The 72,089-nt window shown below is 38.7% G+C and overlaps 1 protein-coding gene across 1 annotated transcript; it reads left to right on the top strand.

Moving 5' to 3' along the window:
* Positions 1 to 41,998: 41,998 nt before the first annotated feature.
* Positions 41,999 to 71,453, top strand: mdlc (RING finger protein mdlc). Its single transcript, XM_083142692.1, has 7 exons — positions 41,999 to 42,211; positions 53,478 to 53,551; positions 56,133 to 56,339; positions 61,065 to 61,169; positions 66,098 to 66,209; positions 67,978 to 68,167; positions 70,968 to 71,453. Exons 1-7 carry the CDS (start codon positions 42,109 to 42,111, stop codon positions 71,155 to 71,157), a joined length of 981 nt encoding a protein of 326 aa, XP_082998818.1. The 5' UTR covers positions 41,999 to 42,108; the 3' UTR covers positions 71,158 to 71,453.
* The last annotated feature ends 636 nt before the right edge of the window (positions 71,454 to 72,089 follow it).

The following is a 72,089-nucleotide window of genomic DNA, read 5'->3' as shown; positions in this document are numbered from 1 at the left end:
CTTCAGAAATTTAGGCCTGGTTCCATCAGCAGCATTAATCTGCTTCGTCAAACACGTACATTTTGTGCTACGTCAAAAGTTCTTTACATGCTATCAATCCAGTTTCGGAACGAGGACATCGTCTTCAGAAATTTAGGCCTGGTTCCATCAGCAGCATTAATATGCTTCGTCAAACACGTACATTTTGTGCTACGTCAAAAGTTCTTTACATGCTATCAATCCAGTTTCGGGACGAGGACATCGTCTTCAGAAATTTAGGCCTGGTTCCATCAGCAGCATTAATCTGCTTCGTCAAACACGTACATTTTGTGCTACGTCAAAAGTTCTTTACATGCTATCAATCCAGTTTCGGAACGAGGACATCGTCTTCAGAAATTTAGGCCTAATTCCATCAGCAGCATTAAGCGATCGGTGATCACACATTGGTGATCGGTCACAATTAAAATTGTATCATCCTTGGTCTTCATCGTACTTTTGCATTTCGTCGATTTCTCATTGACACAAAGCCACCCTACAACAGCAGATTTGTTTAAGCGAAATTTCCGGTACGAGTATCCGTTAAACATTGCAAACGGTTTCCCTTTCCTGGTCTCTACGATCTCCATATTCTTAAATTTCGGAACTTACTTAACAGGAACGAGCGGCTAGGTTAATCGCACAAAAATGAAATAAGCTCACAGGAGACAGGACAGGAAGTATGAAGCTTCTCGGGGGCGGGGGAGGTCAACAAACACGTGTCCGCTCCATGAACTCGTTGCTGTCTGCCAGCAGCTCGTGGGGGCGGGAGGTTTAGATTTTCTTACTGATTAGTTCACTACATAACATGTCAATCAGTTTGTGTCCGCTCCATACCCTGTTCGCTCTATGAACTGCCCACTAACAGGAGGACACGGAATGCAAAACATTTCTACTTTCTCATTTCTACTACAACCCTGGCGAAAAAAAGGTGGCTGGAGCGTGATGCTGATCGTATCACCTCCAAAATGACCGAGCTCGAGAATATGCGGTGCCCTACTACCACATCCCCTAAATGTGCCTTCATGTTACGTTGCTATACGCACGAGAAACTGTACCTAACCTTTACTGCTACTAACTACTCATGCCAGGAATGTTGGTATTTTTTATACTTTTTTATTTGCCCATTGCTAACCTGGGTCATTCCCAGCCATAACAGCAATTAGTCGATGCAATAAAAATACGCCAAACTTAGAAAGAAACAGCTGTCGGCACACACAGAGAGAGAGAGAGAGAGAGAGAGAGAGAAAGAGAGAGAGAGAGAGAGAGATAGTGGAGTGGAGTGGAGTAGGAGCACAAAAATCTTCACAAACTGCCCAGATCATGCCTGACAAGACTCCAACAGAAAGCTTTCCGGAAACAAGTTTTCGTGCGCATAGGGTAGTGATGGCCTTGTCTGCAACTGCCTTCCCCCACTTGCTTATCCAATACAGGAGTAATGAAGTGTTCCCAACTACCTTCCAATCTAACTAAGAGGAGGGACACCTTTTTTAAAGTTCGCCAGTGTACATCTTTTAACAGTGAAATTATTATTTGTTGCATGCTGGAGTCAATTGGAGAATATATCGCTGAAAGACCGCTTTGAATAAATAAAGCTCTTGATTGTATCGCCACGCTCTTTATGTTCATACCTCCCCTCTTTTCCGGGAGATATAGCTCGCTCATAGCCACGCGGAACACCGAGTCATGCCAGAGAAATTTACCAACCTGTTGCTTCACCCTAGCTATTTGCTCTGCTGACAAGGTCAATGTCTTGGATAGGTACCAAAGCGTAGATGTTTACGTATCTCACTCGCGATTTCAAACAAAGAAACCTGAGTTGATTTGCACGTAAAGCATATATCACTTTCTCGGTCACTAACCGGCTATTATGTTTAATGGTGTCTCTGATATTTGTATAAAAATGTATACCTAGTCTTTTCACTTTCTGTGCTACACGTACACTAGTGTTATTACTAAACAAATTGTTGACTCCCAAGCAGGCGCGGAGCGTCCATGTAAGCCGTGTAAGCCGGGCTTACACTTTATTAGTTCTAGTAAAATGTGTATGTAATTATATGGCAATATTCGTAAAAACTTCAAAGTTCAACTCGGCCCGATACCAGTCTTCGAGATCCTGTTTGTTAGATTGCAACACTTCAGCACCAGTTGGCACATAGGAACTCCCGCCTTCTGCTTGCCGAAAGTTGTAAACCGTCTGAATGTTGCCTTACAAATTTCTGACCGCGAAGGAGCGGTGCCTACCGTATCTGGATGGAGAAGAGCAAGGAATATAGGGAGAAGAGCGGGCCAGAACCGTACGTTTGTAAACCTAGGGCCACAGGCTTACAGCAGCGTTGCAAACCGCATGTTTAAAAAAAAGTTTAGTTCATGGACGTCCGCAGTATTTCTTTCCACCAGGGAGGATTAAGCAAAGCATTTTTTTTTCAGGGGTTGGGGTAATCTAGGTATATTTCCCTTCTCAAAATATCTGCAACGCCCTTACAATAATTAACAATTTGATGTGACTGAAATGAAATTGTATGTGTGAAAATGGTTGACATTCATTTTTCAGGAAGTGTCACCTTGCCTTGCTCCTTCTGGACATCCATGGTGTCGTTTAAACTCCGAAATTATGCTACATACTACTAAATTGTTCTGTGATTTTCATATTATTAATATTAATTTATAACAAAAACATAAATATAAATTCAAATTGTTCAACCAACGGGATGAGTTTGACGTTATACATGAAAAGTTTGAGAAAATTCAACCACAACGAAAAGCGGCCCTCTTGTTTTATTTATATCTCCAACTTACAAACGATTTTTTAAACTTGTGCGAGATTTAGCACCATTATGCTTGGGTTGGCTTCACTGAATACGCGACAGAGAGAGAGAGGTCCTGCAAGAGGAGGGGCTCCAGCGTTGTCGGGTATGAATGGTTGACTGCAAAGGAAATTTGAGCCGGTGGTGCTTCAAGGAGGTTTATTCCAGGAACAGGGAATTCTGAAGGAAAAATCTAACAGGAAGGGGGAAAAGGAGAAACCTAAAAATGAGCGGGATACGGGAAAACTAGATACACATTGATGTGCTAAATTCTTGTTTCTGTTTTTAGCTTGTAGGAGAGCATAAACATCAGAAATATTAAGATCTCTGTTTTTCGTTAATGTATGAACTCCGCTGGTAATAATTGAGCTAAAAAGTGCAAAAATAAATAAATGTTAATGAAAGCTGAAGATTGAACCAATTTTACAAATCTCATGTCAAATGTGAACCAAATATTATTAATTACGTAGTCTGTGATTCAAACACTTTTCGAACAGCGTTCGAAAAGCCTGTTTATGATCTTTTAGTTGCTAAATTTGCTTTTACAGTATCCTAAGAAAGCACTTACATGTCCTTTGATAGAAATTTCTGGATATGTCCCTACAATTAGTGAGCATTTCTATTATAATTAATATTGTATATATTTTCTTTTACTAAATATAGGGAATTTTAAGGCATGAGAGGGAATTTATTTATATCCAAAAGGGATATTCCCCTCACAGTCCGAAAGATCACTGCTTTGAGCCAAGGTACCTTTATAAGGTATGCCATTCCCGAGGTTCCGAGATTTATTCCCATGATGCTGTGCGCGCTATGACGTCATTAAGCGGACAGAATGGAACTTACTTCGTTATCGTATACGGAAGCTTGAGATAAATGGGTCTATTATTTACTTATACACACTTTTTCTTGAATGCCGGTAGAATGAGAACAAATCATCCTGTTTGTGCTCTTGCCACGTGCAATAATAATAGAAGAAAATCGCCTGGAATAAAGTCATCATCGCTTCCCAAAAAACAAGTTGCTGTAGCAGGATTGATTCAATTTGTTCCTCCAAATTTCGGACTTACTCAGTGGTGTAACCACAGGGGAGGGCAGGGGAATTGTCCCCCAACCTTCGACGGAAGTCAATTCTAGGGGGGGGGAACATTGATGGCCAAAGGCACCTGCAGGGGGCACAGAGGAGAAATTGCCCCCTTCTATTTCAAATTTTATACAAATAAAAATACATTTCGTAAAATTTTCTTGCTCGCTTCGCTTGCAGTGCCAGCTTTTCTCAGTTTCGTCAAGTTCAGAGACGTAGCTAGGGGGCGTCGGGAGTCGGCCATGGGCGCCAAATAATCTAATTTTAAAAAAAATGTGAAAGAGAGAATGCCTTAGCGCCAAGTGATATTATTTGTCCCTTATTAAATCAATATTGTTTTAAATTGCAAAAATTGGATCAAAAAATTTTCTTTCTCGCTTCGCTCGTAATATAATTGTTTTTTGTAATGTGATGTATGTAAATAATATGTTTTGTATATAATATATGTAATGAAAAAACTTTGAATACGTACATAATTTAGTGTTAGAATCTTGCATATGTATTTTCTTATTTTATGTCGCTCCATGTTGCATATGTGTAAAACATACATGTTATATGTACAAACAAACATCTTTGGCATGCATTTATCATTCATTTTCTGCCATTCAAAAATACAGTTTGTGTGCTTGTTTTCAATTATTAGCTAATGTAAAATTCCTGGTGTTGAAAAAATATTTCAAATCGTTTGTTCCAAATAAATGCTTTAGCACAGACATCAACTCAAACATACTGCAGAAACTATTTCCATGTAGATTTAATAGCCGGCATCCGTGGCAGAGTGGTTAGCACATCGCGCTACGACGCCAAGGATCCCAGGTTCGAATCCCGGCCTGGGTATGGATGTTTGTGAGTGTCCATTCATCAATTTCATCATCATGACTCATCCTCATCTTCGCAAATAGCCAAAACTGGCAGAAAAGTGAAGTAAAATAAACCAAATAAAAAAATAGATTTAATATTTCATATTTGTGTTGCTTGATTGAATTGGTGTTTTAAGTCCGCTTTTTGCACAGAAAGGCTAATTTGGACTGGGCCTACAGTCTAAAGTGGGATCCTAACCACTATGTGCCTACACCGGGTATCAAACCCGGGACCCCTTGACTACAAGGCGACGGCGCTACCACTAGACCATCGTGGAGGCCATATTTGTGTTGCTTGACAAGACTTATTTTCTAATTGCGCACTCTATTATTAGTAAAACACATTTTATGTGTGTGTTGGATATGGTATGAGATTTAATTAGGAAAAGCGATGGATAATGTAATATTTATACAAAGTAAATTAACGCATTATGTTCTTACAACAAATGTAACTATTACAGAATAGGAAGCCAGTGACAAAATTAGCCGTAAGTTTTTTTTTTAATTCCTCGCAGTAGTAAATATTGTTACAAATAAAATCGAGAAATTTAGATCCTCAACTTAGGTGGATAAGAGATCAAATTATAATTCTCAGCTTGCATTTACTTCCGATTATTAGAAGTATCATTCGACCGAAAAGCAATCTCTGACTGTTGGCTGATAAATGCGACGTGCCTAAAATACAGGAAAACGTAACAGCATAATCGTTCCATTATTTTTGTTTTGTATTTGTATTGCTTTTGTTTTATTTCAAGTATAATTTACCCCTTGGCTAATCGCAAAGATGAAAATGAATGGTGAGTAGATGAAATGGATGATCACAAATCCATGTGGATCACAAACAGTACAGAGTACTACACAGATTGTTGGCCCACATGCCAGAACCTAGTAAGACCGCAAGATTGAAGTTCCTAGGATATATTACCTGGAAGAAATATTGCTATTTGAATGTTTCCCGAAAATACACCATTTATACAATAGCCATTATCTAATTCATTCGCCGGCTCGGTAGCCGAGGGCGTTAAGTGGTCGACTTTCGATTTCGCCTCCGAAGTTCCCGGTTCAAGTCCCAGCATGGGCATAGGTTTTCTCTGCGAGTCAGGCACGTATCCAGGAATTCCTTTCGTGGTGGGCTAAACACCATATTTTTAAGGGGTATATATAGAACCTCACAATTGTATGTTTAAGGCCAATGGTGGCAATTGGGTTCAAAACGGGAGTGGGGGGGGTGCAAGAAAAGTTTACTTTCTCTTCCCTTGGTATGCAAGGGTTAGCATAAAGAGGTCATAGTGTGAAGGCAAAAAAATGGGGAGCAACTATCCCCAAAATCGTCGCCACTGTTCAAGGCTGCCAAATTATTCAGAACGTGAAATCGGAACATTTTTTACCACTCAACTCCTCTGTTTCCATGCATTAACATTGTGTGCCGGAACCATCTCAGTATGTGTGTTTGCCCATTTCTTATCATCAGACATCAAAACATCTATGGCGTCTTCGAGTGTTTTTTACGAAGCTGTTACACACGCACGGGATGGACAATCCACTCGACAACGCGAGACTCAAACTGTGGGCTGAGAACTGGACGCAGAAATTTCTCGAATATTTCTCTCTGATTCGAGCCTGAACACCACTACTGTGTCTTGTCCTCCCATGTTTACAGTTCTTATAAAAGCTGAAACCCACCAAATTATTCATATTGAGGCCTAAGCACTCGCAAGTGTTCACAATTGTCTGTCACAACTTCCGCAGTCTTGTCATATATTGGCACAAAACAGAGTAAGTCTTCTCGAATACAGTTCGAAACAATTAATTCACAATGAAAACCCTTCCGATCCCAACACATCTAGTGTTTCTTCTCCCAATATGATTAAATGCTTACTCATTTATCTCCAGTGACGTGCCCAAGGGAAGGTTGGTGAGGTCATAACCAAATTTGACCAAGTATTCCTTAAAATAAAGAACTTCAAAGAGAGGAAAAGATGGCAAAATGAGGACTGACCACCAAAAATAGTATGCATAACCCTCCTCTTCTAAAATTCTGGGAAAATTTGGTCCGGGCACAACTAACTCATCACTCAAAACTTTGATTTTCAGTTGATCTGTGCAGCTTATTTCTTTTTTAATTAACCGCTCCAATACCCGTTACTGATTAAATATTCACTTTAGAGAGAGACCTTCGATCTCTTCAGCCCTCGACCCGAACTAGCACTACACTGAGGCTCCGGAAATTCCGCTGTCGTTAATGTCTTCTGGTTTGGACCCCAACTGGAACTAGTAGTAGACTTCGTTACTTTACGGTATTTAGTCCTTTTCATCTTCGAATCACTAGATCTTATAAAGCCACCAATGGACACTGACTGTACACTAATCGACAGTATGAACTGTCATACTTACCTTTGAATACTCATTAACCGATTCTGTTGTACAGATCAACTTGGAAATTGAAGCCGCGTATTTTAACCTCATTATATTCTAGAACGTTCCACAGATAAAACGATTCGTTAATGTTGCCAGTAGTTCGACTCCTTCTCTTATTCAAGAACGTTCCCTCTCGCGCTTTCCAGAGATTAAAAAATTATAATGAATCGTCCTACGTGTGGCGCTACGTTTACAGCTTCCAAATGCTGACAAGTCTTTGCATAGTGTTGCGACAACACCGAAAGCTCCAAAAAGTTTTAATGCAATATTATCAACAACAGGGTTATAGAACATTCTCCGTGTTGCCTTGGTAAGTATATCTCTCCTTATATATTATCGGCACACTATTTTAGAAAACAAGAACCTAATTTTGTCGGACCCTGTGGCTGAGTGGTTAGCACATCGCGCTGCGACGCCAAGGGTCCCGGGTTCGAATCCCACTCGGCCATGGTTGTGTGTGAATGTCCATTTATCATTTTCATCATTTCATCACTCATTCCCATCTTCGTAAATTAGCTAAGAGGAACAAAACGCGAAGTAAAATAAAATAAATCAAATCCAAAAAAAAAAAAAATATGTAGTGTAAACTGAAAAAATTAAGGGGGGCTCCAGCCCCCTGATCCCACCTTGGGTGCGCACTATTAACAATAACAGGGTTCTAGAACATTCTGTGTCTTGGCTCGAAAATTATTTATCTCAAATTATCATCACATTATTTAAGAAGCCATGAACGTTTATGTAGCGTAATTTCCTGAATGGGGTGCTGGAGCCCCCTGATTCCCACCTTGGATACGTGCTTGACTCGATAATTATTCCTCTCCTTAAATTATCGTCACATTATTTTATTTCCGACCACAAGAAACCAAATACCTCATTTTATCTATTGTAAACAGAAAACTTTTGGGGGGGTTCGAGCCCCCTAAGCTCCCCCTTGGATACGTGCCTGCTACGAGTGTCCCTTCATCAATTTAAACTAATCATCACTCATCCTGTTCGTCGCGATTAGCCAAAAGTGGAAGAAGACGATAAATAACAAAAACAAATTTATCCTCATCGTGGCGATCAACTGGAGAATGTTAAAAGTAGCGTAAAAATATTAAAGGGAAATTCCAGGACATTCAGTAAAAAGACATATCAGAATATGCCCGGACAAGAACTTTCCTTAGAATGAGACATTTAAAATAAATGCAATAGGTTAGCTGGAAAGAAAAGCCGGCAGTGGACTACAGCCTGCAGGGACAAGATATCACGCAAAAAATAAACTATGCATTGTTTTGGAATAAATGTATTCTTCTATCGCGTATTTGATCTCTTGCTGTCAAATCAAATTAACAGCTTTGGTGTATAATATCAAAAGATGCATGAAAACACAGCGTTTCATGGGCCATCTGCTACATTCTACGCATAGCTTTCAACCGCTCGTGTCCGCTTGGTGACGTCACAAGCTCTAGCCAATAACGTGCAAGTCGCGGAGTGGCCCCCCCTGGATTTGAGCAGTGATCAACTTTGGATCTGGTTTCTTTTTGTTTCCCCGTTCTTGTTGTCGAGGTAATGCTTTTGCGAATTCCATCTATTGAAAGCGGACTGTCGGCCCTGTGCTGTGGTGTGATAGTGAAGTGCATTATGGAATAAAATGAGTGTGATTGTGCGGTGGGGTGGATAACTTGTTGAAGACGCCGTTTTCCAGCAAGGATTTTACTGCCAAGAAGAAACTTGTGGATGTAAGTAGGCCCACCCCTTCCTTCTCTAGCAGGCATAGTAACAGCAACGAAAAATAAAGTGCGCCGATTTTGTGATTCAGGGTACGAAGCTGATACTTGGTTATGCGGTTGTAAAAAGTATTCAGCACTTTTCTGTTCCCTTCTGTTTTCGATTCTTTATTATTATTATTCATGTTATCTAGCTTTGCATATTTGTTATCGTTACGTTAGTCATTGTGATAGGAATAAGACTGACTTAATTATCAGTTGAAATGTAGGAGATACACAGCCTAGCAAAGAAAACACCAATCCCAGGGATTTATCCAGAATGTTTAATTTGGTGAAAAATTCCAGGGAACTGTTCTGAAAAAATGGTGGGTTGGGGTTATGTGTGTGGATAAATCACGAACCATGTCAACCCAAAAATAAGCACAATGGGAAATAAATAACCTTCATCATGATAGGCTTACACTGTTGGAAAGGTCACGCTCCGCCACTGCTCCCAAGGGTAACAAAAACGTTTTGTTTAAATTTAGCTTTGCACCCGATAGATTTTCGAAATATTTCAAGTACTTTTGTGCATTCTTCAAATCCCTTCCGCTATTTAACAATAAGGTAATGTCATCCATATGACTACTGACTTGAATCGTTTTTGACATAACAGAAATGCCTTCATTAATTTCTTGTAATTTTTTAAGTAAGGGGACCAGTGTTAATACAGTGACTCAAAAAAGTATTCAACTCACCACAGGCCTCCCATGGAAACATGTACAACAAGCAGAAAACGAACGAAGGTGGAAGTACATGTACACAGAAGTTTAGTGCATACTATTGAGGTACAAACTACACAGAAAAAAAAACACCTTTAGTAGTTGACAGAAGAGGTGCAGAAAAATAAAAGACAAGATGCGTAATTGGAGGTCAAAAAAGTATTCAACTGTAATACTTTCGGCATACAATATTTGGTGTGTGTGACATCCTTAATACCTGCTTGGACCCCCTTTCCTCTTGATGATTTCCTGCAACCGTTGTGGGACTGATTTCACCAAGGTATCTGTTGTTTGTCGGGTAATCTGCCCCCATTCGTCCAACAAAACGTGCTTGAGATCGTTTTTGTTGAAAATGTGGTGTTCTTGGATTCTTTCTTGGAAAATATGCCATGCATTCTTGATAGGATTAATGTGTTGCGATTGGGGAGCTGTTTGCATCCAGCGTGGGTAGTTGTACAATAACCAGAGCTTGGTGTTGAGGGCTGAGAGTTTCGGGTCATTGTCCAGGGTGAACATGTAGCCACCAGTAAGCCCGATAATCTTCACTGAGTTGGATAGGTGCGCCTTCAAAATGTTGATGTAACGTGTGTGGTCCACTGTACCATCAATGAATTACAAATTACCAGCATGATTGGCACTCTTACAGTCCCACACCATTACCCATCCCCTACCGTATTTTGTTGTACAATTACAATTAGGGTATACCAGGGCATTACGGATCACAGGGCATTATGGATCAATGTAAGGTTCACGTGACCTGCAAAGAAAACTGTTGCAGGCACGAACTTGAAAAATATAGCGGATCATGCTGCCATCTGTCCGCTTACTAGTTGCCTGTCTTTGTTCGCTGTGGCAGTTGGCGCGCGTCTGTGACAAGTGATTGTTGTAAGCAAGTTGGTGGAGACGGTGCAGAAAAAGTACTCATTGTAAGTTTTGTTCGACGTTTGGTAAGGTTGCATTGTAGAATGTAGGGGTTTAAGTACTCTACAATTTAACATGTGATAACGTAGGGTGTGTTTTTGCGATGTGCCAGTATTTGATATGACTAACCCTATTTGTTATTGTTTAAATGGACATATGTCGAGAATATGCAAATCAGGGCATTACGGATCGGCCAAAACGGGGCAAAACGGATCTCCCACTTTCAGTACGTTTTACGTACTTTTACTTAACGGTATCTCTTCTAACACGACGCTTTCAATTTCCAGATAGTTCGCGATTATCAAAAGAAGTCCACCAGAAATTCATGGTCTGTAGTAGGAATGTGTGAAGCTGTGCGTTTGGTGACATCCGGAGAAAAGACTATTCGGCAAGTTGCGGAACTTTGTGGTGTGCCATATACTTCATTGCAACGAAGAACATCTGGTGGATCAGATGACGTTGGTCGTCCTGTTGTAAAGCAAGTGTTTAGTAATGAGTTTGAGCAGGCTCTTTCTTCGAGATTGTGTGATTTAGCTCGAAGAGGATTCGGGCCAACACCCAAAGCTGTGCGAAGATCCGTTTTCAAGTTTGCAGAGAAAGAGAACATACCGCATCCCTTTAATAAAGAAAAAGGACTAGTCAGGGCGTACGAAGAAATGTCATGTCGAATGTAGACATGATTGCTAGCAATTCTTGTAGTTTTTGTAACATTTCATATGATGATTCAAGATGTGCACAGATGGGAGATTGGATTCAATGTCAGTCCTGTCGTAAATGGTATCATGAGCGTTGCGTAAATGCTGTCGGAAGAAAACAATTTGTGTGCGGTATATGTCAGATCCCAAAACTGTAATACAGTATACGGTACTTGTTTTTATGTTTTTTTTTATGTTTTTAATCTTATTTTATATACATAAAATTAAACTGATCCATATTGCCCCGTTAGTGAACCGTTTTACCCCTGCTATCAGGGCAATACGGATCAATTGCAGTGTCTCACAAAATATTTTTTTCTGAATTGTATTTTCAACTTCTGGTTCTATCAACTATAATTAATTTTTTGGTAGAGTTTTGTGTTGCTAGCATAATTCCTTGGCCAATAAAAACTGTTGTAAAGAAAAATTGATCCGTAATGCCCTGATCTACCATACATAACATTACAAGAAATAATTACAAATGGGCTAAGCATTTATTTCAATGCCTTTTCTGGCCGGACGCCGGGCAGGTTCGGCGTAAAGGACTCTATATTCCTTGCTGTCTATCTGGAGGGAAAGCTTGGATCTCTACAGCACGCGCGCAAATGCTCTCTCGTACGCCAGCGTACGGAGCAGAGGACTACGGCGATTGGTTCATGTGACCCTTCCTGCCTTCTGAATCAGACGACAGCGGTAGAATTCCTACCCAGTTCTTCGCGCTCGTGCCACTCGTGCTATGTGATGCTACAATACGCAATATTGACTGACGTAACTTTACCAAACTCAAATATACCACTTCTTAATGACCACTGCATTGTATAATTTATCGCACGAACAGAGATGTGCATTAAAAACTAAAAGATCAACAAAGTTTTTGTGAAATAAGTTGGTGAAGTCTTCGTGGTAGAAGTTCAGCCTGTATCTGCTCTACAACTTAAACCGCAAAACTATTCTTTTTTTTTGTTATTATTATTATTATTTCGTTAGTATATCTAACTGCTTAATATTGTGTCAATGGAAATGTTTAGCATTCATTTGAAAACTCTTAACATCGAATGGTCTCTGGGCAAAATTATTTTAAAATGTTTATCAACATTCTCAAGATGTAATAAACAGTGGTTTGAATTACTAATCGGCACTGTTACGTCAGTTGAGGGTACGATAGTTGGATCATCCACCCAGCTCGGTGTCAGTGTGTTTTGCACAGCGCGCCAAGATGACAGAGGCCCCGAATTCGAATCCCGGCGTGAGCACTCATATTCGCACTCATATTCGCAATTAACCAAAAGTGGTAGAAAAGCGAAGTAAAATAAACCAAATCAATCAGTATTTGGATCACCCACAACAATGACGTCTACTGTTGTGCAGAGGCGCTTGTGATTCAGGTAGGTTTTTTAATGACTTGCGTCATGCAGAAAGATATATAAAAAAGGTATAAAACACCAGAATTCAAAACATTTGTGAGTACTGTAAGTTGATTGTTTCAAAATAGTACTTAGTAGGTATCGTCTTTTATCCTTTTTTTATCAATTGAATATCAGTTTTTGACATATTTTGACAATTTTTTATCGATGTTTTAGCGTTTAGCGATGTTTTAGTACAATTTTCAATTTTCCCACCTCGTACTTGTAGGTATATCACGATCTTACGTGATATAACTTAACCTATTCATTTCTTTTATTACGTGCTAAACTACACGAGAGCCTCTACGTGCTTTGACCTACTTTAGAGTAGACCCAAATAGAGAGTTCAGCGCCCGAAAGTGGGGCTCGGTGGGGCTCGCCTTAATGGTTTGCTCTTGTAAGGCACAAGCCCCATTTTCTCGCAGTGTTGCCAACACCTTACTCGAAAAAAAATCACCAAGGTTTTTTTCTTGGTCTAACCTAACCTAAAGCAAGGAGCTGGCAAACTTGCTTGAGGCTTGCCTTACAGTGCATAAAGCAATTTTTGCCATCCTACTGGTACCCTTGCCATAGCCTTTTACGGGGGGGGAAGGGATTATACAACCGACAGTGCTGCCAACACCTACCTACAGCCTTTTTTTCTTCTTCTTACTTGGCAAGGGCTACTATTTTTTATTTTTTTTTAGGCTTAGCCAATTTATATACTGGCGTAACACACACTGGGCAAGGAGAGCCGGCAACAAACACATACTGCCGTAAAAGAGAGAGAGATGGATGGATGGCAACACAGTATGTGTGTGCGTGTGCGTGTGTGTTGTTGCCAATACTGCTTTTGTAACATACAAACGTATAATATAACAATGCCTATGAATCTGTTTGGCTTCAGGGAGCAAGCTATGGAGGCAACCATCCAACTTATTGTTTCAAAATAATACTCTGTAGGTATCCTCTTTTTTTTATCAAATGAATATTAGTTTTTGACATATTTTTTGGCAATTTTTTGTCGATGTTTTAGCGTTTAGCGATGTTTTAGTACAATATTCAATGCAACTCTTTTTTCCCACCTCGTACTTGTAGGTATATCACGATCTTACGTGATATAACTTAACCTATCTTACGATTTTTTTTAACGATCTTCAGTGACCTATCATTTTTTTTTATTTACGCACCGACATTGGACTCCGCGTTTGTTTTAATATTTCAGTATTTTAAAGTTTTCTCATATTTTATATAACCTAAAAAAATGTGTTAATTTTTTTTTAGTATGTGGCAATTTTTTTTTTACGATTTTTTTTTAAAACTGTTCCGTCACCCTCTCGTTCTTCACGTCGTACGCGAAGGACTTCTCTGCGACCAGGATGACGCTGCACACGGTGTCTTCGGGCAGCGCGTCGTGGAACTCGCAAACGATCTTGATGTTGGTGCGATCGTTGACCACCACCTGCTTCCGCTTCGTCGTATTGATGACGAACATGGGTCTTTGTGCTTTGAATTCGCTGGGCGTGTAGTACATGTCCACGTTTCCCTCCGTGACCCTCTTGTAAGCGGTGTAAGCTTCGTAAAGTTTTAGGTAATCATCTTTGGTCATGTCGAGGTTGTAATTCTCGCGCGGGAACACTTCGCTCCTGCAATTCTTGAGATAAACGTTTTTGATCTTGCAGTCTACAAATTTGCTGGAATCTTTTTCCTGGTTGTTATCGCGTCCGGTCTGAAAGAGTACTATGACGAAATCTGGCATGTCGAACTGTATGTTGTTGAACTGCGTCGTCACGTCGAATTCCATGTGACTTCCGGACGCTATTTTCTGCACGCACTGGTAACCGTGAAAGTGAATGGGCACCTGCGGACTTTTCAAGATCTCCGCTTTGTACTTGAGGGCGTAATTCGTTTCGTATTCCACGATCGGCATTCTCAACTCCATGCTCCGGATGACGCATTTGGCTGCTTCGGGTAATGTGTTGGGCAGCGGCGTGATACCGTCCGCGTTCAAGTTGCTGTATCGCATCAGTGCGTCGTTGTCGTTGGCCGCTCTTCGAAATGTGATTCTCAGTCCTCCCTTCCACATGATCTCCTTGTAGTCCGAGAAGAATCGCGAAAGCAGACGCATGGGAAAGAGTACCGTGTGACTTCTCGTCGATATTTTGGTTCCCGCTTCGAATCCTCCCGCTTGATAGTATGCTGCGTCCGTTTTGGATAATTTCAATGTTCCCACTGCCGTCGACGTGATGCCTGGATAATCGATTCTGTCGATGACCGTACCGTGTTTCCTCACCTCCACCTGCGAGAACAGGTGAGGCACGAAGTTGTCCACGAGTATCAAATTGGCATTGGGCGTTAACGCGTCTCCGCTTTCTTTCTTCACCACGTCGAATTGAAGGTAAAGGTCCGCTCTGTGAGGATGAACGAACCCATCGCCTACGTCCACGTCGTATTCGATCTCCTGGTTCGCTTCGTTCAAATTGGCGAACGTGCGACGGTTGGGAGGGAAAGATTTCAATTCGTAACTTTCGATTTGCTCCATGATGTGTATGGTTATTTATTATACGTCGATCTCCAGGACGGCAGTCGTCGTTGCACCTGCAAAACCCACCACGTCTCCTTTCTCGTTCGTCACCACCAACTCTATGTTGTCTATGCGGTTGCGACATACTGGAAAATAGATCGGCGAAGAGGGTGTGTAGATGATCGGTTCCATGAATTCGGAACTGGGTTTGAACGTGGCTATGATTCCCGTCTGCTTGTGATCAGATTTCGTGATCATGCCTTCGGCCACGTTGCAGTGAACGTTCTGAGTCTCTATGGCTAGAAATTTAGGAATGTTTGCTCCCGTGTGCTTGATGCCAGCTTCGAGTTTGGTGTTGTTCTCGAAACCTAAAAGTTCTCCCATGGTGCCCAGGTCCACGGTCTCCGTCGCGGACACGATTTCCACTCTGTGCGTGACCGAATTTTGAAAAAGGTGCGTGCCTTTGGGTAATTGAGCTTGCAAAGTAGAAAGATTGTATTGACCTGGCGTGACGACGATATGTTCGCTTCCGACGCTAATTTTGTTGTTGTGCTGCGTGACGTTAGGTATGAGGTACATGCTGTAGAATTCACGCAGAGCTATGGATTTAGGATAGACGATGTCGTCGTGCAGCGTGAGTTTCAAGATCGAAGATTCGCTCGTGAGATGGAACACGCCCATCGTGATGCTTTAGGTTCCACAATGCTTTCTGGAAATCTTCCACCTGTGGCTTATTTATTTTAGAGAGAAACGCGAGCATGGAGAGACAGAGATGACCGCAGTTCACGTCTCCAAAATTTTGAATGCGTTTGTCGTTGTAGTATAGGTTGTCCGTTTTCAGATAACGAACTAAATTTGTAGGTGGAACACCTCCGAAAGAATCGAAAACGAATGCTTTGTTGTTATTTGCATTTTTGTGGTAACATATCCAATGCGTGCCTGGATTTTCTTGACTGTCCAAGTTGACTACGCCGCATTCTCTATTTTTAACGGTTGAAGGTAACGAGTCGGACATGAAAACGCCTCTGAAGTGTTTGATTTGTAATGGGTTGATCAGAGATTCAATGTCTCGGTTGGTGAGTGCTGTTTCTTTTTTTAAACTTCCTCATGACGCCCTTCCCTTTCTTCTCCATGGCCAGGTTGTGACGTTTCTGTTCTTCCAATTCCGCCTTGATCTTCTTCGAGTCGATGACGGTTTTCGCGATGGCGGCGCTACCCCCAGCCAAACTTCCAACGGCCCCCAATGCTGCCAGGATGGCCGGGATGCTGAATATGAACCCCCTGTCTTTTGCTGTTTCCGCGAACGCTGCAACCTTCTCAATTGTGGAGTGCTGAGCAGCAATTTCATTCCGTGTCCTTTCGTCAAGCAAGAACGTTTCTTCTGGCGTTGTTTCTTGGTGAGTAACCCATCGAGGACACCCAGCGTTTTCAGATTCGAATATGGTATCTGGTACACGACACCCTTGGGCTTCATGTTTTTTTTTTCACGTTATGTTATTTATATATATATGTTCTGAGATTTGTTTTGTTTTGTATTTTTTTGCAAGGTATGTTATTTTATATACTCCGCGCAGCCGTTACACAAATTCTATTACGTGCTTTGTTTTCTTACCAAGAAGTTCCTTTGTCCCCTTGTACACGATTTGAGTTTTGTTCTCGATTAAAATAGATAGCTTCTCGTCGGATAACATGTTAGCGTATCGATCTGGTAAAAATAGACTGTATTGTCCGTTGAGCAACAGACGCACCTTGGGACCATACTGGGTAGAAACAATTGAGCCGGAAGTTATCGTGTAAGGTTTGTCGACTTCCAATTCCTGAATTTTTATATACTCGACTGACAAATTTAGCATTTGTTTTAATGCTTGGAGGTCACTCATTTTCTCAGTCATATCGAAGAGAAATTCAGGGTGTGTGTTAGAATTTTTAATTTTTTCACGTGTTATTTATTACCGAAGAATTTTTTTGATCTCGTAGATTTTTTCACGATGTGAGTTATTTATATATCAAGTTTTTTTTTACTTTTACATTTTTTTGGCACGTACATATTTTTTTTGTCTTCTACATTTTTTGACACGTATATTTTTTTGACACGTACATTTTTTGTCTCGTACATTTTTTTGACACGTACGTTTTTTTGTGACATATTTTTTTAACGTACATTTTTTTGACATTTTTTGTCATTTTTTGACGTTCATTTTTTGACACTTTTTCTCACATTTTTTTTTGATAGGTACATTTTTTGGACACGTATTTTTTTATTGTTGCACATTTTTTGACAACTTTTTCCTTTGACGAGACAAATTTTTTTTGAAGAGAAATTTTTTTGGCGATAAAAAATTTTTACGATAAGGCAACTTTTTTTCTGACGATGAAAATTTTTCCACGTCAACTTTTTTTTGACGAGAATTTTTTTTTCACGATAAAAAATTTTTACAAGGCAACTTTTTTTCTGACGATGAAAATTTTCCCGTCAACTTTTTTTTGACGAGACAAATTTTTTTGACGATAAAAAAATTTTACGATAAGGCAATTTTTTTTCTGACGATGAAAATTTTTCCATGTCAACCTTTTTTGACGAGACAATTTTTTTTGACGATAAAAAATTTTTACGATAAGAACTTTTTTTCTGACGATGAAAATTTTTCCGTCAACTTTTTTTGACGAGAAATTTTTTTGACGATAAAAAATTTTTACGATAAGGCAACTTTTTTTTCTGACGGTGAAAATTTTTCCACGTCAACTTTTTTTTCACGAGACAAATTTTTTTGGGCGATAAAAAATTTGTACGATAAGGCAACTTTTTTTCTGACGATGAAAATTTTTCCACGTCAACTTTTTTTGACGAGACAATTTTTTTTGACGATAAAAAATCTTACGATAAGGCAACTTTTTTTTCACGATGAAAATTTTTCCACGTCAACTTTTTTTGACGAGAATTTTTTTTTCACGATAAAAATTTTTTACAAGGCAACTTTTTTTCTGACGATGAAAATTTTCCCGTCAACTTTTTTTTGACGAGACAAATTTTTTTGACGATAAAAAAATTTTACGATAAGGCAATTTTTTTCTGACGAAAATTTTTTCGTAAACTTTTTTTTGACGACAAATTTTTTTGACGATAAAAATTTTTACGATAAGGCAACTTTTTCTGACGATGAAAATTTTTCCACGTCAACTTTTTTTGACGAGAATTTTTTTTTGACGATAAAAAATTTTTACGATAAGGCTACTTTTTTCTGACGAAAATTTTTCCACGTCAACTTTTTTTTTGACGAGAAATTTTTTTGACGATAAAAAATTTTTACGATAAGGCAACATTTTTTTGAAGATGAAAATTTTTCCGTCAACTTTTTTTGACGAGAAAATTTTTTTTGAAGATAAAAAATTTTTACGATAAGGCAACTTTTTTTCTGACGATGAAAATTTTTCCACGTCAACTTTTTTTGACGAGAATTTTTTTGACGATAAAAATTTTTTTAGGATAAGGCAACTTTTTTTTCTGACGATGAAAATGTTTCCACGTCAACTTTTTTTTGTCGACATTTTTTCTAACGATAAAAAATTTTTACGATAAGGCAATTTTTTTTCTGACGATGAAAATTTTTCCACGTCAACTTTTTTTGTCGACATTTTTTAACGATTAAAAAATTTTACGATAAGGCAACTTTTTTCTGACGATGTCCATGGGTACTTTTGTTTTGACATGTACATTTTTTACGTATATTTTTTTGTCATTTTTTTGACACGTATATTTTTTGACATGTATATTATTATTTTTTCACAGTGTGTTAGAGGAAGAAAGTTCGTGCTTTGGCAAACGCGATGATGTGCGTGATGATATCTTGGGTCTCCTGTTTAGACTTACGCCAATCATCCGTGTATCGTCTTCTCCCCTGCCTTGCCTCGTAAAGTTCGTCCATCCTATCGTTTAACTTTTCCCCTGCGGCCGAAAGAAGAGTGTCGAGATAACCGCACCTCATTCCACTGATCTCCCGAAGATGGTCCTTGACAACAATTTCACAAGGGATACGAAATTCCGGCGTTGTTCTTGCTATGATTACAAGTTTATCAACATCCTCGCAATCTCCGTTTAAACAGTGTTTGAATATTTTACATAGCAGTTCGGGCGGTAAGTCGGTTATACAAGACATGTTGTTATTATTTTTTTTACTGTATGTTATTTATTTATATACCCCATCCAAATTTTTGTTTCGTGTTCATGGCGATGGTGGTGCCAAATGCTGCAACTTTTTCTCCCAAAGAGGCGTCTCTGCTGACGAATCTTTCGAAAGCGGCATGTTCCAATTTCTTGTCTGCTTCGTGACGTGCATCCAGATCGGTGCGAGTGTTGTAAGCGATGTCGTGATCTTTGCATGCCGCATCCAACGGATTCACACCCTTGTCTCCTCTCTCCAATCTTTTCTCGAGTTTGGTACCCGGTCCGCAGTACTGGTAGCCAGGTAAATGCATCTCGAAAGGTAACTTGTTGATGATGTCGTTCACGAGTCCCTTTCCATTTCCAGAATCTCGGAGGCAGCGTGTTGATAATTTTGATCAGGTAACCGATGCCTTTGTCGTCGTTCACGATGAAGTTAGAAAGTTTGGTGCTGATCATGTCCACGATGCCAACCTTCTCGTTGTAAAAATTACGATTGCCTGCATTCTCTTCGCCGGCTATCACTAACAATCTGTCGATGAGTTTTCTCACGTCGTCCACCCAAACGAATTCTTTGGGTAACGTGTTGTAGCGTTTGACGCCGCTTCCACTTTTCACCTCGTTCCATATCGGTTTGATGAGATTCCTGTACTTCTCACCGCTGCTCGATTTCACCCTATTCTGCGAGGCATCGTTGTTCTGGTACATGGCATCCGTCATGATTAGAATTTCCCTGTAACTCTGATAATCTTCGTCGGTGTAATCTTTCGGCTGCTTTTTGGCAACGAGTTCCCACAGTCCCACCGTACCCGGATACCTGGTCCAACTATTTTTATCGCCTAAATTAACTTTAATGTCGTTGACTTCAAAGGTGACTTTCGATTTCCCAATCTTCCACACGACGCCTTCGTTGGTTTCCATGCTCGGATACAATCCAGACACTTCATCCTTGTCGAACTTCCCCGTGCTCAGGTAGTCTCGTGCCAAAGGTCCCAACTCGATCTTATCCGAAGACGACGTGCTGCTTATGGCTCGACGTCGTGGTACGTCCTTCAGTTCGAACGGCGTCGAAGGAATGCTTGAAATGGGCGTGGGTACAGTGTAACTTTTAGCTGCAAGTGGTACGAGTTCGTTGATCAAATTTTTATTTTGTTCCGTGACACCTTTAATTTCTTTACCTAGATCGCTGATGGCATCGATCACAGGTTGATCTTGATATTTCTTCTCTTCGTAGAATCCGCGATTCTCGGATTTCCAACCTTTGAAGCATTTCGCGAGGTAATCGCGAAGCTTAAGATTTTCAACTTCGATTTTTCGTTTCGTCATAACGTTATTTATACTCGTCGTTTCTCACAACGTTGCAACGTTTAGAAAGTCGTTGATTTTGTTTCTGTATTTTCCGTCGTTGGGTTTCCTCGTCATGTCGATCGTCGCGAATCCGAAATCGTCACTGTTCCAGCAAGAAGAGCAGCAGCGTTCCGAAAATTGATTGTAGTTCATGTCTCCGCCTACGTAGTCATCGTACGCGTGCTTGAGGTTGGTGTGATCTTGACGAAACAAACATATGAAATTAGCGTTGTCGCGTAGTAACTGTTTTGGAATTTTGGAAAACGTTTGAGCTAGGTAAAAGCAATCCATTCCTTTGTGACGACCTTGCGTGAAAAAGTTGCGAATTTCATTTTGATTTTCCAGGATGACGTCGTCGAACACAACGACTGAATTTTCACGACAATCGTCGAGTGGTTTTATTTCCGAAGCGAACGTTGCAATGTCCAGACCATCGTACAGTTTCATCAGTTGCTGGTATTTGGATTGCTCCAAACTTTTCGAGAACACGTACAGGTGCCTGTTCTTCCAATCTAACCAATTGGGTGCGAGGAGAAAATTGTCCACGAGCAGTGTCGTTTTCCCACACCCTGAAGGACCTACGATTAGACAGCGGATGCTGTCGGGAAGCAACTCGCCGTTCATTTTTTTCGTTTGACTTTCCGAATCCGGTAGACGCTTCACCACGTTCCACGTACTCACAAGATCACTTCGTTCGCGTCGATCCAACTCTTTTCCGGAAGTCCCAGCTATTTGACAAACAGTTTGTCACCTCTCCTACGCAATACTTTCTCGATGAGGTACGTGTCGGGGTGTTTCGTTTTAGAGAGTTCCTCTTCGTAAAATCTTCCTTTCAAAATCTTGCCGCTACTATCCTTTATTATATACGTGTGTTGGTTTCCGGGTAAAACTCGAACCACCGTAAAAAGTTCCGTGCTCCAATTTTTTGTGAATCCCTTCTCGAAGGTGCTTTTGAATTTGCTGATTCTCACCTGGTCTCCAATTTTGAATTTTGATTTCTTGGTAGTCGGAGTGTACTTTGGACAGTAAACTGTAGAAATTAAAAGCTGCTCGTCAGATTTCGTAACGTCAGCTGGCTTCATGCCTATCGTTCTGTGTACCGTATCATTATAGGTGTCGACGAGTTCCGGCAGGATGTCGATCCATTTGTAATTTCCCCGAAGCGTGAATCGTTTCCACATGTGTGTTTTCAAGGTTCGATTAAATCTTTCCACGATGCTGGCTTTGATGTGACTGAAAGTCGAATAATGTCGAATGTCATGTTTTTGAATAAACTTTTGGAATACGGCGTTGTAAAATTCTTCACCGTTGTCTGTTTGCAAAAACCGTGGTCGTCTGTCGCTTTCGCGAAAAATTAATTTGAATGCTTCCGTGACGCATGTTCCCGTTTTGGCTTTCAAAGGTAGAGCCCATGCGAATTTCGAAAATGTGTCTATGACGGTGAGGAGGTACTTGTTGCCCTTGTTCAATTTATGTACATTTTTCAAATTGCCGCTGTTCATCTCGACGAGGTCACTTTGCCAGAGGTCATCCATTCCCTTTGTTACCACAGCCAAACGTTCGTAGTTGCGGCGTGCAGGTTTATGTAATTCTTCGACGATGGCTTGCCTAGACATTTTTTTTAGAGATTACGTTTGAAGAGAAGCACGAGCGTGATGGGATTCAAAGAGGGTGGCACCTCGCTTGTGTTTTGAATGATCAGCTTATCACCGGCACTCACGTCGAAAAACGGTAAGATCTTCGTCTTCGTGTATTTCATATATGTTGTGCGTTTCGTTCCAACATGCCAGAGGAATGTTTCCTGCTTTCTGGACACCACGATTCGATATCAACGTCATGGTAGGAACGCTAGCTTTTCTGCCGTGAGACCAACGAAAATTCGTTTATCTGAATCGTGCCATCGACGAGAAACTTGTAATACGGATGATAAGGATGTAACATGTACAGTTTGTTACCTTCGACGAACGTGGAGATTCTCTGTTGATTGGGTACGCTGTTGATTTCGATGGCTTGCAAGGTGAACAATTTGGCGATTTTAGTGTCGACGCTGAGCAGATTACTGTGAACGTGTCCAAGTTTATTTTCAATGGGCAACAAATGCTCGACTATGGTATCCGTTACGGAAGAAAATGACGGTTTGATTTTCACTTCCACGTTCAACTGCGTGTAGTTTTCGTTCAGTTCTTGCAACTTGGCACCGAAAGAGGCCAGCGTCGATTCCTGCGTGGATTCCAGCACTCCAGCTTGATCTCTGATGTTGACGACAATGTTCCGAAGGTTCTCAACTTGATTCAATTTCGAGCTTTTCTCGGTAAGATCGTTCACGATGCTTCGCATCTCGGTAAACTGCGTGTGAAGATCCGTGACGCTCTGCGAAGTGGGCAAGGTCGACACCAGCGAAGTAATTTCATCTCGAATCTGTTCCACGTTTGCCGTTTCCGTTTCTAGTCGTTTCAGCATTCGAGATATGTTCCTTTTCAAAGCGTGTAATTCTTTGGAGGTGGGGAGATTGGCCACCGTACTTTCGAGATCGCTCAATGAACTTTTGATGTCACTCGATTCGGATAATGCCGTCACTGCCGTTTTCAATTTTTCCAAATCTTCCTTCGAAGGCACACTCGTCCGTAACGATTCCAAGTCACCCTGTATGTTGTCCAGTACGTGATGAAAATGAGCAAGGTTCGATTCGACTTTCAAATTTTCTAAATATTCGATCTTCTGCTGAACCGTGCTTAACGTGTCTTGAATACTCGTCAACGCGCTTGCTTGAACGTGAATATTTTTAATTTCTTCGTTGATCAACTCCAAAGACGCCTGAAGCGTAGCGATGGTGGTTTGAATGTGTTCGAAATCTTGATAAGCCTCCAATTGAATTTTTATGTTCGCAACGCTTTTACCGATGACCTGCAGTTCGTCTGACGATGGTAGGTTTGTCATGGTATCTTCCAAAGTCTGTAACTTGGATTTAATTTCTTCCAACGTGCTGGTGAATTCTTCTTGTAATTTAGAAACGACGACATGCAAGCGTTCTACATCGATATCATTCACGACGGTTTCAAGTTCAGAGAAATTCTTTTCAATTGCGGAAGTTCGTTCTTCGATTTCGAGTTTCAATTTTTCCAAATCTTTCGATTGAAATTGCTGTAATTTGGCCAAATCATTTTGAAGCGAATCCACGCTCAACTGTATATTTTGAACGTTGTTGTAAGAAGGTACATCAACATAATTTTTATGAGTGTTTTCAGTTCGGAATCGATTTTCAGAATAGGATCGAGACATTGCGTTTGGAGCGTAGCGATCTCCGACTCTAAACTTTTGTTTAGGGTCTCCTGCAAAGCAATCAAATCGCTCCTCAACTTTTTAACTCGAACGTCCAGCATGAGAATTTCTTCTGCGTGGTCTACACGCTTGGTGTGGCCGAAAATGTTGTTAGGCATTTTTTTTGTTAACGGTTATTTATAATAGGATAGGTGATTCGTAATTCTACGAAGAGAGGAATGAGTTTGTCGTAATCTCCGAGGAGTTCCACGTAAAGATAATCTCCTGCAGACACATCGTACGCCATGTCAGAAAGCATCTTGTCGTGCTTCATTCGAAAAATGTTCTTGCCGGTAGAAATTTTGATTTCGCCTGCGTTCTCCGGATTCACGGTGATCCGAAGTTTCCCGCCGATCGGAATTTCGTGAAAATGTAAATTGTTGTTGAAGACGTAAAAGGTTTTGCCGACGTCGTCGTCGAATTTCGTCCAAATGCTGTTGAGGTGAATAATCAGTAGACCGTTGAGATTGGATAACATGGAAGATAGAAATTCATGATCTGTCGTGCGGTGTACAGTCTCCATTGTTTGCTTTTGGAAACCAAAGAGATTCATTGTCCTTGCTAGTTATTTATTGTGTATGTGATAATTTGAGACAGTTAAAGTTTTTTTTATTTTAGTTATAGTTATTTAAGTTTATTTTTTTTCATTTGCATTGCCTACAATTTTTACTAATTTCTAAACGATAGTGCCCCCAAGGCAACGTGTGGATTCCACAAGACAAAATGCATCTTTTATCGTCATGCGGATCTAATGCTACTTTCCTATTTGTTTGTTGTAATCACATGGTCTACACTTTGGATTCTTTGTTCTATACTTAGTATCGTCGATTGTGAGTAAAGGCAATCGATGTAATCGTGGAAGGTGAGTTTGTTCTCCACCGTATTCTTGCACACAACTTTTGCTTTCTTCGTGACGCTACTTTCTGTTCTCATGGCATACATTTTCGAACGCAAACCCGCGAACTCGACAATAATATCACCGTTACATTCATCTTTCAGTTTACCTAGGACTTTTTTGTTGAGGGAAGGAATCCCAAATCTGTTGGGTTGAGGATATGCAGAAGTATCGAAATACTCGAGCATGGAAGGATTTTTTATGTCTTCATAGAGGTTAGGTGTTTGTATGCTGTAAATGAAGCTGTCGGTGTCCGTGTACAAAAGTGATATCTTATCATTGAAGTTGGGTTTCATCACGTCATAATGAAATTCGAACATGTAAAGTTTCGACAAGTCGAGAACCGTTGCGCCAACGTAAATTGGTTTTCTGAATTTCATCAATTTTATATCTAGATTGAAAAGTGCCAAATTCTCATTGTAAATTGAATCTAGGATCGGCCACCCACTTCATGCATTTATTTTTATCTGAAACCAATTTCACGTCTACATGATTCCGCACGTTTTCCATCGTCTTGCCATACACCGCGTTATTCATCAATTTAAAAAAATCTTTGTCTAAACCGGAAGTGGCAACTGTCCTAAATTGCGTGTTTGTTTCAATGTACGGTTTGAGCCACTCGGAATGTTTAAACCTGAGGACTCTTCTAATATTCGCTACCTTAGCACCCTTCCCGATCAAGAATCGGAGATTCGAGTAATGAACAACGTATCTCTTTTTCCCCTCTAGAGTCAATAAAAGCTTGCATTGATTAGAATGAGGCGAAGATTTGAACTCGGATGCCGGTGGTAAATCGCTGAACAGATCGTGTAAATGGTCGGGGAATTCGATATCCACCTCTGCGAAGAAGCCATACTCACTATCATCGAAATTTTCTATATCTATTGATGCTCATTCGAATCCCCCGTAAGGAAGTTTCTGTACCATGGCATGTCAGTAGAGATTATTAACGTCGGCGTAGAAGATGTAATTCGATGCTCGATTTGAATCATAATCTTCTTTCATGTGCACGTTGTTGGCTTTTGCATATCTCTGTACACATTGTACCATCCCGCCCCGAATCCCCCTCCCGATGAAAAGTAACATGTCCACGTCCGATATCAGTTCCAGCTTGACCTTTATCTGGAATAACATTGTCGACCACGCTAATCCCGGTAGGCTGTAGAAATACGCTGGATCTAATTTATAAATATTCGTTGCCGTTTTCCTGAACGCTTGAAAAACATCCGCGAGTATCGTTACGTCTAATTTTAAGTAGGCATCGTGGTAGTCTCCGAGTGTCCTACATTCTAATTTCTCCCACATGAGTTGCGCGTGTTGGTATTCTTCGTCCGTAATTCCTTTCTCTCTGAGTCTGCTGTAAAATTCTCTTGGAAGTGGGAGAGCATCGTCATTAAATTTAGAATTATCACTAACATATTCGTAAGGATAAATCCCTTTACGTCTAACGAGTTCTATGTCTACGTTGGGAAAACTAGCTTTTGTAATTTTGAATTGTTCGTCTAAAAGTTTGCTGGCAAGAGCGTCCAGGCTGGCAGAGAGAAATCTGTATGAATCCAGAAACCTCATCTCGATGGTATTTTTAGTCTCAGGAATCATAACTTTCTTACTTATAGAGATGTATCTTTCTTCGTTTTGAGCAAGAATATCTACTTTTTGAGTGTCGTATCCGAGTTTCCTAATTAAGGGATGAAAGTCGTAATTAGAACCATTGTGAAAGAATATGGGGACGAATTTTGGTTTTTGGATTTTGAGGTTGCATGCATTACAGATTCCGCTTATGAAGCGACCGTCCGTATGCGAATGGTGAAACACTTTACGATTGTCGTCTGTGAAGTGGTTATCACACACAGGACACTTGACAGTAATTTTGAAGTTTGATAGCAGATAACGGAAGCATCGGTTTCGATGTTTGCAGCATGCATCCAATTTTCCCAACCTCCTCGACCATCTTTTTGAAGAAGCGTTCGATTGCATCGGGTCCTCGGTATACGTACGGTTCATCTATTTTATCCTGTCGCACGACAACGTAACCGAAACTGTTTGGTTCGTGAAGCTGGTAAGGTGTGGTGGAAGAAACTTCGGGATCTGGATCGCAGTATGAGAGTGGTTTGAGGAACGCCTCGAAATCAGCAACGATGATGGCCGGATGTTCCAACAATGCCTTGTGCATTTACAATTCTTCCACTTCGTTCTTTTCGGGCATCAACATTCGAACCGGTCTGTTGTTGCCGCAATATATTTTATGTTGAACAAGTTTATCGATAGCAATCTGACGTCCGGTGTATTTTCGATAATCGACTTGTTTTCGATCGTCGAACGTGGTCAAACACCTTGGGCAAACTTCGATGTTGTTTGCATGCTTGGTAGTTTGACTTCTGACCAAACGTGATAGTGAACGAATTAGCGTGTAGTGATGAACATCCTCGTTGGAAATAAGAAGAAGATTTATTACACAAGCATCGTCATCATCGATATCGTTTATCCTGAAGGAATGCACGAGATATTTATCTGACGTGAAGGAATATAAATTAATAGCGATGCGTTTTCCTGCACGATTTTCAAACTTTGTTATATCCGACAATGTCACCGGGTATTCGATGCCAGACATTACACTTTCAAACTCGGACTCGTATTGTTTGTAATGTCCAACCCACTGTGGATTATTTTTGCAATAAACAGGATGCAGTGCAGCCAACACACACCAAAGGAAACACTTGTTATCGCTGTTCTGTATATTTAACACAGCCCTCTTGTGTTGAATGTTCGGTGGAAGAGGAACGTAGCTGGAAGCGCGAAGAGGCGAGAATTGGTTTACGTAAACGATTAACGTGTGAGGACTTCCACACAGAGACCATCCCGACCTTTTAGCCTCGAAATCGTCATGTTTCTTAACCAGTTCATTTGAAAGATCAGAATAAAATTCGTCCAAATTATCGACGTCCGCCAAATGAAGAGCCTGGTTTTTTGTTCGATGATAAAAGACTCTTGTTGTACCATCGACTTTTTCGTATTCGGAAAATAGATCAACATATACTTTTATGGAAGTATTTTCCAATTTATTTTTTAGAATATTTATCAGGGATGTTTTCGTTTTCGTTTCACGCAAGAAACTAAGAATGTCACAGCCTGGTTCCGAAGTAAAATAGAAATCCTGAATATGACGGTTAAATGCAGATCTAATTGGTTTTCGTTCATCGGATAATTTAACTTGTTTGGAAGTACAAGCTTCGGTTCCTGGATCATCGATTTTTCTTTTCAATGTTCCTTGTTCGGTCGATGGTTTGCAAATTTTCAGGTGTTTACTTAAATTTGTAATGCTAATCATCTTTCCGCATCGAGCACAAGACTTAGAAGGTAACGAACGATTTAAACTCGAAACTGTTTCGCTACATCTTGCCCTGTGTACCGATAAATTGTTCCTTGAGATTAGCTTCCCACAAGTAACACATTCAGTTTAATCATTTTTACGATTGAAACTGGTGGTGGATGCCATTTCTTTCTCCAAAATCACAGAAATCAAAAAGTCTAGTATATAGCGATACAATTTTCAGGTATGTTCTTTTGTATAGAATTCCTTGGGGTGATTACAAAACTCAAAAATTCAATCTACTGTAAATAGAATTTCAGGTATGTTATTTATATAGAATTTCTTGTGTGCGAATACAAAAACTCAAAAATTCAATCTACTGTGAATAGAATTTCAGGTATGTTATTTATATAGAATTTCTCGGGGTGATTACAAAAATCAAAATTCAACTTAACATGAATATAATTTCCAGGTATGTTATTTTATATAGAATTTCTCGGGGTTCACATCCCTCTACCCGAGTGTCATGGTCGCAGCGGGGCTCTCGCCCTTCAACGTAAACTTGGAGTGGTGTGAATTCCACACCGAAACGTCCGTTCCAGGCACGGAAGTGGACGTTTATCGCGGCAGCACGAATCCCACCGGCTGCACGGAAGCAGATCTCCACGTGTATTTTTCGCCCGACACGCTCAACGCCCTGTGCATCCGCAAGATCATGACCTTTTCGTAAAAAAATCAAGGAAGCCAAGAACTGCAAGACCCTGCCGCCGGGCAAATTGCTCGAAATGGACGCGAAACAGAACACGGCGAAGTTGATGATGAACAGCATGTACGGTCAGATGTACGAACTGAAAGACATTCCCGAAGAAATTCGCGCTCACGTGAACCAACCTTACATTCGCAGGCCGTACGGAAAAAACTTGGGGCTCGTTCGTTCCGAAGAACCCCGCTTGCGCGTCTCTCGTCACTTTTCTGTCGCCAACCATCCTCCTGAAATCGCGCGACGTGGTCGAAAATTTTCCCTCGAAGCCGCGACCGCGCATGATGTACATGGACACGGATTCGCTTTTCATACTCACGGATAAACGTACTCAGAATAACTTGATCGATCACCTGCACGAGCGGTTGGTTCCCGAACTGCGGGTGAAGGTCGAATTCGTACTGAAAAACTTTTTTCGCACTGACCAAGAAAAAGTTCGTCGTGCAGCTGGCCGACAGCGACGAGGTGCAATTTAAAGGGCTGAGGACCGCCATAGACGTGCGAGAGAGAAATTTTCTGATCACGATCCTGAAGAAAGCGTGGGGTGAATACTTCGACACGGGATATCGTACGACGGACTCGGTCGATCAGATCGTCACGAGCATCGTGTGGCCCACGGCGAAGGCCTACCTGGAGTTCGTGGAAAGGCACTGACGACGCAGTTCAACTACATACAGTTCGACATGCCAGATTTCGTCATAGTACATAACAACCAGGAAAAAGATTCCAGCAAATTTGACGACTGCAAGATCAAAAACGTTTATCTCAAGAATGGCAGGAACGAAGTGTTCCCGCGCGAGAATTACAACCTCGACATGACCAAAGATGATTACCTAAAACTTTACGAAGCTTACACCGCTTACAAGAGGGTCACGGAGGGAAACGTGGACATGTACTACACGCCCAGCGAATTCAAAGCACAAAGACCCATGTTCGTCATCAATACGACGAAGCGGAAGCAGGTGGTGGTCAACGATCGCACCAACATCAAGATCGTTTGCGAGTTCCACGACGCGCTGCCCGAAGACACCGTGTGCAGCGTCATCCTGGTCGCAGAGAAGTCCTTCGCGTACGACGTGAAGAACGAGAGGGTGACGGAACAGTTTTAAAAAAAAATCGTAAAAAAAAAAATTGCCACATACTAAAAAAAAATCAACACATTTTTTTAGGTTATATAAAATATGAGAAAACTTTAAAATACTGAAATATTAAAACAAACGCGGAGTCCAATGTCGGTGCGTAAATAAAAAAAAATGATAGGTCACTGAAGATCGTTAAAAAAATCGTAAGATAGGTTAAGTTATATCACGTAAGATCGTGATATACCTACAAGTACGAGGTGGGAAAAAAAAGAGGTGCATTGAATATTGTACTAAAACATCGCTAAACGCTAAAACATCGACAAAAAATTGCCAGAAAATATGTCAAAAACTAATATTCATTTGATAAAAAAAAGAGGATACCTACAAAGTATTATTTTGAAACAATAAGTTGGATGGTTGCCTCCATAGCTTGCTCCCTGAAGCCAAACAGATTCATAGGCATTGTTATATTATACGTTTGTATGTTACAAAAGCAGTATTGGCAACAACACACACGCACACACGCACACGCACACACATACTATGTTGCCATCCATCCATCTCTCTCTCTTTTACGGCAGTGTGTGTTTGTTGCCGGCTCTCCTTGCCCAGTGTGTGTTACGCCAGTATATAAATTGGCTAAGCCTTAAAAAAAAATAAAAAATAGTAGCCCTTGCCAAGTAAGAAGAAGAAAAAAAAGGCTGTAGGTAGGTGTTGGCAGCACTGTCGGTTGTTTAATCCCTTCCCCCCCCGTAAAAGGCTATGGCAAGGGTACCAGTAGGTTGGCAAAAATTGCTTTATGCACTGTAAGGCAAGCCTCAAGCAAGGTTGCCAGCTCCTTGCTTTAGGTTAGGTTAGACCAAGAAAAAAACCTTGGTGATTTTTTTCGAGTAAGGTGTTGGCAACACTGCGAGAAAATGGGGCTTGTGCCTTACAAGAGCAAACCATTAAGGCTGCTACGCCCCTCTCATTCGTGGGTAAGTTAAGGTAAGGCTCCACGTTATGGCGCCACTAATGCTACGCCCCTTGGGGTACGTACTTACATGTTATTTACCACGGCTACAGATATCTTAATCTCAGGGGGATAGGTTCTTTGTTTGAGAATTCCAAATAAGAAAGCGTTTTATAGCCAAGAGGATATAGTTAAATGCGGATCTATATTCTGAGAACTATACAAAATACAGAGAAAAATATATAGCGACATTGAAATATATCGAAAATTTACATCGGTTACATTCTTCTTGAAAGGAAATCTTCTTCTTTCTCTTCGTAATTATGGAAAGGCTTCTTCTTCTTCTTCTTCTCTCTCTTGATTATAGAATAGGCTTCTTCTTCTTTGATTATGGAAAAGGCTTCTTCTTCTTTTCTTCTTTTGATTATGGAAATAAGCTTCTTCTTCTTTAATTATGGAAAAGGCTTCTTCTTCTTTGATTATGGAAAAGGCTTCTTCTTCTTTTCTTCTTTGATTATGGAAAAAGCTTCTTCTTCTCTTCCTTTTGATTATCGAATATGCTTCTTCTTCTTTTGATTATGGAAAAGACTTATTTTATTATTTCTTCTATATATAAGAAATCTAGTTGCGTCGTCTCGCTTCCTTTTCTTTATGCCCTTTATATGTTTTCTTTCCCTTTTCCGGTTTCTTTGGCAAAAGATACAAGCTATACTTATATAAAGGAGTAGGGTCGACTAAACTGACACTAGCGCCACCTCCTATGTAACGACCAAAGGGGATAACCAGGATCGCTAATAAAAAGCGCTGCCAATGGCCCAGTGCGACTAAAAAGAAGCGCAACCGTAAAGTGCTTCGGGGCGTCTAATTGACCACAGCGCCACCGGGGAACGGACAAATGCAAAAGCTGACGATGTTCTCCTCGTCAGAGAATCAAAAATAAATTGAGATGAGATACATTTCTGAATTCATTTGGTCCCTTAATGACTTTCCTAAACGTTTCATATGCGGCCATATTCTTAATTCTTTTAAATTACTACATACATCATTCTATTTACTTCTATTATAGTATTTGAACTCTTCTTTTATATATTTCTCAATTGACTATAATATATATCATCCCTCTTCTCCGCTTTAAGTTTTTTATCATCTCCTTCGCTCCTATTTATATAGCGTGCTGCCATCTATTGTCGATTCCGAGAAACCATTCCTCCTTGCAACATTCATTGTGTCGTCGAAACTGGCACGTGACACAATATCCCCCTCCTTGAGGATAAAAATTTATATATTGGAAAAAATCTTTTGGAAATAGATAAATTTTTCCACTTTCTCTACATCTCGTTTGACTTTTCTCATTGGTTCTCATTTCTACAGCTTACATTGCTTTTCACTTTCACTGTGAAATTATATCTCCTGGCAGGCAGCATTTTTCCTCATCTCTCGATTTATCTCTTCTTTCTATTTTCGTTTCTAGATATCTTATCACCGTTCCGGAAATATTCATGACCTGTTAAGTTATTTTTTAGATACAAAATATAATTCTTCAATAGTTCATCTCCTGCAAGTCTGCTCGTCTAATTTCTCCAAGATAGTCTTTACCTGACGATGTCCTGCCAAAATAGTAATTTTCGTTTCACCCTTTTCTTCTTTCAGCAATCTCTCTACAGATTATCAGTTAGCTCAGATTTTTCCGTTTCAAAGAACTCTCTCTCTTCTCTAAGTTGATCATCTAAGTGTTTCCATCAGCTACAATAATTCTTCACATCAGCCTTAATTCCATATCAGCATGTATCTAGATATATTTATTTTCTGGGATTACAACCCTTTTCTCGGAAAACAACCGATTCTTCTTTAACTTTTGGGATTACAACCCGTTCTCGGAATACAACCGATTCTTCTTTAGCTTCTGGGATTACAACCCATTTCTTTTACATTTTTCTAAATACACGATGACCTTTAGTCGTCTAAGCTTACAAAGAATTTATTTTACTGATACTATTCGATCTTCTTTCATATTATCTTCTCCTTTATCCTGAGAGTTTTCTTCGTAATTAACTTCCTTCTGTGCTTAACTGTTCTATCTTCTTTGTTCTTCTGTTCATACAATTGAAAAGTTTACATCCATTTTCCATATTACTTTCTTTGGCATCTCTTCTTTTACAGGTTTGATCTTTCACTATCAGTCTCATTGTTCAATGGAGTGGTGACATAAATTAGCATTCATTATTCTTTCTTTAGATATAACTTGCAGAATAGATTTTCCTCCAACGATAACTATCATATCTATATATCTTCTTACAGGAACTAACATTAAAGAACTAAAATTTTCTTCCTTCAAATAGATCACTAATAATTCCACGATTTTTTCTTCTGGTAAACTGGAACTTTTTCAGAGAACTTTATTAATTCTAAAAACGTCTGCTTGCCAGTCTAAATAAGTCATAACATCTCCTTCCTTTGCACTATTCAGTCATATTTGTTTCTTCCGATTCTTTCAGATACTCGATGCTTGTCACTAGCTTGTTTTCTTTCTCTTCCTCTTTTTCTTCTATTTTCTTTTCTATTCTTCTCCAGATTCTTCTTCCTCCTCTTCCAACTTTCTTCCAGTAAAGAAATTACTTTCATATCTCTCTTCTTCCAATCTGGTTTTTGCCAAGTCTTCGTCTTATGTTCTACATCTTTATCAAATGGATGCTCTCCTTGTCTTTTCCGTCTCGTCTTCTTCTTCCTTCTCTTTGGCGAAGTAGCATCAAAAACCATTTGATCTATGTCGACTCTTTCTAGCGTATTCTTAACTCTCTTCAGGTTCCTTTCTATTTTTAATTTCTTTCTCTTCCTCTTCTTCCATGTCTTTACGTGAATATATCTAAATTTCATTTTAGTTTTCTTCCTTCTTTGTTTACATCTTCTGCTAGTCTTACACTTATTTTCTTTCTTCGTCAGAGACTCGTCACCGAAACTTTCTTCTTTCATCTTCATTTCGACAGGGATTTCTTCATTACTGTATTGAAAACTAAATATTTCCTCCCTTTCTATTCTTCTTTCTACTTCTTCCGTTTTCTTATCTGCCTCTTCTTCGTTTACTTTGCTTAACTTTAAAGCTTCTTCTTCTATCTTGCTGTCATGCTCGTCATTGGAATTTTCCTCTTTCATCTTCCAACTTTTATCTTTTATAAGGACCTTCGCTTCTTCTATCTTGTCTTCGTTTTCTTCTATTCTGGAAACATCTACTTCTGTCTTGCTGTCATTTTCTTCTGTTCTTGAAACAGTTACTTCTATCTGAGAATCACTTTCCCCAATTTTCCTTTCCGGACTTTCATTTCTTCGTTCATTTTCTTCTCTAATCTCTGAAACCTCATCTTCGCTTCTTTTATTCATATCTAAACTCGTACTCTCGATCGACAGCATTGTTCCTTCTATTATTCGCTTCCTTTTGTCAAACATCTCGTCTAACTTTCTTTCTAATCTTCTGTGGTGCTCTTCTACCATTCTATTCCTTTCGTCAAGCATCTCCATCATCCTTCTACATAACTTCTGGCATCTTTCCATCACGGTCATTTCTTCTTTTTTCTCTTGTTTTTCCTTCACCGTATTTTCTCCGTTCTCGTCCTCGACTTTATTTTCTTCCTCCATCTTGGCTTTCTCTCTCTTTGCTTTCTTATTCACAAATCTGCTAGCCGCAGCGTTGGTCGCTACTAATGCTCCGCCCCTCTCATTCGTGGGTAAGTTAAGGTAAGGCTCCACGTTATGGCGCCACTAATGCTACGCCCCTTGGGGTACGTACTTACATGTTATTTACCACGGCTACATATATCTTAATCTCAGGGGGATAGGTTCTTCGTTTGAGAATTCCAAATAAGAAAGCGTTTTATAGCCAAGAGGATATAGTTAAATGCGGATCTATATTCTGAGAACTATACAAAATACAGAGAAAAATATATAGCGACATTGAAATATATCGAAAATTTACATCGGTTACATTCTTCTTGAAAGGAAATCTTCTTCTTTCTCTTCGTAATTATGGAAAGGCTTCTTCTTCTTCTTCTTCTTCTCTCTCTCTTGATTATAGAATAGGCTTCTTCTTCTTTGATTATGGAAAAGGCTTCTTCTTCTTTTCTTCTTTTGATTATGGAAATAAGCTTCTTCTTCTTTAATTATGGAAAAGGCTTCTTCTTCTTTGATTATGGAAAAGGCTTCTTCTTCTTTTCTTCTTTGATTATGGAAAAAGCTTCTTCTTCTCTTCCTTTTGATTATCGAATATGCTTCTTCTTCTTTTGATTATGGAAAAGACTTATTTTATTATTTCTTCTATATATAAGAAATCTAGTTGCGTCGTCTCGCTTCCTTTTCTTTATACCCTTTATATGTTTTCTTTCCCTTTTCCGGTTTCTTTGGCAAAAGATACAAGCTATACTTATATAAAGGAGTAGGGTCGACTAAACTGACACTAGCGCCACCTCCTATGTAACGACCAAAGGGGATAACCAGGATCGCTAATAAAAAGCGCTGCCAATGGCCCAGTGCGAGGACATTTCCACTTTGACATGAAAAACGTTTTAAATCCATTCATTTTACAGATAATGACACAAACATGAGATGTGCAAAATATCTCGGCGATATTTGTTTCGGTTCTCGAGAAACACGCCTTCAAACACCGCTGAAATTCACCTACTACGTGACGGATTTGAAAACGTCCTCTCCACAGACAGGAGGTCCTCTGACGTCATCACTTAGAAATGCGTGCAGGCGGGGCTTCTGCTCGTCCCGTCAACTTAGCATGAGTCGCGGAAGCGACATAAAATTCACTTGTTACATTGTAAAACAAGTATCTTAAACTTCCAGTGCAAAAATCTGTGCTCCATTTCTTGGAGATGAATTATGCCCTAGCAGTCTTTACTATAATTCAGCCACTCGGTAGAGGGTTGTTTTCCCATTAGGGTGACAAAGCAAACCTTGTAACAGTCAATGGCTGAACACGTGAACAGCCTTGTTCATTGGGAATACATAGGTTAGTTCTGACTGGCAAGAACTTAATATTATAGGAATGCCTTTTCTGGAATTACAGTTATTTTCGTCATAATATTTTCTTCACAAATTTTAAGATAATACTTTTAGAACACACTGGTTTACCCGCCAATTTCTGCAATATAAGAGGTGATACGGTATAAAAAGGTACGATGAGTTTTTCAATTTCCTGCAGTAAATGACAGTTTTCTTCAGTTAATATATATATTGCAAATTTTTGTATTTAGCCTACTTTTACGTCGCTTTTCCGTTCACTTTGTTTAACCGCCACGAAGAGAACGCATGGTTAATTTATTATCATTTATTTATTAATTATCATCTCTAACATCACATTTCTTCCCACTTTTGGCTAATCGCTACAATGAAGATGAATAACTACAAGCTGTATTCGAAGTCGGGGTGCAGGAGTACATCCCCCCCCCACACACACACTACTACCAACTGCACAATCTAAGTATCACCCAACCTGCCATGATAAGAGACGAACTTTTTCTTCTGTCCCATCTCATTTCGAAAACATTCACTTGTCCCATCTCCTTTTATGAGACGAGACGGAACATGCCTCGTCTCGTGAGCAACACTAACATTAACAATAGAAGCATCCTCCTAGCTGTCCCCAAAGTCTCGAGCAAACATCCTCCCATGTAACAATTTCCAGTTCAATGAAATGTCAATCACAAGGAAACAGTCATGTCCAGGTCGAGAGTCAAACCTGGAACATGCGACTTCCTGAGATAAATCATGAATTTTGTGTATAATAATTACAACGCCAGTTCATTCCTGGTAATTCTGAATCAGCAGTTTGGTTTGCATATATAAGCAGGATAATATTTAGTTTTCGAGGGCTGTACCGTCGAAACGAGGAGTCAAAAATAATAATGATAATAATAAAAAATTAAGAAAGTTTTTTTTTGTATTTATAATGATAAGCCTGCATACGTTGTTAATTCTATATTTTTCTAGACTTGAGACGAGAACGAGAATTGCCCTCCCAAACCGAGACGGATGTTTATAAATTGAGACGAGACTGTCAATGAGACATTTACAAATAAACACGAGACAGACATTTACAACGCTCAACGAGAACGAGACCAAGGCTGCCATGTCTCGTCTCGATAGGCTCCTTAGTGGTGAAGTTTTGAACCAACCAATTAATGCATTCGGGGTAACGAGATGAGGCGGCTTTTTTCGCAGTACAAAATTCAAAATAATTATATCGTACCATTTCAGTATGGGATATTGTTATGGGCGTATATATAGTTCACGGGGGGGGGGGGATGGATCAACTTTTGGTATGATTAGGGTTGCTTTATTTCGTAAGTGAAAATCCAGGACACTGCTGGCCGGAAGCTTGTTGGGGAGCATGGGGGGAGGGGATGTTGGACCCGACAAAGTTGTGTGTTTGTAGTCACGAAGTATTGATACTTTTCTGTTCATCTTCTGTCACTACGTTTTTAAGAACCAAATTTCTTTAATATGATTCGAGGGGAAAAAATAACTGATTTGATAGTCTCAATGCAGTTTCTTATCGCAGAAATTCCGAAACTATCAGGAAATTGCAGATATTGGTCTGCAGTCCCATCTGGTGTGTGGAATTACGAAATTTCCTTCCCATCCGTATCCCGTCCTATACGTCTCTAATTTAAGAGAATGAAATAAGTCCGAAGGAATTTTTTATGAACAAGCGGATAGAACAAGGAAACTGGTAATTTTAGTGAACCAAAAAAGAGAGGTGTTGGACTCGTTGAATCCCCCTTAAATACGCCCATGGTTATACACATTATTTCCTTGTAATAATTATACATAAACTAAGTACAGATATGTACTGTGCAACTAATGTAATCTTCTCAGTGTGTTTTATCTTATCTGCACAAAAATGTTTGATCATAATTTGCGCAACAGAAATGGAACACAAACTGAAATTGCTTTATGGAAAAGAAAGTTAAATAGGCTTTATAAATAAAGTTAAGAATGTGAAAATTCCTATTTTGCACTACATAGGTTACGGTAAATATCGGTAAATATAAGTTTAAAAAATATTTTTGAGTGTCTGGTCAGCAACCAATTTTATAAGACATATTTTTCGCATGGCCTGAGAACACACGCAGCTGAACTCTTTCATTTATCTTGCACGTGAGCAGCACGGATATTTCATAGAAGAATGATCATTACAAAGCATAGCTTTCCTTTCTCCTATCGCTCCTTCTTCCATTATTTAAATCGGTACAGATTTGTAAAACTGCTGCACGTGTTCGCTCACCGTGGGCTACCGCTACCCATCTGGAACTGGACGCTCGAAGCAGACGACAAACGAGCTCTCCCTAAGGAGTGACGTAGTAACATGGCGGCGGCGTGTTTTCAGCGCAACGCTAGCCTCCCAACTTTGGAAGTCTCGTTTCTGCCTTAAACTGGACGCAGAGAAACGCGAGAACTTGCAGAGGTCATTTTTCCAGGGTGTAGTTTTTAAAATTGTTGTAAAAAAAATTGAGTGGAAATGTCCATTGACCACAGCGCCACCGGGGAACGGACAAATGCAAAAGCTGACGATGTTCTCCTCGTCAGAGAATCAAAAATAAATTGAGATGAGATACATTTCTGAATTCATTTGGTCCCTTAATGACTTTCCTAAACGTTTCATATGCGGCCATATTCTTAATTCTTTTAAATTACTACATACATCATTCTATTTACTTCTATTATAGTATTTGAACTCTTCTTTTATATATTTCTCAATTGACTATAATATATATCATCCCTCTTCTCCGCTTTAAGTTTTTTATCATCTCCTTCGCTCCTATTTATATAGCGTGCTGCCATCTATTGTCGATTCCGAGAAACCATTCCTCCTTGCAACATTCATTGTGTCGTCGAAACTGGCATGTGACAAGGCGAGCCCCACCGAGCCCCACTTTCGGGCGCTGAACTCTCTATTTGGGTCTACTCTAAAGTAGGTCAAAGCACGTAGAGGCTCTCGTGTAGTTTAGCACGTAATAAAAAAAATGAATAGGTTAAGTTATATCACGTAAGATCGTGATATACCTACAAGTACGAGGTGGGAAAATTGAAAATTGTACTAAAACATCGCTAAACGCTAAAACATCAACAAAAAATTGTCAAAATATGTCAAAAACTGATATTCAATTGATTAAAAAAAAGGATAAAAGACGATACCTACTAAGTACTATTTTGAAACAATCAACTTACACTACTTTTGTGGCATAGTGAGGCATCAAATTTTCTAGCTAAAATAATGCATTGATGATGTTTTATTGAAAACGCAGTTGACTTCAGGCAAATAAACAATGCCTGTGGCGACTAATACCATAAGTAAATTATTAAGCAAAAAAGGGCCGACCCTTCCTTTGGACTTGGCGTTCCCACCCGAAATGCCCATGCTACGCCACTGTCAGTTTGTATCACATGAATTACAAAGACCAACTCTACAACGAGATATTTTATTCTCTTAATCCTCTGAATACAAGGTATTGTGCTCCGACGTGGCAACAACACACAATTGTGCCACCCGCCTTAAGGCTAGTTTACATTGGGAGAGTTACTGGGACGAGTTACTGACTTGTCTACTCGACTCGACCATTATGTGGCGAGTAGCTGTTTACACACTTTCTATCAAAGTGGGATAGTGGCTGCAGCTGTTTGGTGCTCTTTTGACAATACGAGGGACACTATTTATATTTTGAGCCTAACAATGAAAAAAACAGGAATTTGGCATTGAAAACTGCTTTATTGTTTTTCGAAGTATTCTCCTTTATGGTCAATACACTTTTGCATTCGTTCGAACCATTTGTCAAAGCAGTTTTTCCAATCTTCTTGAGACACCTCCATAATATGGTTTTTGAACGCATCAACGGCGTCTTCCGCCGACGAAAATCGTTGTCCACGCAATTTATTCTTGACATTCGGGAACAAGAAGAAGTCATTGGGTGCCAAATCAGGACTGTACGGCGGATGACCCATCAATTCGATTTTTTGACTGTTCATGTTGTTAGACGAGATGTGTGACTGCTGGCATTGTCCTCTCAGACCTCTGGCAAACAAATTGTTGTGTACCATTCAGAGTTGACCGTTCTACGTTCCTCTAAAGGCACAGTTGCCACATGACCAGTTTTCCCGAAAAAACAGGCGACCATTTGTTTCGATGTGCTTCGAGCGCGAACAACTTTTGTTGGATTGGGTTCAACTTGAAACACCCATACAGTCGACTGCTGTTTACGTTCCGGCTCATATGCATATATCCATGATTCGTCACCTGTTACAATCTTATATACGTCTTTTGAAGCACCACGATTGTATTTATTGAGCATTTGTTTGCACCATTTGACGCGAGCGTCTTTTTGAGTTTTTGTCAAATTGTGTGGGATCCAACGAGAACATACCTTTCTCACAGCTAAATGATCATGTAATATTTTATATATGCTGGTGGAACTAATGCCTATGGTTGCCTCTAGCGTCGCCGCCTTGTAATCAAGGGGTCCCGGGTTCGATACCCGGTGGAGGCACAAGTGGTTCGGATCCCAATTTAAACTGTAGGTCCAGTCCCGATTAGCCTTACTGTGCATAAAGTGGACTTAAAACACCAACTCAACTCAACTCAACCTATGGTTGCCTCAATCTCACAGTATGTCACATGATGATCTTGCAGTATTAGGTTTTGCACAGCATCAATGTTTTCTTGAACAACAACTGATTTTAGACGACCTTCGCGAATCTCGTCGGTGAGCGAATGGCGGCCACGATTAAATTCGTTATACCAACGTTTCGCAGTGGCAAAGGATGGGGCTTCATCGCCAAATGTGGAAGTAAGTTGATCGATGCACTCTTGTCTTCATAATCCACGTCGAAAATCGTAAAAAATCATCGCACGAAAATGTTCACGAGTTAATGCCATTTTATTGTTGTCGCGCAATCTCCAAGGCAACATAAACAACACAAATCAAGCTATTGACAAAACATTTGAAGTACGTTATGGTCAATAATGCCAGACGATTCCGTGCGAACGTTAAATCGCGCCTAACTTCATTCAGTGTTGCCAAGGCTCAAAATATAAATAGTGGCCCTCGTATGAACACGTCAACGTAGTTGGCGATTTTTAAAAAAGCTCTACAACAGTTCACACACCTTTTTCTTACGAGAAATGAATACAATAATGCACTTGAACAGGTCTAGAAAGAAAAATATCTTACTTAAATTTTCTATTTTCAATTGTTCTTGGTTGTATACCATATGTACGTAGAACGTAAATTCTTTTTTTTCAATTTTACTTCTCCTATGTCTCTACAAACTTTATGTTGTCGTACTTGGATCACCTCCTATTCATGGTTGAATTTTTAAAAAAAATACAAATACATTTAATATGCAAAATCACATCATTCTATCACCGCACAGACTCCATACTCTCCTCAGGAAGTGTTTACATTGATTGAGTGGTCTGTCGAGTTTACGGGCGAGTGAGAAAAACAATGAGAAGGAAACAACTCCGTGGACAGCCACTCGACTGTAGGATCCAGTACTCTTCCCAGTTGTTTACACGAGGATAGTAGCTCGCTTTGCTCTACTCGCTCCAGCTACTCTCCCGTCTACTCGACCAATGTAAACCAGGCTTAATTTCATGTCTTTACTTCGATTTTTGTCCCCCTTTCCCCCTTAAAATTTAATTTCCAGCTAAGGTTGATGGACAATGCCCCCTGCCGCCTTGTGGTTGCGCCACTGACGGATTTCATTTGATGGATACTACAAATAGTCCTGCACCACACAATAACCCATGACTCAATATTACTTCTTTGCCTAATCTGCGACTCGAATAGTAATAGTAATTATTTTCCATGCCACCTTTGTTGTTCATTTATGTTCGATTTATTACACTAGTAAACTCGTGCAATTTATATTTCTCTAAGATTCAGATTCGTGATACTGCCACTTGTCGTCTGGTGTTGGACAATTCTGTAAAGTGGCTGAACTTGTGCAAGGGGAATATGATCTTTGCTTGTGCCTCGAGAGGAAAGTGAGACAAAAACAGAACGTTTTGCAAGTATATTTAAAACAGAAAATCGACAACGAAGATATTTTAAAATGTCAGAAGAAAATGGAGATACCAAGAAGACCTGTGCATTCTTCAAAAAACGAAACATTCGTAATCAGGCATCCCGAAAGCGGAGAGGAGAAAATGAAAACAGTAAGTGCAAATATCTTGTTTACCATCCATTGATGAATAGGCGCTAAGAATCCCCATTGAAATATTTGTTTTCATGTCCACTTTATGAATAGGAAGGTGAATTGGTACAAGTAGAGTGTAACGTTAAATCCGAACATTAATATTGCTTTACAAGGAATCGAATCCTTTTGAATGTTTGAGAATTATTTGTAACGCAGAACTGTGCTTTCACAGAATTATGGTTCAAGATGACACCCAAGTCTTGAGTCACAGTTTGGTGATATTTTGCACTCGATTTCTACATTGAATATCTGTGTTTACCTTTGTTCCTACTCAGCCCATAATGTTACTGGTTTGTTTTGACAGGTAAATGTTCGATCTAGCACAAACAGATTTCTTCATTTGTACACAAGAAACTACTAACGGGAATGACTTTATATAGCATTGTACAAGTTCCTGAAGGTATTTTCTTGGTAACAGTTCGTTATATTGGAAACACATTTAAATCGGATATTTTGTGTTTCGCATGGTTCGTACTTACCAATTGTGTATTGCGGAACATAGTTCAAGGGGCCATTATGCTTTTTACACGAAAACAAAGGCAATTTTTCACATACAGAGTGATTTTTTTTTTATTCCTTTCTTCGCTTCTGGAACACACGATATGGCGGGCACATCTTGACTCACATTGTGGGTATGCAGTGTTTCAACCTTCTTCACTGAAAAATACCTACTATCTTGTTCGTCACCGGTGGGAATTATACATTGTGCACGGGTAGCTGACGGATAGCCCCACAAACCATTGACGGATAGCCCCGCAAACCATTGACAGATAGCCCCATGAACCATTCACAGATAGTCACATGAACCATTCACGGATAGCTCCATGAACCATTATGCACGGTAGCTGACGGATAGCCCCACGAGACATATTGTTGAACGGTATCCTCTGCATGTGTAAATACCTTATCTTGTGGAACATTGTGCACATTTCTCTTCGCAACTGCGGGCCAGAAATGACTTGTGGGATGAGATAATTTGCAACTTCTTGTTTCTATGATGGTACGGACAGGGGAGGGTAGTATTCTGTGGGAAAGGACAACAAAGACTTTTGACATACAACTGACTTCTCTTTTGAACTTTCAAATTAACTTTGACCCGCAATTCAGCCTGCACTTGAGATAAAGAGGTAAGTTACCTTTTGAGGTTTAATTGTAGCCTTATTTCTTTAGTACCTAAATGTGTCTGTGCGAAAAATAGTATTGGGGTCAGGTGGCTCCGGCTAGTTTCTTACATAGCTTCAAAAGGGACTCTATATAAAAAGGCAGGTAGCTGGAGCAGAGCGGAGGTGGGGCTGCCGTAGTGGTAGGTCAATTAACCCAGGGGCGGAGCCTGCTCGGTGGGAGATTTCAACACAGCAACCACCTCGCAACTTCAAACAGCTCTACAGACGTAAATACTTATTTCCGAGATCCAGTATTTTATTACTTACAATTAGTAGCACATACTCTTTATAAAAAGAAAAAAAAATAGCTGCGAAATCGAGGGTGTAAGATTTCGACATGGACCCCCTAACACTACGTGAATGGTCCAGACTCTTTTCGAACTACAGTTGTGTAGTGAAAATGTCTTTTCATTTATTTTTACTCAGAATTAGACATGTTCTTTATTTTAATAATAATTGCTAATACATTTAATTAATTAATTATCTTGGCTGTTCAATTGCGCTGGTGTATGGAAGTTAAAGGAAATTTTAAAACATTGTTAATTTGCGGAGCACAGTACTATTTGAATACTTCTGAGAAGTGAGTGCATATTAGTGCAAACAATAACAGGGTGGCTACTAACCGGGAATTATGCGTGAATTCTACTTGAATTTTTCTCCGTAGACGTGAAAAATTACTACTTGTATTAATCCGAAACGTAGTCACATTTTATGCAAATAAAAATTATTTTCCTAAAATTTTCTTGCTCGCTTCACTCGCAGCTCCTACTTTTCTTAGTCTTATCAAGCTTACAACCATAGCTAGGGGGCGGCGGGAGTCGGCCCTGGGTGCTGAACTATCAAAATGAAAATAGAAATTTGTAAAATTGATTGATTGATTTGTGGTTTTAAGTCCACTTCATGCACAGAAAGGCTAATCGGGACTGGATCTACAGTTGAAAGTAGGATCCGAACTACTGTGGCATGTGCCTCCAGCGGGAATCGAACCTGGGACCCCTTGATCACAAGGCGACAATGTTACCACTACACCATCGGGGAGGCACAAAAGTTGTAAAAGAGAGAATGCAATGGCGTCGCGTGAAATTATTTACACCCTATTACATCAATATTGATTTCAGCCTGCAAAAAATTAGATCCAAAAATTTTCTTGCTCGCTTTGTTTGCATTATTTCATTGTTCTCCTTAGTGCATTGCATTGTAAATTTTCAGACAGAGAAATAACTCTTGTCTTAATTGATTTTGTTTTAAATGCATGAACAATTGTTTTGAGGAAAGTGAGCATGCACATTTCAGAGACAATTTATGTCATTTTTGCTGTTCGTTTATTGTGAGATGGATGAATTGGTTGTGTAATGTATTTAAATAATATGTATGAAGAAACTTTGAATAAGTACACAATTTAGTGTCCAGGTTGCATATGTGTGAAACACATATCGTGCATGAAAGTTATACATGTTAATGGAAAAAATATATATATTTGGAATGCATTTATCAAGCATTTTGTGTGTTTCAAAAATAGTTGGTGTGCTTGTTTTCCATTATTAATGTGAAATTGAACATGAAAAAAATAATTGAAATCGTTTGTACAAACACAAATGCTTTAGCACCAACTTCAACCCCCCCTCCCCCCTTGCATAATTTACGAGGATAATAACGTCTTCGATACTACTACTACCACTACTAATAATAATAATAACAATGTTGGTCCTGGCAGGTTCGAATCCCGGCTTGGGCATGGATGTTTGTGACTATCCATTCATCAATTTCATCATATCACTCATCCCCATCTTCGCAAATTAGCTTCTTGACACAAGAAGCAAAGTAAAATAAAACAAATCAATAATAATTATAATTAAAATATTATTAACTATTATTATTATTAGTATTGTGACATAGTGCTGTATGAGATTTTTGTAACTGTTCTCACTACTTTAAATAAATAAACTATTATTATTATTAGTACATTTATCCTCACACTTTCTCCCCGCCTGCCCAGACAAAAATTCGTGGTTGCGCCTCTGATTGTAAATAGAAAATCTGCAACTTAAATTAAATATTTTAATAATATTACATATACCGTTTAATCGAATTATAATTTTTGGATGTTGAGAGGCAGCAATACATAAGGTTGAAATAGAGAAAACATCTGCTTGAATTTTTGGAAAGTTCACCTTGTAAACCAGGAAGTATAATTGAATTTTATCATGGTCCTAGAGTAGCCAGCATGAATAAGCACCAAGCTATATGCCAAGTGACAGCCTTTGTCTGTAAGCGACTGTATTGCTAATTGCCTGGTCAGGGGGAGGGGGTGTCTATCAGTTAGTTGAATTTTTTCTGTTATTTTGGGCTATAATATTGCAACTCTACAATTGTACAGGTAGCTCTAGCTGCAATAATAAAATAGCATTGATAGTACCCCTCAATTAAAAGACTAGGCTAATGATTATGCTACTTTTGCACGGTCAAAATACATCAGCCATTACATGAATGTCATTGGGCAGGCTATACCTGCTTCTCACATGTAATACTTCAACAGCATTTTACTGACTACCGTTGTGGGGTGGTTGGTACATCATGCTACAGTGCCATGAATCCCACCCAGGTTCAAATCCCAGCCTGGACATGGGTGTTCTGTGTGAGTGATTCTTCATCAATTTCATTGTATCATCACTCATCCTCATCATCAGATTAGACAAAAGTGACGTCAAATAACCTAACTAAATCAATCCAGCAGCATTTCGAATTTTCTCTTTGTTCCAAACTTTTGTATCTGCCTACCCCCCCCCCCCCAAATCCTGGGTAGGGGCTAGAGCAGCATTCAATTTTTAAGTGATAGGAAGAAACATGCAAGCAAGTAACGAAGTGCTGTAGACGAGAATTCCTTCAATTCTTGGAATTATATGGGAAGTTGTGTACCACATATTATAGACCATAATATAATTTAGAGAATGTTTTTAGAAGTTTTAGTGCATATTTTGTTTTTGATGCATAGTTTGGCCTTTTGTAGTGCATATAAATCTGTCCCATAACTATAACATAGCTCAGTGAGCTAAGAACAACAGAAAGCATTCATATTAAACCAATACTTGAAGTAAAAGTGTTGGCTGAAGGTATGTTTTATCAAGCCTTAGCATTAGAATGTGAAAGTAACTGCCAGTTAACTAAACCCTGGTTCATTCTCCAAAACAGTGTGTTGGCAATTCTGAAGCACGGAAATTACAGGAAATCGATCTGCACGCCATCTGTTAGTATAGTTTCAAACCGCATCGACTGGCACACAGTCTGGTGATTAAATATAGAACTGCAAGTGCAGCACACTCGAAAGCACGTTATTGCATTGGGAAATGATCGGAACAATGGCTGCTTATCCATCCTGTATGCTTACGAAATAAATTAACGAAAGCCAGCACTACAAATTTAGCTTTCTTCTAATAAAGGTCAATTCCACTTGGTAGAAATGCTGTTATGAGGTGCAAGTGCAGATACTTTCTTGTAGAAGAAGCATGAAGAACTCTAAAGTCGAAACATTAATAATACATGTCTGTTGATGTAAACACTATTAATATGTAAATATTGTACATTTGACTGCATCCTTTGTACCTCTCTATGCATGTTTGGTGAACGATAAAACAACATGTTAATAGTAAGCATGCTTTGTAAACTTCTAAAAATATGAAGGTACGAGTACAAATAATTTTTAAATTTACTGTAATATTTCTCCGAGAAGATCATTCAACAGTAAATCATGAATTGAAGGTAACACACGTAATGCATAATAGACAAGAAAATAAAAAGATCCGTGACCAGGACTCGAACTCATATTACAAAACACAACATGCTCCGAAAGATGGTGCCGCTAACCACTGCACCAAATTAGTGTTTGGAGATTGTCCCACCTGGTAGACCGGATATCCTGGCCACAAATTCTCCTACACAATACCATGCCAAGCGAATTCTAGCAACTACGCTGCTTAATTTCCATATTTGCGTGGACATTGGTAAGTTCTGCCAAACAAAACAAGTCTTTTTCTGTACCAATTTAACAGCATTATGAATCATATCTTGTTTAATCTGACAGTGAAGTTGTGAGTGTGGCACTTTGATAGCTGCATGAGGCAGCCATGTTGCTTTGCAACTTCCAGTTAGGTCGGTAACTGCAAGAAGGAGTGGCAGTAAAGATAATTGCCACCAGAGTGCCAGTTACGAGCTAACTGTACATTGAAAAACCGAAATTTTCACAAACGTCCAGTTACGTGCTAACATGAACCTTAACTGACCATTGAAAAACTGGCCCTAAGTGAATAAAGTGTCATAAGTTTGTAACGACCCCGGATCGTCACAAGTAAAGACGTATTTACCTCTAAGTTTGTTAGCTTTTATGATCAACTTTTGTAACTGTTTAATGTAAATATTGATACTTCAAGATTGTAATGAACTCGGATCGTCACAAGTAAAGACAGATCAACCTCTACGTAGAATCAACTTTTGTAACTATTTAATGTTAATGTAGGTAGTTCAATATTTTCCCGCTGGCTTACGCTAGCATCACTGACCGTATATAAGGGCGAAAGCTTGGCTGGCAAGTTAGTTAGACTCCGCCTGCGGGTGAGAGAAGGTGTGCTCCGCTACTGCGAGAGACCAAGCACCTAAAGGAGAGAAGGTGCCCTCCGCTAAGGCGAGAGTCCAAACACCATAGAGGAATCCCACTCCGCTTTCGGGCGAGAGAAGGTGCTCTCCGCTAAGGTGAGAGTCCAAGCACCATAGAGAAGTTAAACTCCACCTTCTGGTGAAAGAGATAAAAGGTCCTTATAATATTATATAATAATGGGAAAGTTTCTCGGTTGCTTTGTAAGAAACTGTTTGAAGTAAGAAATGTGTTTTTCCGTTTCCCTACTTGTATTTATGTATAGGATAATTTTAGTAAGATTAATGAGTAAGCTTCTCAAGGTACTTATTATTGTTAGCCCTGGGTAGTTTTGTTTTTAAAACGTGTATATATTATTATTATCTTGCTAAGGAAATAAACTGGAATATAAACTTTCATCACCTGTTGTTCTGTTGGGGTAAAAGCTATTGGTCCCATTTCATCTGAAATCTTTGAAGAAGCTCTTTTAACACCCGAACCCTGAGAACTATGGAGTCTCATCTCTTCATTGAAGAGACAGTTAGCATTATGGGTAAATTGATGCACATTACGAAATGTTGTTGTTCTCCGCAACATGCTCGCCGAGCAAAGGTGCGACTCTATGTCTACGTGGAGGATGTTGCAAGTTAAAAGTCGTTAAAACTGGATACATGTTATCTTGAAATTTCAACATACCCCAGCATCTCCAGTGGTGTGGCTTTAACGTCGCCACCTTGTGACCAAGGGGCCTCGGGTTCGATACTCGGTAGATTCACATAGTGGTTCGGATCCCACTTTAAACCATAGGTCCCATCCCAATAGCCTTACTGAGCATAAAGTGGTCTTAAAGCAAAAATTCAAAACAGTCAACATACTTCATGCAGCATAAGTGTAATTTTATGACAACACAAATATTGATTCAAGTGGGGCTATGCAAAGTCTTAAATTGAACCATTTTTTTTGCGTCTTACACAAATATATAAAAATTTCATGTAACTTTTAAGAAAAAATTCCACTTATTTCATTTGGCCATTGATTTTGGCAACTCACTGTCACCAGTTACCTTCAGCAGTCTTCTGACAATGAGTGTTTTTTAAAGTCATATGAAAATATTATATACACTCCTCACAAAAAGTTTGGAATATTGTTACGTTAGACAATAGGTGATGGACATGGCCTTGGAATGGTATCTGTCCGGTGAACGTTCTCGTCTTTTTGCCGACATATGTCATTGTGCCTATCACCTATTGCCTAATAAATAAGGGTGTTCAAATTTCAATGTTACTTTTAATTTGCTAAATAAATGCACAAAAGAATGGAAAAGTGAAAACTTTAATATTGGAACGAAAAGAACACATGTTCCAATTAACAATGGAAGATGATGTCAGACCAGCAATTATGTCGATAAAGGAACTGCAAGTGCAAATGTTTCCTACCAAAATGTGAGGGGCTTAAGAACTAAACTCAAAACATTCTACCTGAGTGTATTAAATAACGATTTTGATGTAATCATGGCTACGGAAACATGGTTAAATCCATCGTTCAGTGACAGCGAAGTAATTGACGATAGATATATTCTGTTTCGGTCGGATCGCGATGCACATTCTTCTAACAAAGGCTTGGGGGGAGGGGTACTTCTGGCTGTAAACAGGGCTTTTCGAGCTATCGAAATTGAAACTCCGGTAATTGACCCTCTGATAAATTACTTGTTAGTAAAAATTAGCGAAATAAATATGCATATTTGTGTAGCCTATTTCCCCCCAAATACGAATCGATCTGTATACAGTTCCTTCTATCAAACTTTAGAATCACTTTATGAGCAGGGGTCTTCCCTTATTATTGCAGGGGATTTTAATTTCCCTGAGATAAAGGGGGTGGATCACAATCTCTTATTTTCAAACGAAGCTTGCGTAGAATTGAGTCATTTTATGTCACTCCACCTACTAAACAGCTTCAATGACATAAAAAATGATAACGAATGAACGTTAGATTTGATTTTAAGTAACGTTAATAACATAACAGTCACAAGGGAATCCGATCCTCTCGTACCAGAAGACATTCATCACCCAGCTTTAAATATTGACATTTCCATGACTAAATTTAAATCTATCACGAAAAATTCAATTCAAGCAGAATATAACTATAACTTTAGGAATGCAGATTTTTTAAAAATGTATAATCTTATGAGAGCTGTAAATTGGAATGATCTGAAGAAATACATTAATATTAATGCCGCTATTGATAAGTTATATGAAATAGTGTATGACATATTTAACAAATGCGTACCTTCAACGAAAACTCAACCGAAGAAATTTCCGAGCTGGTTCTCACGGGAAATTATAAACAATATCAGGAAAAAAGCATATCATAGGCAAAAATGGAAAAATAACGCTCCCCACGCTAAACATCATCATGAGATATTTAAAGAACTTCGGAATATTGTTAAACGAGGGATTCAAAAAGCATATACGCATTATATTTCAAGCACAGAGTATAACATACTTTATACCCCTAATCTCATCTTCAGCTTTGAAAAAAAAAAAAAAAAAAAAAAAAAAAAAGCAGAACCTTTTCAATATCAAGGTAAAGTACTTTCTGACACTCTAGAAGTAACAACAGCGTTTGCTAAATATTTTCAATCGGTGTACCGGCAGGATGATGGAAAAAATAAGACTTTGAATATTCAATCTTACAGTGAAATCGATAAACTAAACCTATCAGATATTAGTCTTAAAGAAATCGAAGATGCCATTAAAAATCTTAAACCGAAAAAATCTTTTGGTTCCGATAAAATTCCACCTTACATACTTAAAGGATGCGGTGAGATACTCAAATACCCCCTCCCCTGCACACGCTGTTCAATCTTGTACTTTCCTCCTCAACATTTCCAGATATTTGAAATTAGCAAAAATTACCCCGATACCAAAAACAAATAAGCAAAATAATATAGAGAATTACAGGCCGATAGCAGTCCTGGCAGCACCTGCCAAGCTCTTGGAGCAAATTCTTTACAAGCACATTTCTTATCACATACGATCAGTGATCTCTCTTTATCAACATGGTTTCTTATGTAAAAAGTCTGTCTGTACCAACCTATCAGAAATAACTCATTTTATCGCAACCGCGATGGATAGCGGAGCTCAAGTAGATGTAATATATACAGATTTTTCGAAAGCCTTTGATACCGTAAACCATAGAATCTTAATAGAAAAACTGAAATCATACAATCTATCGAATCCGATGTTACAATTGTGTCAATCCTACTTAACAAACCGCAAACAGTACGTAACGTTTCAGGGAAATACTTCCGATGAATTTGAAGCTACATCCAGAGTTCTCCAAGACTCTAACCTTGGTCCCTTATTCTTTCATGTACATAAATGATCTTCACGAACATCTGAATCAATCGAGTAAACTACTTTTTGCGGACGATTTAAAAATATACAAAAGAATTTGCAGTTACGGTGACTGTACCGAGTTACAAGCGGACATAAACAGTCTTGTGGAATGGTGCGAAAGCAACAAACTAATCTTAAATAGCGAAAAATTTTACCAAATGTCATATACTCGAAACACTACATCAATAAAATACGACTATTGCATAAATAAACAAAAATTAAAACGTGTAGAAACAATCAAAGATCTAGGAGTTCTGTTTGATTCTAAACTTACATTTCACGTGCACGTTAACTTTGTAACAAACGAGGCTTACAGACTTCTGGGATTTATAATGCATACATGCAAAAAGTTCAAAAATGTCGGAAGCTTAATGATGCTTTATAATGCTTACGTTAGAGTGAAAATTGAATACGCAAGCATAGTGTGGCACCCTCAAACCCAGCAAGATATAAACAAAATAGAACAAATTCAAAGTAAATTTTTAAGACACTTAAAGTACAAACTAGATGGTATATACCCTGAAATGGAATCCCGTAAGAACCTTCTCAGATATTTTAACCTAACAACTCTCAACAACAGACGCATCATGCATCAGCTCATTTTCCTCCACAAAATTTTAAATAATCTTATTGAAGCTCCTTTCGCCCTGTCACAGCTCGACTTCTACGTCTCCTCAAGCAAATTACGACCAAGAAGGCAACTCTTCAGCCTCCATCGTAATAGAACCAACGCTCTGACAATATCCCCAATTTGGAATATGTGTAAAACATTTAATGATACCATCAAAAGTGAAAACAGTGTGGACTTATTTTGCCCGACCTCAATTTTGAAAAGGAATATACTAAAATTACATAAATTACAATAGAACCTAAGATTTATATGTTTGTTAAATGTTTTCTGTCTATATACTACATTCATCTGTGCAATATTTCAATAATGTTATCACAAATTATTGTATAATGAACGCCATTAATGGGTAATATACCTGTTGCATTCAATTTCTGAAATAAATAAATAAATAAAACAAGTGACCCCCTCTGGAACTGCAGCAAGCAATCAGTCTTTTATCAAAATTTTCAATGACATTTGCACTTAAATGCACGTCTATTGCTGCGGTAGCAGCAATAATGTCTTTAAGGTCCTGCATTGTTTGTGGGTTCTTGGCATACACTTGTTCTTTCAAATAACCCCACACAAAAAATTCTAGGGGTGTCAGATCACATGATCTAGGTGGCCAGTTGATGTCCCCCCCCTGCATGAAATTATGCACCCCCCAAACTTATCATGCAAAAGATCAATTGTTGCGGTTGCAATGTGACAAGTGGCACCATCTTGTTGGAACCACATGGTGGCGACATCTATGGCTTCCAATGCATTCCACAAAAAGTGTGTAAAATCATCGCTCGATATCGAGTTCCATTGACAGTAGCACCATCTTCAAAGAAATATGGACCAATCACACCCTCTGCCCACAACCCACACCACACTATTACCTTTTGTGGATGCATTGGTTTCTGGAATTTTCCTCGTGGATTTTCTGTACCCCATATCCGGCAGTTTTGTTTGTTCACATATCCACCCAGTAAAGATGATTTTGTTTAAAAATTTGCCATTGTCCTCTTTTTGCCCTAGGACCCAATCCACGAATTCAAGACGTAGTGTACTGAACTAACTTCATCCCTCACTGAACCACTTGCTTCAAACTTGGCATAGATTCTCTTGATTTGCATGTTTGACGGACAACTTTGTCTTCCATATTTGGTATTTACGACCAACTTCTGCACAGCTTTCCCCACATTTGTAATATTGTTTCACTGTGAAGACACATTGTTCAATGGTGTAGCGTTGCATTTTCACTCACCACAAGGTCCCTCCTTCCCAACTCACACAACTTCTTGCTGCTTCTCGTACAAAAAAGAGAAAAACAGGTATAATTAATAACAATATTCCAAACTTTTTGTGAGGAGTGTATTTGTGTAAGATGTGAATTTCAACATTGTGTTGTATGAACTTAAACATTCTTGGTGTTTCTTTTTCAGGCAGCAGTGAGGATGAAACAACAGTTGTTAAGAAGGGGAAGAGAACTGGTGCAAGCAATCCAATGATTCAGAAGGTAAGATTTATCATAATTCTGTGCCAATATCTTGAAACAACTACAGACAGAATTGTAGCTTGTGTTGTGATAATGATAGCAGTTGAATATTTTCATGCCAAATTGATAAGATTGTTTGCATTTTGTAATTAGTAAATTAGTTATTTTTGACAATGCCATAAATCTTTCTCGTATTCTTATTTATACTTTACAGTTGTTCTGTTATAATGGTTGGTGCTGCATTTATTTGGATTTTATATTTAATTTGGACTTTCCCCCTTGTTACGTGCATTACTAATTTCCATGTTGTAGAGAATATACTAAAATAATATGTTCATCAAAAATTGTGGTAGGTAAGGCTACACAAGAAATGTTAAGACTTTTAAGTAGCATGAACGAATGGTGTTGTTGCGTTTTCCTGCTTTGGTTGTGTGTTGGAGTATATGTTGTTTGTAATTTTTGACAAGGAGTTGAATTCATAAATTGTTGATATGTTATCAGGCAATCATAAAGAGAAGATATTTTTGTGTTGTTTTAGTAATTGTCTATGATTTGTTGATTTTTACTAAATTCCGACCACTATAAAAATGTATTTGTACACTTGATCAGTAGCTACGTAAATTTAATACCTCCAAGTATTTTCAACAGTTGACCGCCGTGGTGGAATGGTCAACATAAATGCTACGAAGCCAGAGGTCCTTGTTTTGAACCCTGGTTTAAGCATGAATGTGTCAATGTGTTTGGCACGTCACTCATTCATCAGTTCATCATTCATCCTCATCATCACAATTAACCTGAGCGGTACTGATGTGATGTAAAATAACTGAATTATTGAAAGATATTTGTAACCAAACACTTCAAGAAAGAATTACAATTATATTAACTTTTGTTACTTTCACAACATTTAGGTTCTACTATAATACAAACTGTTAGATTAGAAACCAACATCTTGGATTCAGTAGCTTAATGTTTTCCAACCTTGTGTACATGAAGATTTTTGTAACAGTTGATGACAATCCTTCTTTACATAGGTGTATTTGTATTGGACTGGAGTTCATAACATAATGCAACACTGATTTGATAATCTTCATGGGAGTGTTATGTTTCATGTATTTTTGTACATTTGTGGTTTTTGTCATTTTAGTGCCCAAGTATAGTACATATGTGTTATGCATACAATATTCCTATCCTTGGTTATAGTCCAAGCCGAGTCATAGGTTTTGCCCTTGCTTATAATCGATGTTTAACCCCCATTGCCTCAATTAATATAACATGTATAAAGTAACATTAAATGAACAAAGCATATGCGTAACTTGGCGGGGGCAGGGGGTGCTTTCCCCCTCCCCCACGAATATTCAGGGTACTAAATTTAAAAGTTAAGAATATATTTTTTGTTAAACTGTTCAGACCTGGGGAGCAAAGTATTGAACAGTATTTTTATGATTGTGGAAATGTAAGTTATTTAGCAAAATTGTTGTGTACTTTTTATGGAATGAAAACTTGTCTTTTCTCCCTCCCAAGGTTCCAAATTTGATTCTGCCTTCGAAAGTTAAGTCCCAAGTTTGATTCTGCATAGTTAAGTCCGATTTTGCCCCCCCCCCCCCCCCAAGTTACGCCCATGAACAAAAGTACAAGATATGTATTTGTTGCTGCATCAGAATCAGGTGTGATGAATGGAGCATACTATCTCTTGAAGTATGACTAGTCACACCCGGGTTCGATACCCAGTGGAGGCACTTAGTGGTTCGGATCCTAAATTAAACTGTAGGTCCAGTCTCAATTAGCCTTTCTGTGCATAAAGTGAACTTAAAGCACCAACTCAAACATAACTAGACACAGTATGTGTGATTACATTGTTTTACAAGCTAACTTTTAAGAATTTACTCACTAAAAACAAATTTTCAATCTCAACAAAATTGAATTCATAAACTTTGCTCACACATATGTGAAAACAGTTTAACAGTATAACAACCAAAGAATAGAGTAAAGGGGATACAGATAATTTGTCCTCATCCTAGCTAACTACAACATTTGCCAAAATAGATACTTGCAAACAATACCAAATGTACCTTACGATTTGGTACACACAGGAGATGTACTATGTGGAAATTTCAATGAAATAGCAGGCTCAACGAGGATCTGAACCTGTATCTCTCGCATTATGTGCCATTGCTCTACCAACTGAGCCACCGAGCCAGCCCTGGCTTCACCTTCACAGGTAAAACAGCGACAGTGAACAATCGGGTGCAACCAGAGCTGACTCAGTTGGTAGACCAATTGCACGGTACGACAGACACCAAGGTTCAAGCCCTGTTTGAGCCTGAATTTTTGCTGAAATTTCAACATTACCAAATATGTCAATATAATAATTTACCAAATATGTCAATATAATAATTGACCAGTGAGAAGAGACAAAGGAACAAGTTACACATTATGAAGTGTTTTCCTTTACACTTCATAAATAAGCTTGATAGTAGTTCAGTGCACACTTTCAAAGCTGAACAAGATGTAGGGCAGATCCAGTTTGATGTTGTGAAAGTGTACGTGTGTTTTGACTTAATCGTCCTTTTGTTTTGTAACAAGCTACAATTGTTTTGCAAAGACCAACTCGTCAAAGAAGAAGATAGTGGAAGATGCCGGGAGTAGCGGTGGCGATGAGGATGATAGCGTTGTTGTCTCGTACCGTTCCAAAAGAACAGGTGCAAGGGAAGGTCCTTCTGACATGGGTGCAACAGCATACCTGGAAACGGAAACACAGACTGACCGGGATGCTCAAGCGATTTTCGAGCAGGCACAGAAGATTAATAAGGTAAGAGAATTTCATTTTATATGCATGATTAAGGGCAAGCATTTATGCAGAACTGTGCAAGATGGGTAGAGATTTGAGTGGTTCTACAATTAGGGGACACTTTTGACTTAAAAAAAAAAAAAAAATTAAGATCAAAAAGTTATGAAACTTTTTCTTGCTAGGTGTGTAATATATTGATGCTATATAGGCAACGGACCTGAATTTTCACTAATAACTTCTTATTTAATTATTGAAAATTTCATGCTCCATGCTAATCATTATTCTTTGATTCTTCTCTTTGTAATGTTAGGTTCAATTATCTCCAGCTTTGATCTTTTAATTTCAAATCATTCAACAAGTAAATTCTAATTTTATTACTAATCTACTCAGTGGTACGTAGTCCATGAAATAGTGTTCATACATGTACTATTACTGTAAAAAAAATAATTTCCCTGCCTTCCAAAACTTAAATTAAAATTTGGCTGTGTTGATAACATAGGATATAGAAAGAGACGTTTGTTAGCATCCCCATTGTATCTGTTGTATTGTTTATTGATTTTCCTTTTCATGGTGTTATGAATTATCGTACTTATACCAAAAAATATATGTGTATATGTTTTTACGGTAAACAAAAAAGTTCTTGCCATTCTAGAGCAGTGATAAACAAAGAGCAATACAGTGGACGGTACATACCTTAAGGTTTCGAAATAATCTCCACCAGCATCCAACACCTTTTGCCAACATTCCTGCAGCTGCACAATACCCTGGTGATAAAACTCGGCGGGCTTGGATGCGAAGAAGTCTGTGAGTGCGTTCCGCAGGTCTCCCTCATTTGCGAAGGATCTCCCACGGAGGTGGTTGTCGAGGGAATGAAACAGATGGTAATCTGTTGGTGCAAGGTCTGGTGAATATGGTGGATGGCACAGTGTCTCCCAGCCATGTTGCTGAAGGCTCTCCCGGATCCTCTTTGCCACATGTGACTTGGCATTGTCGTGCAGGAACAGCACACCCTTGCGATTCACCAATGCCGGCTCCTTCTGCTGCAGTGCACGGTGCACCCTTTGCAACTGCTGAGAGTAGAGGTCAGGTGGAAGGAGCTCGTAATGCACCACTTGCCGACAATTCCACCATACAGAGAGCTTAACCTTTCGTGGATGCAGAGGTGGTCTTGGGGTGTGAGGAACAGGGTCACGTGGCGACAACCAATGTCTGGTATGCTTGGGAGTGTCATAGAGGACCCCCTTTTCGTCACCAGTGAGCAAGCGATCAAATATGGGTGTGTTCAGGTGCCGAGTGAGCAAGGACAAACAGGCTGTCACTCGTTGTTCCTTGTTGGCTGCCGACAATGTGTGGGGTACCCACTTGCTTAACTTGTATGACTTCCCTATCCCATGCAGGTGCAGTCTGACTGTTTCAGCGGAAACATGGAACCTTTCTGCAAGTTCATCACACGTTAGACCACTGTCCTCATCGATGGCTGCTTTCAGGGCCTAGTCATCCAACACATGTGGTCGTCCACTGCGAGGTTCATCTGAAAGGCTCACATCTCCCGAATGGAATTTCTGGAACCAATGCCTGGCAGTGCGTTCGTTCACGGCATTCTCCCCAAATGCCTGAACAAGCTGCTTCGATACCTCCATTTCTCTTTGACACTGGACGAGCTATGACTGCTGTGTGTGATTACTGACAGTCGATGGTCAGACTAACTTCCGATCGCTTGGCAGGCACGTGCGTCATTTCGTTTCCTCTCTGTGAGCTCATGATTAATGGGACGTCAAAAATGGCAAGAACCTTTTTGGTTACCTTGTACTTCAAAAATAAAAACTAACATTTGGGAAAGATTTGCACTTAATCTTAAATGCATCATGCATTGTCATGGATGCTAATGATGAATTGCATGGATATATTTTTTTTGTCTCTAATTTTTTAACATTTTTTCGTTATAATTGTTGTAAGACAAAGGCTTGTATTCCTAGAATATGGGATTTTTTTTAGAATTACTCCACAAGTTGGTAACTACTGTTACAGAGCTGCAACTTTAAATTGTCCCCTAATCCTAGAATCATCCATTTATCCTATTTTGGTACGACAGTTCTTTAAGGGTCGCACTTGCCACCTTGTTTTTATTGGCTTACCACGTGGATTTCCATCACCCATTTTATCTGTCTCTATACCAACGGCTGAAAATATATTTCCTCAGGAATAAACAACAGTTTTACAGGGTTATTCAAAAATAACTTGACATAACTGAAAAGTAATTAGTTAAAGCTTATTTATAACTATGGCCCTTGGATGTGAAAGATTTAGCGTTTTACCACTCCTTCCTGCTACCTCAGAGGACTTAGAGGACTCATATCTGAAGTCATCATGCAAGTCGATCAGCAGATGCTGGAGAAAGTATGAGCTGAATTTGACTATCTCCTTTCCATGTGTAGGGTTACCAGTGGGGCACACATTGAGAACTTGTAATTGTCCTTGTAAGTAAATTTTCTAATGTGTATTATTTCATTTGCATTTTATTGCAATAAGCATTCCGAGTTCTCAACATCATTTTGAATAACCCTGTATTGGTGATGGAATGATATGAAACTTTTGCTGATATCAGTATTCTAGTTATCTGCTTTGCGCAGTAACAACAACTGGTAAGTGTTAATTAAGACTTTATTACAGTGTCCAACACAACCTACCACAACATGAGGCACATAACATCGACAGACATTTTTTTTTTTTAGGACATTTGGCACAGACTATTCACTACAAACAAAGTACAAATTTATAAGTCAATTTGCCCATGCTCGGGAAAATATGTTTTTGTGCATTTTCAACACTTTCCCTGACAAACTACTTTCACAAGTTCCTTTAAAAAAATATGTTACACTTTAATATAACAATCCTCTTGACTTTTGATACAAAATTGTAAATTTGCCAAGAATAATCTACAAATACTCTTTCACCCCCATGCCCCTTCCAATTAATCTGTATAACTGCAGTGAGTTTTGCCTTAGAAAAGAAACTATTTAGTTGCTGCACAAAACCAGATTATATGAATGCATAGACTATGGGTGTGTTGGGGGGAGGGTTGCGTGCAAATATACACACAAAAGTTAAGATACCGTTCTAGATTGCTACCTAAGTTTTTAAAAAGTTTACAGTGAGCTCATCTCCTATTGGCTAAGGAAGGGAGCATAGATTTAGGTTTCAGGTGAACAAAAAGGAAATGTCCATCATGGATCTTGTCATTATCTGTGAATGTTCATTCATACAGTACCTACATTTCTAAGTCTCTTCAAAAGGCTATTGCAGTAAATTTCATTGAAGCTGGGTACAAACTGAACATACGTCACATCACTTCAAAGGTCATCCCAAATAGGGTAGGGTATCATACAACTTGCAATGTCATGAAAACAGCAATGCATGTCATTTTGTCATTTGTTGGGCACTAACACATTCAAATTTTTGAAAATTCATGCAGTAAGCTGAAGGAATGATGCATGTTACGTGCCACACTTGCATGAATAGTACTGTAGTTGTGTCCATGTATTTTTTACCCTCGTCTATTGTTCATTTTGGTTATGATAGATTCTTTATCTCGGGAAATGCATTTAAGAACATTTTTTTCTTATGCTTTGATTACTTCTAAAAGTAAATTTGAATTGCATAAATAACAGAAGTAGGATTCACACTGTGATGAAAGTAGTGTTTACATTTTACATGCTAGTAAGTATCTTTGCATGTGATTTGGAAGTACAAACATATTTCCTTTGTTACATGCAAGAAATAACTGCTATGACTTTGCTACATGTTCAAAGTACTCATTCCTAAAACTATTAATGTACATTTACTTTTAATATCCACAATGATAGACAGAAACCAGTTTACATCTTTTCTCTGATTGTCCATTCCAGTAATTTTATGAAATCAGAACAAAAATTGATATTATTACATCTGTTGCATCTCACTGTGTGGGGGTCCTGGGTTCAATACCCGGTAGGGGCAAATTGCACAGTGATCCCACTTTATGCTATAGGTCCAGTCCCAATTAGCCAATCTGTGCATAAAATGGACTTAATACATCAATTAAAAAACATATATATCATTGTGTGTGAAAAATATGCAGATAAATGCTTAGGCAGGCTCTTGGTCATGTGATGTGTTTACTATTTTCCTGTAGTTTACGGTTATTACAAGCATAAGAAAACAGTTTTTTCTTTGTGACGTTTCAGGAGAACACACGCTCCTTTCATCAGACATTTATTTTCATTTTGACTAAAGATACAGTTATAACAATGGTTAGTAATTTTTAAACAAAAAGAATCCGTTATATAATGGATGTTGTCAATGTTACATTGTTGTAATATAGCAACTTAACTGTGAAAAAAGCAGTCTATTTTATTTTTATTTTAGAATTTTTTAAATTATGAATCCCAAATATCATCAGGTAATTCAAATTCATCATTGTTTTCACAAAGTCTCTTGATGTTTTCTGTTACATTAAATTTTAAAGATGGTGGCTTACTCCATTTGTGAAAAAGAAAACTCCACACTGGATCTATGTTACCATTTTCATTATTTAATTTATTCCAGTGTTCTTCTGCAATGAACGAGGCTTCCTTATGCTTGTAATAACCGTAAACTACAGGAAAATAATTCTATCATGCAAGCAATGCGTACATACAAGAAAAAGATGTGTTTACTTATTTGTATTTTTTTCTTGTATGATATTAAAGATATATCCTTACTTTTCAGGAGCTAAAAGGCAAAGAGGATGATAAGGTTTACAGAGGGATGAATAACTATGCTCAGTATTATGAGAAGCGAGACACTGCTCAAGGGAATGCGTCTAGCGGAGGTGTAAGTAATTGTTTTCATGCAAATCTTATATTTATCAACTGCTGCAGTCGTGAACAGGGGTAGAAGAAACTAGAAATAATTCAGATTTTTCTCAGGAGCCAGCTTTCTTTTTTATTATTATTATTATTAATATATGGGTTTTTAAGATTGAATTTATTACAGTGGAAACTCGATTTTATGTTTCTCAGAGGACTGCGCTGAAAAAAACTTAAAATTTAGGAAAATTTTATATCATTTTGCTATGTTGGGACCATCAAGATTGAATGTAGAATGCGGGAAATGTAAAATTGGGATTCCACTGTAGTTAATACAAGATTGGATTAAAAGTATTCAATTCTTCCACCAGAGCAGCATTCCTAAAAGGCTCAACTGGTAATGGCATGAATAACTATGCAATACATTCCGATATATGGCTGACTCTAAATCGTAACATCTTTAATTAAAAATATTATTCCTAACGATAATAGGATTACTCTCTACTACATCGCTGCAGATTTTAAAATTCAACTAGCAACACTGCTAAATTTATAATAGCATGTTTATTATTCTGATGTCATTACACACGTGATACAGAAAACACACAAAACATTAAAGACACATACTGTTCTTGTTATAAAAAAAAGATAATGTAGATTTCCATAACTGAACTCGAAATATTAAAAAATATATATGTAAGTTATAACTGATTTAAAATTTTGAGGCACCATGGCAACCGGGTGCCCTGTTTTTCTACCCCTATCCTTCATTCACAATGCAACAGTTTTCCATGAAGTGCTAAATGTTATTTCTTATTGTTATTTGCTTTTCTCTGTGAACTTTGCACTTAGTATCTATGTCACTTTTTTCAACCCGTCTCACTTTTCACTTAGTGCACCCCGATAACTGCAATGTTGCTGGCCAGTGAGACCCTGGCATCTGGACCTACGGCTAGTAAAATCCTTTGTAGGGCTGTGTGTTGTCTTGTGTTTCGTTCTTATATGTGCTGAGTGCCCCTTTCCAGTCTCAGCTTTTAGTTGAGAAGATTTTAATCCTCGGAGAGAGATGTTGATCTTAGTTGTGATAAGGGACTGGGCCCTGTATAATGTGACGGGTGCAAAATAGTTGATGCACCCATAATTTTAATTTCAGTCAATCAATCAACCAACATCTCACCCTCTTTCTAAATGTACATGTTTCTTATATTCATACAGTAGGACAGTGGTTCTCAAAGTGGTGCTGTGGATGGTTTACAGAGGCCCCGTGAAATGTTATAATATTTTCACTGAAAACTTGAGACAAGCCACCTAACCACACTAACTGAGCATTGCAAGTGTTAGATAGATGTACATTCTGATTTGGGTGCCGTGGAAAAAATCTTGAAACACTAAGGGTGCTGCAGAAAAATCTTAATATGCTAAGGGTGCCATGAATCAAAGAAGTTTGGGAACCCCTGCAGTAGGACATTTCCTCACTGATATTTTATAGTGTAGTGGTAATGTAGTTGCCTTGTGATTTAAGGGATCCCAGGTTGGATTATTAGTGAAGGCAGATATTGGTTAGAATCTCACTCTATGTCCAGTCCTGATTATCCTATATGCCCACTGTTGGCTCCACCGGCCATGTCTTTGGATCCAATATGGCGGCCAAGACATTTTTTGTGAACTTATAATTGCCAAAAAGGTGTTGGCAACACTGTCTTCGAGTGAGCAGCATCATGGCTGAAAGACGTTGTTGTGCTACTGCATAATTATCCCTTCACATCCTTGTGCTAGGGAATGTTTATGTAATCGGTTATTAAACATGTATTTGACATAAGATGAGTGTTTCTTCAGTTTCACACCTGCCCAACCACCAAGAGTTTGGATTACAAACTGGAACGGGGCTACGCTCCCTGACAACCACCTTGAAAGCCTGTCAATATTAACCCTCCGTAACCCGCACAGGTGCTATCTTTTTTAAAATTTTGAATTATTTTCCTTACCAGCGCAATAATAGTCGGGAAAGCACCAGGTAACTTATCTTCACTATTTCCCCGAAAACGTAGAGTCGTTGGCACCTTTTTTCTCTCGTTCTTTCAGTTGATTACACGCCCCTCAATTGACCAGTCTGCCTTTGGCGGCACTCAGTACCACGCAGGGGACGTTTCCTACCTTAAATCACAGCAGGCAAGCCATGAATTTGGCAGAAATAAGAAGAATAATACAACTGTATGCTGTTCGGAATGCAAATTATTTGTATGCAGAAACCGTTGCAGTACCCATATGAAATGTCAGAGTTGTCAAAATAACGATATTGAAAAGTGACAACATTCGGTTCCTTATATTTGAGTCAGTATGTCTTTTCTTACATATACCTTGTAAGAGTACGAGAAACAAATTGAGATTTGAACATTTAAAAAATATTTTGTGTGTTTCTTCGAGGTGTTTTTTCTACATTCGTTTGGTTTTTCTGCGAGTCAGAGATATTTTGACAGAAAATTTTGGAACAAATAGTTCCTTTCTAAGCCCATATAAGTTGTATGATTTCAATTCTTTTTGAAAAATATGTTGAAATTTTTTGAAAAATACGTTGAAAATTTTTGTAAAATACGTTGATATTTTTGTGAATGGTGAGTTCACTTTTTAGTGCCTTCATTATATGTAAAAGTTTTAATAACTTTTCGAATAATATTTTGGTGCATTTGCTTAAAGAGTTTAAGCTTGTAACTGTATAAGACTCTTTTCATTTTTGTTTACTTTTCTTCTAATAGCTAATAAAAATGTCCGAAATGGACATATTTGCATTCATGTATATTTCCCCTGATTTCCAAAGTGCTAGTGTAATTCAACCTTGATTTGCATCAATAATTCACGTAAATAACGTTGGTTTTGATGAGATGGCACTGAGTGCCGCACACGGGACATTTGTGCTGCTATGAGGATGCGGATGACAGAGGGTTAAAAATGTTGAAACATACAAGAAAAAATGTTGACTTGCAGGGAGACACCACCATGTGTAAAGCCATGCTTACTTTAAAGATGTGACATGGGTATGATCCTGTATGAAAAATATCTGAAGTATATTATGTGCATTAAAATACAGTCAGACAAGGCAGATAGAAGAATCGTCCAGTAGCCATGTGTTTTATACTGTCAGTGCATCTCATGTGCGTACTGTAGTGTTTATTTCAACATGATCAACAATAGTGAGTGAATAAAAAGGTGATTGGCCTCCCTGATAGCGCAGTTGTAGCGTCGTCGCCTTGTAATCAAGGGGTCCCTGGTTCGATTCCTGGTGGAGGCACATAGTGATTCGGATCCCACTTTAAACTGTAGGTCCAGTCCCGATTAGCCTTACTGTGCATAGAGTGGACTTAAAACAACAAATCAATCCAATCCAATAAAAAGGGGATTGATTTTAATTTACATGAACAGTCTTCTGTATCATCTCTAGAGGCATGCATATTTTGTTTTTGACAGAAATACGAAATGTGAAATACCAGACTGCAATGTTCATTTTTCATGATTTTGAAAGGTGTGAGGTGCATTTTCCTACCTTGTTTTGTCACGGAATGATGCAAAGTGCTAAATATACTCTTAAACACAAAACTTACAAGTTTTATTACTACCATGACACTTTCTGAAGTCTAAATCATCCTGTGAGTTATGCAAATCACTGAAAAATGATTATTCTGCTGCAAATATTTCAGAATCAAATATTTCCTTTACACAGGAATAAACTTAATACCGAGACAACTACATAAATGTGCTATTAGAAGAGAAAAGTTTATTTTGTGTAGTAAGTATAGTTTTAAAATGAAATTTAGGGTTATATTTACAATTTTAACACCAAAATGCCATTTTTATATATCGCTTTTGATCACAAAATATGCCCAATTTTTGTACTGAAATCATTATATTTTATTCACCATAAACATGTGGCTCTTATCGTCTAGTACTGGCAGTATTTCAGAAAATTAAAATTAAATAACAACTACAGAGCATTCTGTGACATTGGCTACGAGACTCGGCGGCAAATGACCCGGCGTCAGCGCTTGTCTTTCCCGTTGAACGGGGTCCGCGACAGTCAGCTAGAGTCGGCTATTAAAATTACAGGTTTCATATTGTGTACTAACCTTGACTACAGAAGGTGTTGAAAATGATGTCCCTCTGCTGCAACACATTCCTGGCATCTCTGAAGAAAATTGGCATTTACACGTGCAAGTTCGTCTACTGTAATTCTCCCGATTTCTCGAACAATATTGTCTTTTAACTCACGGATGGTGTGCGGATTGCCTTTGTATACTTTATTTTTTAGATTTCCCCATTTGTCTTTCCACTTTTATTCAGAACTGACCCTGTTACTCTAAACTTGTTTATGAGGTTTAATATAGTGGTCCTATGTGGAACGGGAACACCAGGGAATTTCATTGCAAAGCGTCGTTACACTTCTCCACAATTCCTTTTTCCGAAGTAACACTCGACAAGATAAATCCTTTGTTGTAATGTAAACTTTTGTGGTGCCATATTAAGCCGCAATCTTCAACACACGGACACGACACAACACAACTTTCGAGGGAGGATTATGCTGGCATCAGTCTGCAACGTCAACAGAAAGGGAAAGAGAGCAAAGGCAGGTAGAGCGAAAAAAAAACAGACTGTAGCATGCGACTGTCGCGGAACCGTTCACCGGGAAAGTCAATCGCTGACGCCGGGCTGCTTGCTGCCGAGTCTCGTAGCAAATGTCACGGAATGCTCTGTAGTTGAAATTGGCTTATGACACACAGAGGATATGTTGTGCTTTATCAGTTGTTTGGTTTGTTTGTTTAATCACAACACAATCACATGGAACTATGCTCACTCAGTGAATGCCAATGACACAAGTTCGTTTCCTGGTTAAGCCACAGTTTGTGCAAAAATCAAATAGTTGTCCATCAAGCTTTTGTTTATGTTTAGCTTAATTTTTTCTAGGTGAGAATGGGACCCATAAGAGCTCCGTCTAATTTGAGAGCAACAGTCAGGTGGGACTATCAGCCTGACATTTGCAAGGACTACAAGGAAACAGGTTTCTGTGGATTTGGAGGTAAGAGATTATCCTCACGTGGTTCTTTTCTAGAGTTCTGCCCTTGTCACTAGCACATTGTGCCTCAACTGTGTTGTGCAGAATCAAATCTGAAATATTGTTAATTCACCAGTTGTCATTGTCAATGCATCTATGATTTTTCTTAGAGCAGTATGTCTGCCAGTCAAGAAAAAGTAAAGAAATGAAGTAGGTCAAGAAGGCAAGAAGTTATACTTGTGGCCAAGAAGTTTTTCTATCATAATGACTAATTGATTGATCTTTTTAAATTCAATTTTTAGCCCATTTTGCCAATCGCGAAGATGATGAGGAATGGTGGTAAGATAAGATGGATGAAGGGACAATCACAAACATACAGGGACGACAACACGTGCCCCACATAAGATTATACTGGCTGTCGATGCCAGAGCCTTGCTAGTCTGCCAAATGCAGTCCGGGGAACATGAATAGATAAAGGAAGTCTAATTCATTTGTTAAATACAGCTTCAGTTTTCATCTTAATTTGCCTTTGGATAGGATTTCTCATTAAATATATATTTATTTTCTTAATTACTAATTTCCAACTTTACCTAAGTATGGGTCAGTTAAGTAAAGGTAAAGAAAAGAAAAAACGTCAAGGAAAAGTCATGAAAAAAAATCTTCAAAAAGTCAAGAATTTTGGATTTGTTCTTTTTTAGTAGACACCCTGTAGAGGCAAAACAAATTATCTAATCCTGATTTAGACAGTATTGGCATATTGATAGAGATATAATGTATTTTTCCCCAAAGAGAGAGAGAGATTTATAATCTATTGTATAATGCTGCTACTTTCTCAGGAAGTTACCTGTGTCGTTCCCTGAGGTTTTGGTTACATGAATCATACAGCAATAGAGAAAACATCCTAAAATTTCCCTTATGAAATTCACATTAGGCAAAATGGAAGAAAATGGAAATTGGGTATACTAATTACATTATTTTGGGCTGGCTTAGTTTTTGAGCATGTTAAGTGGTCGACTTTCAATCTCACCCAGTGCTTGAAGTGGAAATGGCTAGTGGGGGGATGTTTTATCCCATCACTGATCATCACAATTAGCCACAAGTGACAACAAAGTGACACTAATATAATTCGTGTAGCTTTGTTTTGTAAGGTATGTGATGTCCTGTTGCATTGCCTAGTTATATTCATTAAATAAATAAGAGAGTCAAATTATTTTATCTCAGACTTGTAGAAAATTTGTTGCTTAAATTTCACAGTGGACCATTTCTAATGTACAGTCGAATAAAGATTTTATGTTTTCCAGGGGACCAAATTGAAAAAAACTTAAAATGCAGGAAAATGTGAAATCATGGAAAATTCTGCAACATTATTGTTGTGCGGGGACCATGAAGAATGGTTGTATAATGGGGAAAATGTAAAATCCAGTAACATAAGAGATGTAAGGGGTGAACTTTCGGCAAGGTACCCAAAGGTCAACCTCACTTCCATGTAGTACATCCCGGGAACTGCAATGTTGCAGGCCAACGACGCTGATTAGCCAAAAGTAGCAGAAATGCGACATTAAATAAACTAAATCAATGAAATATGTAATGACATTGGTTTCCACTGTATCACATAGTTTTGCCAGCTAATGAACTTGTAACTTGACTGTGGGTGAATTTGTCATATACATCTGTGCCCGCAGTATTAATATCAGAATTTATTAACTCGTACATACATTATCAATAAATTTGATCATATATTTCTTGTGAGTGATTCAGTACCTATTTGATGCAAAGTTTTTCTATACTTCAGATAGCTGCAAGTTTCTTCATGACCGCTCCGACTACAAGTTTGGTTGGCAGTTGGAACGAGAGATGCAAGAGGGACGGTACGGAGAAGATGATGACGATCCTCATCAATATGAAGTAGACTCTGACAATGACGACTTACCATTTAAGTGCTTCCTATGCAGGAATTCATTCAAGGACCCAATTATCACCAAGTAAGTTTGTATATTGTAATCATTTAGTGATGATATGTTATGGAAATCCTGTGATCTTCAGTTTTGTGTATTTGCTCCCCATCTTAATTTTTGGATGATAATTTTGGAGTGCAATTTATATATGTCACCATTCCTGGTAGAGAGATACTAGTTTTTTTTCCCCCTGAATCTGTATTATGTGTGTTATTGCATAATATAATTTATTTATATTGAATTAGCCACAGGAAATAGCGTGTTGGATGCAAAGGATATACTGGGTGATTCGTTTGGGTATGAATAAAATAAAATGGATGTGAAATTGTTTTGGTCAAATGTAATTACCTAAAATATTGTATACATAAAATATTGTATACAAAGACTGAAAGGTGGGAGTTTTTATTTTTATACGCTACTAACAGTTTGGTACTGTTTTCAGTTTTCTACATGGCCTTCATTGCGAACTCTGCACAACTCACAACGGTGATTCAATTCATTCCACGTCTTGTGTAACATCTCTGGGGTGATTCTGTCCAATGCCTGTGTGATTTCTGAGTTTCAAATCATCAATGTCTGTGGGTTTCTGTGAATAGACAGTGTCTTTAACGAAACCACCAGACGAAGAAGTCTGGAGGGGTTAAATCTGGGGAGTTGGGAGGCCAAGCAATTGGTCCACCACGACCACACCAACGACGATTGAAATTTTGGTCAAGAAAATCACGAACCACTTGTGCCCAGCGAGGGGGTGCGCCATCTAATTGAAACACTATTTTCAAGTTGTTGTCTTGTTGGAGTTGGGGCAGTAGAAATAACTGCAACATGTCTAAGTAAGGAATATGACGTATTGTGTTCTCAGAAAAGAAAAATGGTCCATACACTTTATTGCAACTCGCTGCACACCACATCATTGTTGCCAACACATTACAGCAAAACTCTCATGTTTCACGCACGAAAACACCAACACGAAAATTTTCCTAGTATCACATTTACATTTCTATTAATGTTTTATTTTATCCATACCCAAATGGATAACCTTGTATATTATACAGGGTTCCCACTGATCTGGAAAAGGAGTGAAAATAAATTCAGGTTTTTTTCTTGAACCATCTTCGTAGGGTGTAAAACACCCGAATGTCAACCTGACTTCCACATAGTACATCCTGGACTATATTTTGCACACTAACAGGGCTCTAGCACCTGTAGCTGCAGCCAGGATAATTGTACCCCTGAGCCACCGAGTTCATTACCTTTTCCTGCAAAGAAGGGAGGTTAAGAATATGTAGAGTAAGGATAGCATGATGGTAGTATCTTAGTGGCCCAGAGCGGGGAACCACAATCGCAATGACAGGTTGCAGAAGGGGTAAAATTCGGAAGGTTTAACGTGCAACAGTGTGTTAACCACTAAGCCAGCATGACAAAAGACAACTCTGTTGGAATTTTGTTGTGTTATCCATGTGGGTTTATAATTGTTCCTTCGTCCATTTCATCATTTCACCATTCATCCCCCATTGTCACGATTAGCCAAAAGTGACAGAAAAGAGATGTACTAGTGTACCATAGCCTAATTCAATCATCCAGTCATGATGGGTAATATTCCATATTTAAAAAAATATATACTTTATTTTTGTTCATTTATTTTGAACAGTGTTGAATAAACGTCATTCTCTTGTTAAGAAGAGCCATTTAATACTTAAAACTTTATGATTTAGCATGTTACAGCACCACAAAATAGTCTGGAATTTTACTTTAAGTCAAAATACATGGGAGCCCTGTTTTTAACTCCCTGAAAAAGTTATTAAATTTGTGGCAGATGTTCAGCATCCCATGCCAGTAGTCTATCACTGAACTACCAAGTCAGCCTCTGCCCTCCCCACAATTCCCACACCCTTGATCTTTCTTGACTTTGTAGCTCATACCAATGCATTGGAAGAGAGCACTGGCATGGGATGCCAAAGACCCAGGTTCAATCCATCCAGAGCTTTTTTTTCAATGATCACAAAAATCAGTATAATAAAAATGAAACTTAGGTGTAACAACTCTTCGAGGACCAAGGTATGTCAAGTTGCTTTTCATTGGGTGACATCTGGTCAGCACATTGGGTTCCATTACCACTGTTTTCTGGCAATACTGCCCCACAACTTCGTTTTAAGTAGCTCATACCAGGAATCGAACCCAGAACACCTGACTGTTTTGCTGGTACATATATGCACATATTTATCTCTCTGTGTGGTGAGCGTGCACAAGTGTATTAGCTTTAACTTGATACCAATGCCAACTCACATACCGATTCCTACCAATACCAATAATTGGAAATTGAAAGAATTTTGAAGTTTTCAGAATATTAATAATTTTAAAATATCGTTTTTATTGGAACTATATAATACCAATCTCCCAAGTTTTGCTTTGTAGTATTCACAATTTCACAGAAGATAATTATTTATTCACAAAATCAGTATTCACAATAAAAATTATGCATTTTGCATAAATTCTCAGATATGTAGACTGCAAAAATGTTGCTGCCATTTTAGCAAACTCAGAAAAGAATTCTCGGCCCCCATGGCGGAGAGGTTAGCACATCGCACTATGACGCCAGGGGTCCCACGTTCGAATCTTGGCCTGGGCATGGATGTTTGTGAGTGTCCATTCATCAATTTCATCATATCATCACTCATCCCCATCTTCGCAAATTAGCCAAAAGTGGCATAAAAAGGGAAGTAAAATAAAGCAAATCAATCAGTACAGAAAAGAATCAGTTGGTGTCGATAAAAAATTGTGCTGATATCGGCTCAACCATAATATACTCCTTTTTGGTTTTGTATTTCAGGTGCAAACATTACTTCTGTGAAAAATGTGCCCTGGAGCAATACAAGAAGTCCACGAGGTGTTACGTGTGCAACCAACAAACAAACGGAGTGTTCAACCCTGCCAAGGAACTCATTAGTAAACTCAAAGGAGCAGAATCTGTGTATTCGCATGCGGCCGATAACGAGGACAGCAAATCAGACTCTGACTGAAGAAGCCCAGCGCGCTCTTTGTTTTCTGAAGCAAATGAAGTGACGGTGCTTGAAGTCAGTGCATTGGCAATCAAAAGACAAGATGTGGTTGCTGCCACATTGGCAAGCATTGTTGTTCATAGTTTCACGTGTAAACAGATTTTCCTCTGTGTGTGTGTGTGTGTATATATATATATATATATATGTAGTTAAAGGTTTTGTTTGTATGTAAATTGTAAATAGCTATTTTATTTTATGATTGTATGTAGCATTTCATTTTTTTTACAAATGAATATAGACTTCTTTTACCTAAGGCATAGATGACTCCAATATTTATTACAAACATATACTCTTGTTTATCCAACTGAAAAATTATCATTCATAGAAATTGTAATAAAATATTACTAATTCAAGGAACAAAATTAACTTTAGTTGTTTTTTTCAGCATAAAGAAAGCATGAAGCTTAATGTGAACTTCAGTTAAAAGTGGTGGATGAAAACTCATATGTGCATCAAGCACCAAACTTTAAACAAGTTTTTAATGCTTTTTCCAGAAATAAATTTCATATACTCTTTAATCCCAATGTGAAATACAGTGGAAGCCCGATTTTACATTTTTTCCGCATTATACATTCAATCTTGATGATCCCAACATAGCAAAATGTTATAAAATTTTCCTCGATTTTACATTTTCCTGCATTTTAAGTTTTTTCAGCTTGTTCCCCTGAAAAACAAAAAATCGAGGTTCCCTGCATAGCCTAGATGAATGTGACAATAACAAATAAAACAGTACAGAGAATAGATTGCACCCTTCCATATCACATACAGAACCAATGTTAGCCAAGGGTAAAAAAAAAGGGTTGAGCCAATATCGATATCTATGTATTGATATTGGTATCGGAAAGTATCAATTTTAGATTTTATTTAGCAATTCCGACATTTTGGTCTTTCAC

The sequence above is a fragment of the Lepisma saccharinum genome, chromosome 21 (genome assembly GCF_977018435.1).
Source record: "Lepisma saccharinum chromosome 21, izLepSacc3.1, whole genome shotgun sequence".
NCBI lineage: Eukaryota > Metazoa > Arthropoda > Insecta > Zygentoma > Lepismatidae > Lepisma > Lepisma saccharinum.
The sequence above is the reverse complement of the archived record's forward strand: the minus strand, read 5'-3'. Positions and strand labels throughout refer to the sequence as shown.

What these genes read in the sequence shown, in the direction of transcription:
- mdlc (XM_083142692.1), top strand. Translation starts at nt 42,109, where the DNA reads ATGTCAGAAGAAAATGGAGATACCAAGAAGACCTGTGCATTCTTCAAA. An exon ending in GAGAGGAGAAAATGAAAACA is followed by an intron (nt 42,212 to 53,477) that starts GTAAGTGCAAAT and finishes TTTCTTTTTCAG; the next exon opens with GCAGCAGTGAGGATGAAACA. An exon ending in AGGCACAGAAGATTAATAAG is followed by an intron (nt 56,340 to 61,064) that starts GTAAGAGAATTT and finishes CTTACTTTTCAG; the next exon opens with GAGCTAAAAGGCAAAGAGGA.